The following is a 72,089-nucleotide window of genomic DNA, read 5'->3' as shown; positions in this document are numbered from 1 at the left end:
AGTCCTGCTCGAACATATAATTAGTCAATCAGTCAATGTCCAGTCAGGAAAAAGAAGGTATTTCCTGGAGAAAGGAATTTAATGTCAGGAACTCATTAAAGGGAGTTAGAAGAGCCAGCCGTAAGAGCTAAAAGAAGAAAGTTGGGGGGTGGTGAAAGACTACAGAGAAGAGGATTACCCATAGACCAGGGAGCTGCCTTTGCCCCCAGGCTGAAGCCAGGAGCCTGTGCTCACCACTGCTCTGACCCTGGGGGAACTGCATCTTACCCACAGCAAGACACTCGGGAGCATACACTTGTGCTCATCCCACTGGAGGTGCTGCTGCTTCTGCTGTAAGAAGCCATTGTGTGAGCAGGGGCTCCTCTCCCCTGCTGTGCGCCACTGTGGGAGGTAGCTCCCGCGGCTGGGAATGGAGAGGGCAAGCTTCCTTTTTTCTTTTGTCTTCCAAACTCCTACTAACGTCTCCCATTGGCAGAACCTAACTAGAAGCGGCTGACAAGGGAGTCCAGAAGAGTAGTTTGTAGGCTTTTAGCCTGCTGGGGTACAAAGGAGAACAAGGAAGGGTGGAAATGAAACTGAGAAGCACTAGGCGAATAATTGGCACAGTAGCCTTGCAAATAACATTTGTCGAATGAACGTAGACATGTATGAAATGTGCAAGCGTGACAGAGAAAGGACTGGCAACTCAACCTAGAATCCTGTTTAACTTCAGTGATTTTCACATGTTTTTGGTAGCAAAACCTTTTTTTTTTTTCAAATGAAAATTTCATAAGAAGCACGAATATACATGAAGTGTCCAAAGCAGGCACGTAAATTACAAACTCGTATACATTGTAACACAGGTTGCAAGTTACTAAAGTGTGAGAATAACTGAAGCTGTTTTGATAAATGAAAACTTTTCATAGGAGGGATTCTAGATGACACTTGTAGTCAGGATCCAAAACCCGCCAGATCAGCCTCACGAGATTTCCAGAAGCATCTCTACAGAAGTCTAGCATTTCAAAGAACATTTAAAAATCTGTTTTAATCAAAACTGTACATTTGATAGATATTCCCAAATTATAAGTTATTAAAAAGTCCATAGCACTAACGCTGTTTTACTATAGCAAGTCTGAATTTTAATATAGTTCATCATTACAGGAATATATTTATACCCAGGTGATATTTAGATTATTAAAACTTAATGATTGCATGCAGTAAAAACTTTGAAATAAAAAGTCCCATAGTAGGGAGTCAATAATTTATATTTACCCACATCATTTCAGATACTTTCTCTCTCTTTATGGGACTCGATAAGATAAGAGTCTGGCTTTGCCCACGTCGCTCCTCTGCTCAAATAATTTCCATATTTTTTCACAGCCCACAAGATAAAGCAATAAATGCCCAGCTGGCCTAGAATTCAAGAACTTCTAATGTCTGAAATGAAGTCATATTCTAATCCTATCTGTCAAGATTTATTTACTTGAATCCTTTCCTCCATTTTTTTCCTTTTCCCCTTTAAGTAAGTCATTCTTTAGCAAAATGTTCTCTCCCTTATTTATCAGAACATCCCCAAATATCTACACCTAAATAGACTACGGTGACTTTCACTGGAACTTGTCATCTAACTTGTGCATGTGTTCTAAATAATTTGAATTGGATTTGAGAGCACTTTTAACCAAAATTCAAATTCAAGTCAACTTTAAAACACAGGCACGCACACACGATGACAAAGCCATGAAGCCACAAAGGCAATTATGATGTATATTTTACTCACAAACAACTATTACATAGTTTACTACCCGTATCTAAATTAATAAAATGAATTTTTTGGTCTGAAGTTCCAGACACTTTAAAATTTATAACTTGTAATTACGATACATGGATGGGCCTCTGTGTCTCTCTCCCTTGCCATGGACAGACATCAGAAACTAATCAAGACACTTTTATTATCCTGAATTTGGGATTACTCTCATAATCCTCCTCAACACAGTAGCGCCAAGCCACCATTATTCACCATCAGAATGGGACAGGAGATAATTATTTGCTACCTATTGACACTCAATTGGTCTTCAGATATGGCAATTAGTATTTTTCTTTAACACTTAGTTAAATGTTAGTTTAACATTTTGCCCACCAAATGGAGTATAATTTCTGTGAAGACAAGGACAAAATCGATCTCCCCAGCCTATGCAGGGCTCCACATACACTGGTAAATAAATATTTGTTTAAAATTTATTAGAAATTCCAAGGTATTCTGATTCATTTCTACAATGTCACCACACCAACGAGAGTACACAGGAGAGGCTAAAAATTATGGTAAAAATGTTCCCATTACTGAACGTGTGGCTTCTATAGAGCATGCTCAGTTTAAATTCCCGACACAAACCTCCTGAGAATCACAGTCAAATATAAGCCCAATTGAAATGGTCATAAACTCTCCCACTGCTGCTCCTCCCCCTTTACCTAGGAGTTTTCCTACAGTTTGAGATTTCTTTCCATGTGGCTAAAACACAGCACTGAAAAACAGTTATAGCATTCTTTTCCTGGGAAAGTCACACACATGTTGCCCAGTCTTAAAACTGACAGTGTGATCAACCTTATAAAAATCAGGCTTGTATAGGTAAGCATTCATCAAATGAAGCTATAATTAATTATTAATATGAACAGTGGGGTAGGGGAGAGTGATATGAAGTTTTCCTGCCTTTTACTCACATAGGATTGGGTATGACTGGTACAAACCCAATCACATTGTCACCAAACAAAACACTATCCTTTAGTTTTGCAGCTAGGACTTCCCCATTTTTGCAGGAGCCACAAGGCAATAGCAGCTGCACTAGGACTGAAGAACTCTGTTCTTACATGCACTGGAAATGGCAGAGCTCTCTTTAAAAAAAAAAAAAATTCCAATCCTTCTTTTTAATCATCTTTCCAGACTGTCTCAAAACAAAACAAAACAAACCTGGAGGAGAGGGGTTGACTTACAAAGTATGGAACAGACTGTTTCTCCTACATTCTTTCCTTCATAGAAATAATGAGTTTGATAGCAGCTAAAGTATCAAGATGAATCCAGCCAGGATCCTTCCAGCAAACTCTCATTCATCATGGCTGTTTTCTCTATCATATCTGCTTGTAGCTAGATAATCCCTTTCCCATTTCAGTTCAAAAAGCTTTATACATACTACCTCATTAACTTCACAAAGGGCTGTGGGAGCTGGGGAGCAGGCCCGTAAACTAATACAAGACCTGGGAACCAGGTTGCCAAGTGTAAAGCCATGCAACTGAGTACATAAACCAAGATTTCTGAAGGTTTCTTTTTTCTCTTACCTCTATTAACGACTCCATAGGTCCTCATATAAATGTATTGTCAACAGTCAAAATTAAACAGAAAATGGACCAATTCTCTGGGAATTATCTTTATCTTATTCTTGAGGCATATTCTTTATCTAGGAATTATGATATACTGTCAACCAGAATAATTCCAGGAAAAATAATTTGAATTAACTAGCTACTTTGGACTAGCTTTTTACCAAATAAAGTGAGATAAGTAACAACAAGTCAATATAATCCAAACTGGCTATTTATCTACATGAATTTACAAGATAATTGCTCAGTCCTCAGGATGATTTCAGTTGGATGATTCAAACCCTTTGAGATGTATTTTTATCTGTAATTAATCTTTGTATTTGATACAGTCTCTTTGATTCATTAGTTAAACTCAGTATCAGGAAAAAACTTTCTGACAGATTCGTAAATATTCAGAAATATAATATCAGGAAATAAGTGTTTCCAGTGTTTTATGTATATATTTGTATGTGTGTATATATATATATATATATGTGTGTGTGTGTGTGTGTTTGTGTGTGTATATGTATATGTATATCTGTATACATATTCATATGTATATATATAGAGAGATCTATATCATCTAAATATGTTTCTACTTATATAGGTATTATATATTCATAAAATATAGGGAGAGAGAGATATCATCTATATATTTATATCTATATCATCTATCTTTCTATATCTGTAAGTATTTTTATAGAGAGAGAAAAAACTGGAAACATATTATAAGGAAGAATACCACACAGGCCTACAGAGAGATAGAATATGTGTCTAAGCTTACTTTCGAAGGTTATGAACCATATTATTAGAATATTGGCTATGATACAACTATAAAATGGAAGTAGCAGGCTTTAACCAAATTCCTGAACCATGAGTGTTAAATTCCCTAGATACTCTCTAGTACACTTAATTTTATTTTCCTACTCCACTTAAATTTTATGGTCAATCAGATCTAAGTGAATGAATCACTCCATTTGGACAAGTAATGAATATGCATCAATTGGGCTCTGTAATAAGAACAACACAGGGACCAGAAGTTGAGGGATTCAATGTACTTTAGCCATCAGAGTTTCAATCTTGTGTTCATCTTCTATATCTCCACTTTTCAACCTGTCTTTGCTCCTTGTCTCAACAAATACTGTCATCTTTACCCATTCAGTTGGCTCAAGCTTGGAACTAGTGACTCCCCTCTCTTCCTCGTGGTCCCTCACACATGGTAAATTCCTATTATGAAGCCTCTTTATCAGTCCTGGAATCAAGCTCACTGCCATTACCCACATTTGCCATTGTCTATATTAGAATCTGAATTGTTCAGCTTTAAGCTGCCTCACCTCTAACCAATCCACCTTAACAGTTGCGTACTAAGATGTCTACTCAAAGTCCAAATATGTTATTGCCATATTTCAACTCAAAAATTTTCTCTAGCATTACATTTTGTTTAGGGTGATTTGCAAATATGGAATAAAATGTTTTTTATCATGTCCTATTTTGACTCTCCAACCTTGTCATTTTTGATGGTACTACCCTCATGGGTGGCAAAGGGTGCTTTATGTTCATGAATACTCACTTAGCTACCAACTGTTTGCAGAGCTAGACTACATGCCCCAACATCTTGTATAAGTGGTACCCATACGGCCAAAGTCTGACCAGTGGCATGTGAGCGGTTACGACATGAGTGTGTCTTTCCCACGGTGTCTTTTTCCCTCTGTCTGCTGAATGAGAACTTAGAAAAAGGTAGACATATAAGACAAAGGAAGCATAGACCCCTGAATTATTATGGTGGAAACTGTCCGACAGGAACTCAGAAAGCGAATAAGAAATCGTGGTTTATCTTTAATGGCAATTAGTATCCCCTCAGCTTCCACGTAATTCTATCAGCTGATACCACCCACCTACTTCTCTGGGGAGCACTTCAGGTGCTCACTCAGTTCCAGGTTTGGCACATGCTATTGGGCATCTGGAAACTTCTGCCCTCCCTGCTCCTTACATTTCTCTACTCCTGATCACCGGTCAGATTTCAGATTAACTTCACGTCTTCTGAAAGCTGCTTTCCCCAGAGGCCAATCTGTACTAAAGTGTGAATTCATTACATCTTATACCTACCTTACTTAAGCATTTTACCAAACATACAGTATTATAACTGCCTGTCTCTCTCTCTCTCCTGCTAGATCTTGCAAGGTACCTTCTCAAAACGCAGGTCTGGGTCTTGTTCACGTTGTGTATGTAGCAACTTACATAGGGTCTGACATAGTAAGCATTTATCTTTGAGTTAATAAATGATTATCCTGTTCGTTTTCATTCAATTCACAAAAACACATTGGTACCTTATATGCTAGGCTTTATACTAGACAAAGTAGATATAGTGGTGAACTTTATACTAGACAAAGTGGATATAGTGGTGAACAAAATAATTAAAGCCCCTACTCTCATAGAGCTTAATGGATACTGGGCAGAAGATAGAAATTGTGAGGAATGCCAAGTAGGAAAATTATGCAGCAAATAAGAATGTCAAATGTGGGAGGGCTAATTTGGGTTATAAAGTAGACCTCCCATGGTCTTGAATTCTGAAGTACAGTTTGCCCATATTCTGTGGGCAAATTGCCTCCGTTACGATTTGTAAATGAGAGAACAATGTCATGACATGGAAGTTGCATTGGTTCATGCACAGTTTTTTCCCTAGTGTGTTGATATTTTGTTCCTCCAAGTTCTCGCACAGCTGAGCACAGCAGGAGTGCACAGGAGTATCACACAGGGCATGATGGCCATTTACCCCAGTCTCTTGCTTTTAGCTCAGTCTGGTCACATGTTCTGTTTTGGAAATAGTATTGCATGTTCTTCCTGATGGGTGCGCATTTTCTATTCTCTCTATAACTCAGCAACCTCAACATTTTGTGAAAATCCCTTCATAAGCCTTACTCTATCTGTTTTTTAGGGGTAAATTTCCTGTGTTTAAGCCAGTTGTATTTCATGTACAAGGTACTTAACACATCTTTCAAGCTGTGTTAGTATTTTTTTAAAGATTGTTACTGGTTTTTGTTAGCGCACTGATTACGGACTTGCAAAGTTTCTTATTTTCATGAACCTATGAAAGTTTTAAGTGGTCTATCCCAAACCTATCTCCCTGTACACCCTGCTAGTCTTTTGTAAATGTTATAAAACCCAAGGGTTTTCAGAGACCTGTATATTGTGTTCCAGCAGAAACCCCCCTACCTCCTTTCCGAACCCTCCCTTCCTCCTTAAACTGCTTCTGTGGCGCTTTCTCTAGAAATTAATAGGTGCTCTGCTCTTCCTGCCATACACCAAACATTGGGCTTGTCATTTGGTTCCATCTGTGTACAGAAAACCTGTCCAAATCTGCTTGTCTAACTGTGAACTTGGCCTCTCCATCCAACTTGGTGAGAGTTTTCTGTACAAGGCATTTCAAACTGTATGTACTGTCACTGACCGAAATGAAATGTGGAGAAGACAATTCAGCTTATCATCTTGCAGTGACAGAGCTCTGTGCCTGGTTTCTTTGTCACACTGGGTAATGCCACTATATCAGCAGCCAGCCACGCAGGAAATCTTGGAGTAATTGTCAACTCATCACTGTCCTTTGTTCTATAGATCCATTTTCTTCAGTCCTTGCTGTAACTGTACTTATCCTTCCCAAATATGGTTCTTCACTCTGCTTTTACTTTAGCTCCTTATTACATGTTTCCTATTAAAAATCCTCTCATCATCAGACTTTGTGTGTCCAGTTACAGTGTAACACAGGAAAATGAATGAGTTCTGGGGCCAGACAGTCCTACAGCAAAACTTTGCTTTGTGGGACCTAAGGCAGATTATTCAACCTGTCTGAATCGCTATTTTCTCATATGCAGAGTGGGAATAATAATGCATAGAGTGCACAATTCTTATATTTGAATAACCATATATAAATTAAAATGCATATGTCAAAAACCTTAAATAATTAGATTAAAAACAAACAATTGGACAAGTATTTGCCCCCAAATTAAAGACTTAATATTGTATCTAAAAACAAGAGACTGACTGAATGTTCAGTAGAAAAATAGACAGAATATATGAACTGATTCCTAAACAACTAAGTATAAGAAGCTAAAATTAGGGAAAGATTTTAATCATACTAATAACCAGACATGTGCCAATAAAAGTATCTATGAGATACTATTTTATCATAAAATTAGTGAAAAATAAAATGATAAAGCCCAATATTGTGATAAAGGTGTATTAAGCAGAGATATTAACTATTAGGAGTTGAATTAGTACACACTGTCTTGAAATCATTTTTGCAAAATTTATCAGACTTTGCTTTTCTAAAATTTTGACTTAGTAAACACCTTTCCAGGAAGCTCATACGACTGGCATTCTCAGAATTCTCTTTTTCTGGGAGAAAATACAAAATAAAATATAGAGCAGTCTTGCCAAGAAATTATGATATATGGGGTCATATAGCTAAAATAATTTCTTGGCTAGTACCCTTTGAAAATAAGGGTATTTTAAACAGACACTTTGCATGCCTCAGTCTCACTTTATGTGATAGGTTTACTGTGTATAAATCAATTAGAATCTAACTAGAGATGTTCATGCATTTATATGCATGAAACAAACTCACTTTGTTTAGCAGATAATCAAGAGAATACTGTTCAAATATGTACTTTAAGCTAGGTTACCAGATGTGTAGCAAAAGAGGAAAATGTCCCTTCTGTCTGCTCTCACACCTTTTTTGCCTCAATATTCTCAGACAAACTTTTAACATCTAGAGTGTTTGCTGTTCTTTTATCTTCTTTTTCAATTTTTCATTCAGTGATTTAAAATTTTAAGCCAATTATCTTGCTAACCCACTTCATTCCCTCGGGTAGCCCCACTCCAACAGTTCTTTGAGTCCATCACCAATCTGATCTACTGAATTTTTACTACCCATAATCCACTCATATTCCCTTTCCCCTCAACAAGCTTAGATTCCATGTTATATCCTTAGAACCACTACATTACATAAACTCCCTTGCTCCATCCATCTCTTCACAGTTGTTTCCTGCCCAGTCTGACTCTCTGTTTACATTAGATTCCCTGCCTCTGCACATGGAGGGTGGAAAATTCACCGCCATCTTGACAGGTTTTACTTTTGATCAGTGACCACAGAGTTCAAGTGAGTCTTCCTCCTCCTGAAAAGCCTAGTACATTTCCCCACTCAATTTACATACCTGTTCTCTGAAACTACTCATCTGTATTTTCCCCTCTTTTCTCTTCTAATCAACACGTCCTCACTCCTTGAATTTCAGATTATGACTTGGTTCCCTATACTAAGAAAATAGAACCAGTCAGAAAAGAGCTTCCTTATCCTCCCCCCACTAAATGTACAGCTAATTTGATGATGGATGATTCATTTTTCTTCTCATCTGCAGAGTGGAGCAGGCCCACATGATGAGTCTACTTTTACTCAATCTGTTTTCTTAAAGCTTACCTTAAGTCTTCTGCAAAATACTCAGAAATTGGCATTAGGATATGGCATTAGTATAAGGGCTTTCCTGATCGACTATTTCCCTCTAGTAAATTGTGAATCTATCCAATGGTTTCTGTGAAAGCCAGCCATAAATTATTATATCATGGTATCATCTATCTAATACGAATATTCAAGTGTATGGGTCATGTTGCATAATGCATAGCATTAATATTAATCTAAGGACTCTTATCTCTGCATTTTTCCTTCACAAAGCCTTTCCAATTCATAGCCTTAGATTATGATTCAGGAAACTATACAAAAATGTGAAGCAGGAACCTGGTACTAATGCCCTCATTGGTTTCCAAATTAGCTTCAAGATCTATACCTCTGTGTAATGCTTAGCTGTGAAGCTGTGGCAGGATAGGTCTGTCTTTAGAGCCCTGGTGCTTTGAGGGCAGCCACAATGTGGTACGTGTTGGAGACATTCAAAGGATAGGGAGGAAAAGCTTCTGTGGCAGTTAGGGTGAGTAGAGAAAATATAAAGTAAATTTAGTTAAGGAAAATAAAAGCATAAACAGGTTAAACAGATGAAATTTGAAACACAGCTTCAAACATGTAAAATAAATAAGGTTGCATTCCTCAAAATAAAATGATTTAAACAGGGGCACAATTTTAAAGTATAGACAGACACTTCCATCACTAGAGCCATTTTTTTATGACTCCTCAGAGTCGTTTATCTGTATTTTCTTCTATTCTTTATTTCTTGCCTTCTGTTTATAAATACTACTAAAATACTACGTTTGTATCTTTAGGGTAAATACCCAGGAGTGCAATTGCTGGGTCATAGGGAAGTTCTATTTTCAACATTTTGAGGAACCTCCATGCTGTTTTCCAGAGAGGTTGCACCAGCTTGCATTCCCACCAACAGTGTAGGAGGGTTCCCCTTTCTCCGCATCCTCACCAGCATCTGTCATTTCCTGACTTGTTGATTTTAGCCATTCTGACTGGCGTGAGGTGATATCGCATTGTGGTTTTGATTTGTATTTCCCTGATGCCAAGTGATATGGAGCACTTTTTCATGTGTCTGTTGGCCATCTGGATGTCTTCTTTGCAGAAATGTCTGTTCATGTCCTCTGCCCATTTCTTGATTGGATTGTTTGTTCTTTGGGTGTTGAGTTTGCTAAGTTCTTTATAGATTCTGGACACTAGTCCTTTATCTGATATGTCATTTGCAAATATCTTCTCCCATTCTGTCAGTTGTCTTTTGGTTTTGTTAACTGTTTCCTTTGCTGTGCAAAAGTTTTTGATCTTGATGAAATCCCAATAGTTCATTTTTGCCCTTGCTTCCCTTGCCTTTGGCGTTGTTCCTAGGAAGATGTTGCTGCGGCTGAGGTCGAAGAGGTTGCTGCCTTTGTTCTCCTCAAGGATTTTGATGGATTCTTTTCCTAGGAGAAGAATAAATGAAACAAGATGGGATTGGGAGGGAGACAAACCATAAGTGACTCTTAATCTCACAAAACAAATTGAGGGTTGCTGGGGGGAGGGGGGTTGGGAGAAGGGGGTGGGATTATGGACATTGGGGAGGGTATGTGCTTTGGTGAGTGCTGTGAAGTGTGTAAACCTGGTGATTCACAGACCTGTACCCCTGGGGATAAAAATATATGTTTATAAAAAATAAAAAATCAAAATATAAATAAATAAATAAATAAATAAATACTACTAAAATAAAACATTAAGAAGGTGGCAGGGTATGCTGGAAAAGAGAGAAAAGATTTGGATTCTAGTCCCAATTGTACATTTGTTTGCAGTGTTGTTACCTTAGCTTAACTCTCTAAGGCGGAGTTTCTTCATTTGTGAAATTAGGAAAATAAGATGTCTACAACCTCGCTATATGGTACACATTTAATAATTTATAAGAGAAATTGACTACATATATGCTTAGCATACCCTGAAGACTACCTTCTTTTTAAAATCATTACATAAATGTTACTAGTTCTGTCAATGTCCTTCTCCTTTTATGAAGCTAAACACCCTTCCTGAGTTTTCTCAACCATTTCTGTGGCAACAGGTACATCTGTTGTGTTGATGCCTAAGTCTGTATCACTGGCTCAGAGCTCTCTTCTGCACACTCCAGTTTCTCCTTGTGAGTAGTGTCCCAAGAAAAGCTCAACCTCACAGCAAACTATCTTTCCTTATGAATTTGTCCCAAAGCATGTCTTTCCCTTTCATTGCAAATCTTTATGAAATGGTGCTACCAACCACCACGCCAGAAGCCTGGTGATCATCCGAAGACTCCCTTCCTCTCTCTCTCCTTTTAAAGATTTACTTATTTATTTATTTTAGAGAGGGTGGGGGAGGGGCAAAGAGAGAAAGAATCTTAAGCAGATTTGGCACTGAGTCCTGTGATGGCTCTATCTAAGGACATTGAGGTCACAACTCTGAGATCATGACCTAAGCTGAAACCAAGAGTCGGTCGCCTAACTGACTGCACCACCTAGGCATACAGGCTCTCTTTTTCTCTCACCTCCATTTCTAATACATGGGCCAGTTTTACCCATTCTACCTCTTTAACATTTCTATGTTGTTAGTGCTTGAATTAGTCTCTTGCTTCTATTTCTCTCCAAGTCTCCAGATGCATTCTCTTTCAAATGAGTTTCACTGTCACCAAAGCACTCTGTCTAAAGCCAAAATTCATTTTTCCACTTTGTAGGATACAAATTTCTGTGGGTCCCCATGACATACAGAATGAGATCCAAATATCTTAGTGTGGTGTATAAGTCCTTCTAACATCACCAGACTCTTCTAGATTTTCATGCTCCTTCTCCCCTGTAAGCTCTGGTAATCAGGAGTTTATAGTTGGGCACACAGGATAATGTCCTAGGCTTTCCTGATTCACTAACTCTGCTCCTTCATCTGAGAATGACCTTTCTGCCCTGGCCACAGTCCAGCCCTTTCATCAACCCATTGATAACTACCTCATCTTTCCAGCTACCACTCAAGCATTGCTCCAAAAACCCCCTTCTGATACCCTCTTTCCAGATGGTACCAACTACTTTCTCTTCTGTATCTTACATCAGCTTCCTTCACTGGTCATATAATTCCCAATTCATGTGTCTACAGGGTTGGCTCCATTTCTACAGTTCAAGTTCCTTAAAGGCAACAACTGTATCTAATTCCTTACGGTGTACTCAAAGTCAAAGTCAGTCAGCTCGGAGCACAGATGCTACACTCCAATTTTGTAACTTGAGGAGTGCCTGGTACTGAGACTTATTTCAAGGGGTATGCCAGGAACTTAGGGGACCAGTAATGGATAAGTCAGGACTGGGACGCTAACATAGAAGAAAGCCAGACTGGAGGATGGGGGCAGGGTAGCAATCACAGAACTCACAGTTGGTAGTTGTGTGGAGAGGGTCTCCTGCCCCAAGAGCTGTGGCCTTAGCTGCAAGGAGGGATACCGTCATTCAGAAGCAAACCGCATAGGGAGAGGTAAGGTAATAAATCCTTCCTCTTCAGCGTCCTTCCTTCCTGCTAGTGTTTCCCATATTCTGAACCCAACCCAGAAGTGAGAGGACAATGCATCCCGTTGATGCTGTCTATATAGTTAGCTTTTGCGGGGGCTCAGAACACACTAGAACAACAAAGAAAAATATAGTGCAGGGTTTAAAGAGGTCGACAAATCCTAATTTCTTAAAAAATGTAACCTAACTGAAAACTTATGTGCCTCTGTATGACTCTCACACAATGGACAATGAAGAGTTAAACGCGAATGCTCTGAAATAGCATTTCTGCCAGCTTTATACAGGATTAGGTTGTGCGGCCACTTAGCTGCTTCAGCAGAGAAATGCTTTAAAGGGAAAGAGCAGGAAGCATTGGAGAGAAAGGTTTTGTCATATTTCCTGGAGGAGAAATGTATTCCTGGTGGTGTTACCCAGAAGGTGGTCCTTTCTGACAAAATGGGCATGTTTATGGAGGATGGATGCAAGAAATTAGGAAGGCTTTCATAAAACCACAAATAAACAAGCCGACATAACAAGAGTGATGTCTAAATGAGAATGCCAACAGCACAGGGATAAAGAGAAGTGAGCTTGGGTGATAGGTGGAGAGAAGCAGTAGCCATGTGACTAGAAAAAAAGGAGAAAATGGGGAAATAAAGTGAGATAATAAGGATTTACTGCAGGGAAAGCAGGCAGTAGTATCAGCAGGAAAATGAGGTATCTGTGGAAGGAATCTGTAAATCTCCCACAAAACTCATAACAACTGTGAGAGCCTTGGAATAGCATGTCTGCCAGCTTGGAAAGATTGTCCAAGAAATGACAGCCTGCTCAGCCAGCAGGATCTGCAAGGACAATGTAGGCTTTCGAGGAAGACAAGCGAATAAGATCCGAGGAGAAGCTCTGGACCCAGGCAGTCCAAATATAAACTGGTGGTGCATTTTCAACAATTAGAGATATTTTTCATTGACTGTACATGTACAGATTAATTCTTTGCTAAGCTGTCATCTTTACATTCTGCCTATATGGAACTAGTTTCAAATAAATCTAATAGTAAGATTTAGATTAGGTTAGATTAGAACCCTAATCAAGGTTCTAATCATATGATTAGATATCCTATCCAGGTATTGTGTATGAAAGAAATGCATGACTTCATAGATGTTAGCAAGGAGAAAGTCCACCTCAGGCAGATCTTTAGGTCAATTCTTGCTCTACCAAGGAAGTTATGTTAGTTTGATTTCAGTCTTAGTTTCCTCTTCTGTACAATGAGGATATTGCTAGATCCTCCTTTACAGGTTTCCTATGGAGATTAGAAGAGTTAAGGCATTTTATGTTATACATAGTTAATGGACGTTAACACAGAGCCTGGAACATATTATATGTTCAAATCCTAAACCATTATTACTTCTAATGGAGCTGACTTTTTACTCCATTTGCATGAGGCTGAAAGGAAACTTATAAAAATTATTACATTTTGAAGACTGTAAAATATCACAAAAGTTTCAGATGCCATCATTATTACATATAATTATTTATGGCTTAGGGGAATTGCTCTAAAATAGATTTTGAAAGCAATTTGTAGCACATCAAAATGCTACACCTATACTGGATTGTTGGATCATAACATAGCTTTATCATTATAGTGATAGATTCATGTAAAATATTATTTTATGGATTAACTGTATATTAATCACTATAATGTCATAAAGTGTCCCAAATTTTTAAAGCATATTCTTCTTGATTTATATGGTTTTAACAAATAACAGAGGGAAACATACCATACTGGTATCACCTAAATCTTAGTCTCAAGAGTTATTCCACTTTACAAACAAAACAACTATTTGTATTTAACATATAGTGAGTGTTATTAACACATAGTGAGTGTTATATGTTGAAATTATCTGAATAAATAGGTGAGACTCATTTTGATCAAAATTATGGTGTAAGTCAAGAGTCAAATACATAAAATCCTAATGGTTAATCACTTTCAGCAAAACGAAAGTCTTAATAAATATAACCACTCTCTCTAGCTAAAACATGAACTGGTTTTAAATAGTGAATTAATGAGTTTGAGCCAAGAAAAAACATTGTAACACACTCCCTATTTGCATACCATACTTCTTAACCATTTCATCAAGTGAATGAAAATTGCAGAGAAGCCAAAGTCCATTCTTGAGAGTTTTATCACTGTGAAAATTACTTGCCATAACTTAGAAATTGTGATTTTTGAGTTGAAACATTGGATTTTTTTTCCCTGTTAATTTCTATTCTCTCTTGATTCATTGTAGAAGAACAATTAAAAAATAACACCTTTTTTTCACTGGGAAAAAACACAAAAGAATGGATTGATGATGGAGTCCCTCCTAGAAGTCATGGACACTATAGATTACCCAGAACAAAGGTGCCATGTTGGTATTCTCCGAGCCTTTGCAACAAAAATTGGTAAAACATGAGAGATGTGAGGTCAGATATATCCACTATCTCAGTCTAGAACTAAACTGTACCCTTTCGGTATCTAGAACATTCGTCAAGTTAAATTCGAGGTTGTTTTTCTGTTCCCAACATCTCTGAATAAAATGTCACACTACATTTACCCCCACTAACAATGATTCACTAAAGTAGTGGCAGCACTTCTGAAATTGGGGGATGGAAGGAGAGCCAAATGGATAGGTGATTTTTAAAGATCCCTAAGTGACTCTGCTGAGTTTCCTAGGAGAGTGAACTCTTCTTCCTCTTGTCTCCCTGCTATGAGTCTCTGGATGGAAACAGAGATCTCAGTGATGTCCGATATGAACTAGTTCCTATGAAAAGTTGTAAAAAAAAAGAAAATGATATTTAGTTTTCATTAACCTAAAATTTTTGAGTACTTACTCCGTTAATACTTTTATCCTCCCTCTATTAGATACTTTTGAATGCTTTACCTGTATGCCTTCTTTCTTTCTTTTTTTTTTTTTAAGGACTTATTTATTTATTTGAGAGAGAAAGAGCAAACAAGTAGGAGGAGGTATAGAGGGAGAGAATCTTTCAAGCAGACCTGACTTTGAGCTCAGAGCCCAGTGTAGGGCTGGATCCCATGACCTGTGAGATCGTGACCTGAGCTTAAACCAAGAGTCAGAAGCTTAACTGACTGAGCCACTCAGATGCCCCTAAATGGCTTCTTCTGAAGTTCATAACAACAGTCAGAGATTTCCAAGCTTACAGGTGGAGTGTCTAGGCACAGAAAGGATGAAATCCTTGACTAAGATCACATAGCAGTTACTAAGTGATAGAACAAGATTTACACCAGACTGTCTATCTCGTGTCCATTCTCTAAACCACAATCCTGTGTTTCACAGAAAATCTATCCTGGCTAAAATATAAACAACTCTGATTTTTTTAAAAAAGATTTTATTTATTTATTTGACAGAGAGAAATCTCAAGTAGATGGAGAGGCAGGCAGAGAGAGAGAGAGAGGGAAGCAGGCTCCCTGCTGAGCAGAGAGCCCGATGCGGGACTCGATCCCAGGACTCTGAGATCATGACCGGAGCCGAAGGCAGTGGCTCAACCCACTGAGCCACCCAGGTGCCCCAACTCTGATTTTTTTTTAAACCTAAAGTACATAATTCTGTTGCTTTACACCACCACCACCATGTACTTACTTATGCTGCCAAGCCCATCCCTCTGTTTCCTTTCCTTGTCTGACTGCTGCTCATCCTCCAGGACTCAGCTTGGTCACAGCCTCCTTTAAGACGTCCTTGGGACAAACAAAAGGCATCTGCTCCATGCTCCAAAGTAAACTATGCATAACTTTATCAAAATTCTTTATTCATTGCTTCTCTAACATTTCTCACAGCTACCTTGTGTCAGGCTCAGCGCTGGTTATACATATCATCTAAAATTGCTTGTTTTAAGAATCTCTATCTTTGATGGCAAGCCATTCCATTTTGCTTCTCCTGAGTCAGGTGAAATGGATGGCACATGGAGCACTTTATATTTTTTTTAACCAAAATAAAGATTACTATGCTGTATTTAGCTACATCAATATCAATGATCCATAACAACAGATAAGGCTTGTTGAGGACTAAAAAAATGTAAGTAGAGATTTAGACAGAATTATAAACCTTTGTTATAATCAGCTTCCAGTGATTTCAACATTTTTAAGTGCTTCTATGGGTCAAACTCTGTTTTAGAGTCTGAAGAAAATATATGTATCAAAAAAGAATAAGGTTTATAGCCAGCTCACAAGAAGCACGTGGTCTAGTGGGAAAAGATAGAGTATGTATGGATCAGACCATTTAGAATGAATGTTGTAATAATGGCTTCAATAAAGTTAGAAGAAAGCACTTTGGACTAAAGTGATAAGGAGTGCTTCCAAGAAGAGAAGGCATCTAAATTACAACTTGAATATACAGGGAAATACAAATCAAAACCACAATGCGATATCACCTCACACCAATCAGAATGGCTAAAATCAACAAGTCAGGAAATGACAGATGCTGGCGAGGATGCGGAGAAAGGGGCACCCTCCTACACTGTTGGTGGGAATGCAAGCTGGTGCAACCTCTCTGGAAAACAGCATGGAGGTTCCTCAAAATGTTGAAAATAGAACTGCCCTATGACCCAACAATTGCACTATTGGGTATTTACCCTAAAGATACAAACGTAGTGATCCAAAGGGGCACGTGTACTCGAATGTTTATAGCAGCAATGTCCACAATAGCCAAACTATGGAAAGAATCGAGATGTCCATCAACAGATGAATGGATCAAGAAGATGTGGTATATATACACAATGGAATACTATGCAGCCATCAAAAGAAATGAAATCTTGCCATTTGCGACAACATGGATGGAACTAGAGCGTATCATGCTTAGCGAAATAAGGCAAGTGGAGAAAGACAACTATCATATGATCTCCCTGATATGAGGAAGTGGTGATGCAACATGGGGGCTTAAGTGGGTAGGAGAAGAATAAATGAAAGAAGATGGGATTGGGAGGGAGACAAACCATAAGTGACTCTTAATCTCACAAAACAAACCGAGGGTTGCTGGGGGGAGGGGGTTTGGGAGAAGGGGGTGGTATTATGGACATTGGGGAGGGTATGTGTTTTGGTGAGTGCTGTGAAGTGTGTAAACCTGGTGATTCACAGACCTGTACCCCTGGGGATAAAAATATATGTTTATAAAAAATTTAAAAAATTATAAAAATATATATATATATATATACAGAATTCCAATTAATATCAAGAAAAGCCTGAACAGAAACATTGTAGAAGAATAATATTTTGAGATGTTAACTAAGATTTGCCTCTTGGAATTGTATTTCCTTTGATTCTTTGACCCCTTCTCTATTCCTTTTCTCATATTAGGGGAGAGAGAGGATATCATAATATACAAAGAAAAACATTTTCATTTAAAAAAAAAATCTAAAACCAAAAACAAAACAAAACAACAACAAAAAAACATTTTAATCTCAAAAGACAAGGTTTTTTGCAGTGAAAGAAACTAAACTCTGAACCTTTTAAGGCATAAAGTTTATGCCATAAATAAGGAATAAAGAAACAGGCCTTCCCACTCAGACTACACAAAAAATTCCACAGAGTGCAAAAATGGAAGATAACCCAAAAGGAAGCTAGGCCCTAGATTCTATTAGGTTTCTGGAAAAGGTCCTATATTCTGTGCCTACCGTCCCCCCCAACTTTGGAAGGTATAATTAAACATGTAGAATTGAGATACCAAAAAAAGGATTGGATATGATCAAACCCAAGGATAGGAACAATAAGAGCCAGCCTTAATCAAGCACTTCATAGGGCCAAGCATTATTCTTACCAAATTTTGAGTCATAACCAGCTTAAGAGGGATTTACCATTATAGTATCACCATTTTACAGATGGCACAACTAGGTTATAGAGAGTTGAAGTAATTTATCCAAATCCATTCAATTAGAAATGGCAGAGTTTGTATTTGAATCCCAGTAGTCTGGTATTTGAATCCCAGTAGTCTGATTCTAAATGGTGCTTATAATCATCATGCTATGTAAAGACACAGAATTACCTAAGATTTAGTTTCTAACACCAGCTAGGATTAGGGATGGATGTAAAAACAAGTTCAGTTACAGAAAAAGAAAGAAAGTTGCATTTTTTGGGATGACTGAACTGTGAACACAATCATCATAATAATGGCAGCTTTCATGTGAATGATCTCTTTTAATTCCTCCAGTGGTTCTATGAGTAAAACCATTATTACCAATTTAAAGATGAAGAAGTGGGCAATTATATATATTAACTTGGCCAAGTTACCATAGTTAGTAGGTGGCCCAGCAGTATCTGAACTCATACAATCTGACTCCCAAATCCATGTTCCCAATCATGCCATCCATTTATTAAGTAAATGGCAACTGTGATGCCCATGAAAAACGCACTGCTTACATTTCCTGCTATAGGATATGTGATTGACTGATGGCCCCAACTTCATCCCTCTAGGTCTACCTTTGTATTCACTCTAATGTTACATCTGCTGGTCACTCTTTTCTAATGATTGACCATGGCAAGGTAACATGTAAGACTCCTCCAATGTGGACTTTGGTTCAAGCACTACCACTGGCCTAACCAAATCTTTATTGGAACTGTGCTGCAGTCTGAGATTCTTACTTTCTTCTACCACACTGTTAAACCCATATCCTGATCTGACGCTTACCCTTACTGATTGCTGCTCCTTCCTCCAGTAAATCTCTTGTACTTCTTACCCTCTGTTGACATCTGCTTCTCTGCAGATGCCAACTATTGCAAGTACAGATCTACTGTACTGAGAGGGTCTGATAAAACAAGTGATAAGATGGGGATTTAGATATGGCTCATCTTAACCACTCAGTCTGAATGGGAAGCAGGTAAGAGAAAGTCCCCGGTACAAGGCCCAACTGCTAAAGATTTCACTGGGTGATGATTTGTCTTTCAGGTATAATAGTTCAAAGATGGTAGAGTTGGCTGATTACTGCAAAATTGTATTGACATTGACACCCTGCAAATGGTGAGGCACCAAGGACAATTAACAAGTAGTTAATATGCATGAATCCAGAGAGACTCTTGGTCTCTCCGCAAAAAGTTCTTGACTCCTGGAATGGAAGAGCAGAACAGATAAAGAGCAGATCAAAGATTTGATAGTGTTACAGAGTTCCAGAGACCTTAGGATGCGCAGAAAATGTAGGTCTATAATACCAAATTCAGGGTCCTGGCTGAGAAAAACAGGGATCTTGAATTATGGGATGAGAACAAGCAGTTGGATGTTCTTGAGGATTGGCTTTGTATCAATCCTTAGAGCTTGCAGAGATGGCCTACAGCTCCCCCTTCCCCCACCATGGTTAGAAGATGATGCAGAGGCCACTATTCGGCAAGATAGCAGGTGTCTCCTAGAACCTACCGTCAACACCTCTCCCGGCTTCTAGGACCATGACTGAAGTTAAATCCCAGAATTACCCATCTGAATGTTGCCCGATAAGGGGGGAAAAAGACTGTATTCGAATGTATTTGTAAGAATTAGCTAGCACGTACCCTCAAGAGCCTGGAAAGTAGCCCTGGGGTTGTGTTTAGAAAGTGTTTAATCAATAGGGCCGGAATGTAAGACTGGATAAAGAAGAATTCATTGACTTAGGGAAAGGGATGCTTTCTCCAGACTTACCTGTCTCCAGATTTGGCATCTGACAAAAGCCCTCAGGGAACGGGCAAATTCACTGTTTGAGTGGATCAGCCTAAGTAGTTCTTGGAACTGTGCAGCCATCCAACACTCATTCCACCCAGTCTTCAGTGCTGCACTGTCTTCACACAAGTGTCACATACCCTTTGTGTCCTGAAGGTCCTCCCGCCTTCCCCTGCTCCTTCCCATAATAAATTTCTTGCACCTCTAATCCTGTTGTATTGTCTGCTTCTGGATAAACCTACAGACTAACACAACAAGGAAACACAGCCATAGGTTTCATATGAACAAAAATAAAAAACAAGATTGAAAACTAAGGTCTGGATCAGATCATGCACCTAAAAAGCCTGGCTGAGAAATCATGTCTTAATTCCCGGGTGAAGTGTCATAGTGAGAAAACTGATGAAGATTTATAGTGAGCATTTAACATAAACCAAGGTCGCTATGAGTATAATAATTCGGGAGTTAAGGTGAGAAAAGAAAAAAAAAAAGATTAAGAATCAAACATTTGTAAATCTTTCTTTTTTTTTTTTTTTTTTTTTTTTTTTTAATGTGAGGTTGCAATGCCTCCATGCTTTGTGTGGGTGGGTGAGGTAATTATATTAAAATGCTTGGCTAAGAAAGATAATAATAGGAGATCAATAGGTCCCCTTTTCATTTTGCCTTGGAGCCATGCTAGAAACCCAAAGCCTGGGTTAAAAGGCTCTGTCATTCACCCTGAGCAGATCTCTGGTAAAATAAGAGATGGGATGATTTGGTGAACCCTTGATTAAACTGCCATTAAATTCATCTGAATAGATTGATCAAAAAAAAAAAAAAAGAGAGAGAGAGAGAGAGAGATGGGACAGGTCCATTTAAGAAAGTGTTACCTGATTAAATATGAAAGATTACTATATTTACAAATGAATGCATTTTATTTAGAAATGAATCATCACACACATATTGACATCTGATAAAAAAAAAAATCAATACATTATCATTAAAAAGAACTCTGTCTCCAGATGAAAGACTGCTTCCAGGACTTAGGTGGGAGAGGAGGGAGACCTCAACAGAGTAGCCTTCTGTAAAAGTTGCTCAAAATTGCTTAGTTTTATTTTGTTCTCAGTATTTTCCATTTTTTTAAATACTTTCTTGCTTAGAAAATAGAAAATAATTTATAAGGATATCAGCCATTCCTTTAAAAAAAGCAAAGAGAACTAAAATAAATGTCATGCTGAGACAGCATCTAATATAGGTGAGGCTTATTAAAATGTATGTTTGTTTGGACCCTACTTTATTTTTTAAAAGGTTATTTATTTATTTATTTATTTGACAGAGAGAGAGAGAGAGATCACAAGTAGGCAGAGAGAGGGAGAAGCAGGCTCCCCGCTGAGCAGAGAGCCCAATGTGGGGCTCAATCCCAGGACCCTGGGATCATGACCTGACGCACTGAGCCACCCAGGCACCCCTGTTTGGAGCCTACTTTAATTGTATGCTTTTTTTCAGTTGGAAGCTTTTGATAAATGTAATATTTTATGTAATTACATACATTTGGGAGCTATTGATGGCATTAACTCTAAGGCGTTATCTTTTTACGAATAAACTGAGCAGAGGATCCACTCAGAGAAGTTGACTTTCTCACCTTAAGGAAGAGACATGCAAATAGTGACTGAACATAAACATTCGGTAAATATTACAGAACGATAAAAATAGTAGTAGTTATATTAGAACTATCCCCTGTCAAATGACATAAGAATCCTTTCTGCCAACTAATCAGTTAGATTTTGAAATATGTGAACTTACCAATGCTATCAATGTTGTAAATATAAATGTCTTGTTTTAAGGATGAATACTACCACTTAAAAAAAAATCAGTGTTTATATCTGAGTATGTATTCTACTAATGACTCAAGAATAATAAATAATTTGAAAATTCATAAATATGGATATAGACTCATTATTAAGCCTAACCATTTCTTTTAAATAAGATGTTCCAATTGGATTGAAAGCATTCATTGTCAAATAAAAGAAAGCATAATTAAATTTCCTACAAGCATATTTAGATATCACACTTCTTAGATTTTACAGCAGCATTCCTGGATCAAACTTTTCAATAAAGATTTTTTTTCAAAATAAATATCAAGTTTTGGGTCTAAAAAATTATCTATTACTAGTGAAATATAAAGAAAGCCCTAATTCAGGATTTTATAAATTATTCATTATATTCTTTCGTACTCAGGATTTTATAAATTATTCTCTCATTATATTCTTTCACTTTACCTATTTTAGGTTTTTGATATTTACACATCTATATTTTAATTCCTACATGTTTATATCAACATAGAAGGCCAAATTATCTAAAATTTTACAATTCTTTTCTTCTATTTCAAATTGAAGAGCAAGAAGAAAAACACTTATATAAGAAATATAGGCTACATAAAGCAAACATATATTTAATTACTTGAAGTTTTTTTTCCATGTTGAATGTTTCATGTTTCCCTGTTAATGAATAATGAGTATATAATTATATAATATAATTACATATTATATTATATTATATTATATTATATTATAATGATTATAAGTAAAAACCCAGTAACAGGCATAGCTGAATTTGTGTGTTTAGGAGATCTTGTTAGATGTCTTTTTCTCTGTCTCCAATATAGGCTTGAATCTGTTTAGCTTCACTTTCAGGAAGATTCCCACTCTTGGGAATAAGCGACATGGTCACCAGCAGTTCCCATCATACCATATCCCATTTTGACAACCTTAGCAGAAAAAAAAAAAAGTTTCACTTTCTGCAGTGGTTTCTGAAAGAGAGAAAGAGAGGCTGAGAGAGAATCCTGGCTTAACTAGACATGTATCATGTACCTCTCCTTGAATCACTGGTCCATATGTTTATTAATCAGACAGGCTCATGTACTTCCTCCCTCACCCCCAAAGCTACCAGTGTGAAGTAGGTCCACCTGAACGGCAGGGACAGAGAAGAGAGGAGGATTTCTCACACGTTGGCAACAAAGACTATGAATTCGAACACTTAGGAATACTGCCTGTTTTTCTCATAAGATAATAGGCCCCACTTACTGTGTACTTTTTCCTTCTCTAGCTAGGAGATTTAAGAGCAGGCAATGGAAGTTTCCATTTCTCCATGTAGTGGACGGTTATTCTGTTTACCTGCCCTGCATTTACTCCCTCATCTTGTGGGTTTGACTCTACTTTCCCTCTGACACGGATCCTCCTCTCCTCTCAGTAACATTTAGAGTGATACATTTCCTAGTTCTCTGTATTCCTGAGTGGGAACCAAAGTCCTATATGCAGGATTTACACTTTCCTTTTCAACAAAGACAAACACATTAACCTGTCACTACCACCCATGGTACAGTTTCTTTGGATGTGCCATCTTCATTTTCATACCAGGGTTGTTACAATCATTTAAGTGTTTTATGACACATGGTTTTATTATTTGATAAAATAACAGCTCAAAATGGGAAATGTGACTCTGCTGTTCCTAGGAACAGCAAATATGGCTTTTCTCATGAGCATAAAGTAATTGAGTCCAAGATGAAAAACATTTAGTGTGCTGAAACTAGTACACCTTTGGTTTTAATCATACTCATTGGGTCAAATCTAGTGAGATGTAGTTTCAGTGATGAGGCAGCAATAATTAAGGAATCTGTGAAACGCATGTTAAAGTTGGTGGCTAAAAATGATCTGTATTTTGAGATTTTGTGATCTTGTCTGGCTTCTCTGAAACAAATAATCTCATACATAAGCCTATAGCTAATCAATATTTGTACACATTTCTGTAAAGTAATGGGGTAACTCACGTAGACCCACAGACATAATGGTGTCGTGTGTGCCTATGTGTTGTATGTGTGTGTTTATGCATATACATGACTAATTAATAAAAACGGATCTTTCAAGTTAACCAAATAGAGTTATCACACAATTATACAGAAATTAATTATCCTATTAGGATTCCAGTGAACATCTCGGTTTCTCTGCCTCTTCCCTCCTGCTGCTTCCTTGTCCATTAACCCTTCGGTAAAACATCATTTAGCAGACACTAGTCATCATTTCCTTTTCTTTTCCCTCTCCTTTCTTCTCTTTCTCTTACCTTCACTTCCTTATCTTTCCCCTTCTTCAGTCCTTCCTTGCTACTCTTCTTTCGTTCATTTTTTATTTCCTTGTCAGACATCAATTTACCTTTTTATGATAGTCTTACTCTGATCTTCCCTGGAGAACTAGTATTCTCCTATTCTGAGTAAATATACTTGGAAAAGGCTTATCTCCATTCAATTCAGATGTTATAGCCTATGGTTAAGCAAAACTTGCATGTTGCATATGCTTAAAATTCACCAAAACTTCTCTGTTTAACAGTGACTTGTTCAGTGTGGGACTCATAATCTAACTTAGGCCACCTAGATCTGCCAAGAATTAATTTTGGGATTTTTCCTGGACTTGTCTGGAAAGAAAAGTTTTCCCTATGAAAGAATTCCTAGCAATGAAAAATAAATATTTAGAGGTAGAAGAGACCACAAAAACAGATGAGGCTTCAGAAGAAAGCTGACCAAAAGTAATAAAAAGGCAGAGAGGATAAGATAAAGTAGTGTGATCTTGCTCTAGTCTTTTCAGGACCGTAAGATAATATATTCCTTCTTTATTATTTAAGCCATTGTGAGTAGTTACCTTTTCTACTTTCTTTAAGGAGTAGATTATTATGAAATAAAAGATTATGAATAATACCATTATCAGAAGATGGAACTTCATTTACCCTTCTAGATAACAGAAAGGCTAATTACATTGAATTTAATCAACTGATTTGGTGGTTCTAACTTAGCAACTCAAGAAGAGATTAAGAAATTTAGGCATAAGGTTATGAAGACATGCATACATTAGTTTTGTTATGTTATCTGCTGTGTATCTGTCTCTTCCTATACAGATCTGCTTAAGTTATAAGTTGACTGTGAGTGTAGGGCAAGAAGTAACAGAGTTTACTTCCTCTTAATGCCTCCAGACGAGTAGTGAAATGTCTTCTTAAACTATAAGCCATTATTTAAAAGCCTATCTACTCACTAGTCTCTGAATAAACCAATAAGTAGTATAGAAGTCATTTTTTACTTACTTTTCTTTTTATAAGTAAGTTGATAAGATAATCACCTACTATACAAGTATCAAAATGATAAAAAAAAAGGATATTCAGGGACACTCCAATGGCACCAAAGAGCTTCCCTGCCTTAAAGTTCACCAAGTTAGACACAGTAACTTCATGCCATGATATGAAATGCAAAATGCAAATTTATCTTTCAATTACAATTGATATTCTAGAGTTTACTATTGGTGACAGCTGTAGGGACAATTAAGGAATTCTAATTAAAGTTAGTTGGAGTAGATGAAGCCTATACCATATTCCTCCATTTGATGCAGTTTCTAACTCTTAAAGACAGAAAAGGATCAACAGTCATTTTAAATCTAAATCAGGAGCAGGTTTATTTACTTATTACATGCCACTTCCACTAATAGCATAAGGAATGCATACATAGATTATGTAATAGAGGATATAAGTGTACAACATTGGCAGCATGTGTGATGATTACCGACAAGAATTAATCAGCATTCCTCATGCCATACACAATGCAGTTAGAATAGAAACAGCAAATCTGTTCAAGTAATGCAAACAAGCTGCATAAAAGGCTAAACAAGTAAAAGTATATCATCAGCCATGACTCAAATTACATCTTTAAATTGTGTGCCAGCTTCCTTCAAATTGGCCATTTAAGAACTCAGTCTCTGACAGACTTTACAAACTGGGAAGCATTGCATCTTCTCAGGTCCACAGTTTTGTTATGGTGTGGGAATACATTTAATAACTCAGCCTGTAAATTAGCCCATACTTGATACAACAGATAGAGTGCTGTGAATCCTTATGTGATGTTTTTCTTAGTGATGGAATCGGTTGGTAAATCTCAGAAATCCTACATCCTCTGTGACGATGTTATCCAAGCTCCTCAAGAAAGTATAGATTGTGGTCGTATTGCTGGATTATTTTCAACTCAAAAAAAATTTTTTTTTAATTCATGACATTGCATAAGAGCCAAACTGTGAAATCAAGAACTTCAGTTTTTGTTGTAGTCATTGCTCATTTCTTTTCTGGTTCTGCATATATTGAGGTTCCTCAGGACTCTAATGGACTGAAATCATTACCATTCAGTTCTTTTAGATTTGGAGCTACTCATTGTTTAGTCCTCAGAACTCTGATGGAAAGTATTCAATGGGAAACTTCTGATATGTTGAAATTTCTGTCAAATGGCAGGTTTGAAACTAAAACTCTAGTCTAAGGATATTCTGGTACAAAATGCTTTCTCTTGCATAAAAAAATATAAAGATGCACTTCTCTCTTAACCACTCTCCCTACAATTCATTTAGGCTATTAAAGAAAATATGCATGACTAACTCTGTGAAGAATCAATGATAAATAACAAAAACAGTAAGTATTTGAAATATCCATTCTAATATATATATATATATATATATATATATATATATATATATATTTACTAATGAGCCAACTTCTTCTCTTGCAAAGAAATTTTGGGCAAATTTAAAAATCTTATTTCTGTCTCATGACTATGAGTCAACCAAACAATCTCAATTCTCAGTTTGTTGTTTTAACATCTATCAACTTTCTGCTCAAAGGTTTTGGTCCCTGAGATGTTAAGAAGGGGACACTAATTTCATCTCCTTTAATGGAATTGTTAACAAAAATTTAAGAACAGAAAGATTAATTATGTTAGACCAAATACAATAAAATTGTTGGGATAAATTGAGGGGGATGAAGGCTAAAGATTGGGCTAACTAAAGGTTAAAAAAATATGGGTCACTGGGAAGAGGGAGAAATGGAAGGACACACCTGCAGAATTTTTCCTTGGGATTCCATTTCTTCTCTACCTTGGTCATTGTGGGATATTGACACCAATCCAATAATGATTATAGTAAATGTGGAAGTACAACTGTGATAAATGAGACCAAGATCTCAGCCCTCATCCTTCCTGTCCCTTATCTATCTGTAGTCACTCCTTTGATAATCTCATTCAGTTTCATTATTTTCTTATAAAAATTTATTTGAGAGAGCATGCACACATAGGAAGGGGCAGAGGAAGAGGGAGAGAATCAGCAGGCTTCTTGCTGAGTGTAGAGTCTGAAGGAGGTCTCAATCCCAGGACACTGAGATCATGACCTGAGTCTAAATCAAGGGTCAGATGCTTAGCCAATGGAGCCACCCAGTTGCCCCTAGAATCATTATTTTTATATACCAATCCATAAGCCCATCCTATAACTCTACCTTGAACTCCAAACCCATACCAGTCATATGTTTGGCATCTTTATTTGAATGTCTGAGAAACAGCTTAAGCTTAATATGTCCAAAACCAAAATTCAGTCTTCTCCATCTCAGTAAATTGCAACTTCATTTTTCCAGTTATTCACATAAAAAACCCTGGCATTATTATTAATTTTTCTCTTACTTACATATCCTACATGTTTATAAATCCTATTTCCTATATTTCAAACTATAGGCTGAATTCAACTGCTTTTGACAACCTCTACTGCTAACACTCCAGTGCTACCATCTTCTTTCACTTGGGTTATAGCAATGCCTGCCCCCCAAACTGGTTTTTCTTCCTCCATCTTTGATCTATGGTCTACTATCAACACAGTAGCCAAAGCAGTCCTTTTATAATATAAGTTGGATCATGTCCCCTCCAATCCAGTGCTCCAAAGATTTCCTTTCTCTTTCTGAGTAATAGTCAAAATCCTTAACCTGACTCCATACAATCTTGTCACTCTTACTTCTCTAACCGTAGTTCCTACTATTCTCTCTCTTACCTACTACATTCAAGACACAATGGATTTCATGGTAGCCCTTGAAAGCTCTAGTCCCATTCCTGTCACAAGATCTTTGTACTTCCCATTCCCTTTGTTGGGTAAAATGTTTCTAGGAGGTCCCTATGATGTACTTACTTACTTGCCTCCTTCAGGTTTTACCTCGAATGTTGCCTTCTCAGTTCAGCTTTCTCTGATAATCCATTTAAAATTCCAACTCTTCTTCATCCTCTCACACTACTGCATTCCTAATCTCATTCCCACTCCTTAATTCTACCCATAGTGCATTTTGCCATGTGACATTGATATTTGTTCACTTCTTTGTTTTGACCTCTTTTCTTTGCACTAGAATGTAAATAAATTCTATGAAAACATGGATTTTTGTCTAATTTGTGTATGCATATATTCTAATCTGAATGAGTGAAGAGCACATGGTAAATATGTAATATATATTTATTGAATTAACTCATTAATTCCTAGGAAGAGGTATAGGGTACCTTAAGCACCTATAATAGGTGAATTTGACATAGTCACAAAAATTAGAAAGAACTTCCTTTATAAAAGTGAAGCTTTAGCTAAGATCTGAATAATGAAGAATAAAGAAGAAAAAAAAAATCTAAATATTAAAAACAATGTTGAACAAAATGTCCTGAGGTGGGAAGAAAAAACCCATCTTGCAAGTATAAAGTTTTTTAAAAAAAGTCAAAGCAGCTGGAGTGTAAAGAGAAAAAAGGATAACAAGAGATTGCAGAGCCAGATCACAAGATCCTCACAGATGACATCCAGGATTTTATTCTAAGAGCAATGAGAAATCAGTGACAATAGTATGGAATCACATGAACTCTGTGTGTGATTTGCTCGCTCCATGTTTCTGTGTCATATTCTGGTAATTACCAGAATATTTCAGACTCTTCTATTATTATTATATTTGCTCTGGTGGTCAGTGATCTTTGTTGTTACTAGTGCAATTGCTTTAGGCGCCATGAGCCACAGCCACATATGACAGTGAACTTAATAGATGAATGTTGAGTGTGTTCTGACCACTCCATTTACCACCCATTCCCCCATCTCTCTCCCTCTCCTTGGTTTCCCCTATTTCTTGAGACACAACAGTATCCAAATTAGGCCAGTCGTCAACCCTACAATGGCCTCTAAGTGTTCAACTGAAAGGAAGATTCACATGTCTCTCACTTTCAATCAAAAACTAAACATGATTAATTTTAGTGAGGACGGTCTGTCTAAAACAGAGACAGGCTGAAAGCTAGGCCTCTTGCACCAAACAACCAAATCAGTTAATAAAGCCAAAGGAAGTATTCTTAAAGAAAATTAAAAGTGCTATTCCACTGAACACATGAATGCCAAGAAAGTGAAACAGCCTTATTGTTGTTGTGGAGAAAGTCTGGATGGTGTAGACAGAAGATCAAACCAGCTACAATGTTCCGTTAAGTCAAAGCCTAATCCAGAGCAAGGCTCTCACTCTCTTCAATTCTATGAAGACTGAAAGACATGAGGAAGCTGCAGAACAAACACTGGAAACTAGCACAGGTTGGTTCATGGGATTTAAAGAAAGAAGCCATCTCTATAACATCAAAGTGCTAAGTAAAGCAACAAGGGCTAATGTAGAAGCTGCAGCAAGTTATTCAGAAGATCTAGCGAAGATCATTAATGAAGTGGCTACACTAAACAACAGATTTTCTATCTTCTTCTTCTGTTGGAAGAAGATGCCATCTAGGACTTTCATAGCTAGAGAGGAGAAGTCAATGCCTGACTTCAAAGGACAGATTAACTTCCCTATTAGGGTCTAATGTGACTGGTTACTACAGGTTGACGTCCATGCTCATTTACCATCCCCCAAATCCTTGGGCCCTTAAAAATTATGCTAAATCTACTCCATCTGTGCTCTATAAATGGAACAATAAAGCCTGGAGAAAGCACATCTGTTTACAACATTATTTTAAGCCCACACTTAACTGAGGAAAAACAGTTTCCTTTAAAAATATTGCTGCTCAGTGCCAATGTACCTTGTTACCCAAAAGTTCTGATGGAGTTGTATGATGAAATTCATGTTGTTTGCATGCCTTTTAACACAATATGCATCCTAAACCCCAGGGACCAAGGAGTAATTTCAACTTTCCAGTCTTTTTATTGAAGAAATACAGTTTGTAAGGGCATAGATAGGTAGTGATTTCTCTGATGGAATGGGGCAAAGCAACCTGAAAACCTTCTGGAAAGGATCCAGCATTCTAGATGCCATTAAGAACAGTTGTAATTTATGGGAAGAGGTTAAATAGTAACATAAACAGGAGTTTGGAAGAAGTTTATTCTAACCTCAGTTAGATGACTTTGAGGGGTTCAAGACTCGAGCAGAGGAAGTAACTGCAGATGTGGTGGCAACAGCGAGAGAACTAGAGTTAGAAGGAGAGCCTGAAGATGGTAAATTTCTGCAATCTCACGATAAAAAATGGATGAATTGCTTCTTAAGAATGAACAAAAAAAGTGTTCTCTTGAGATGGACTCTATTCTTGAGAATAGAAGATTCTGAAGATTATTAAAATGACAACAAAGGATTTAGAATAGTATGCAAAGCTTGCTGATAAAGCAGCAGCAGGATTTCAGAGAACTGTCTCCAATTTTGAAAGAAGTCTGCTATAGGTAAAATGTTTTAAACACTGTTGTTTGCTACAGAGAAACCGTTCATGAAAGGAAGAATCAATCAATTCAGCAAATGTCATCATCTTATTTTAAGAAATTGCCATAGCCCCCCATCCTTTGGCAACCACCACCCTGATCAATCAGCAGCCATCAGTATCAAGGCAAGACTCTCCACCAGCAAAAAGATTATAACTCATTGAAAGCTCAGATGATGGTTAGCGTATTTCAGCAATAGAGTATTTTTAATTAAGGAATGAACATTGTTTTGTTTTGCTTTGTTTTGTTTTTGACATAATGCTATCCCACACTTAATAGACCACGGCATAGTCTAAACATCTTTTAAATGCACTGAGAAACCAAATTCATTTGGCTTGCTTTATTGCAATATTTACTTTACGGTGGTCTGGAACTAAACCCACAATATCTTCAAAGCATTCCTGCCATCCCCATGAGAAATGACAGCAACTTGGACTAGGGTGGTAGTATCTCTCAGGTCTTTTGAATTTCGTCCTATTTTTCCTGCAATTCCAATCTCTTTGGCTCACCATTGTACCCTCAGGTTTTACATCCCAGGAGTGCTCCAGCTTTGCCCTCTTTTTTCAACAGGGAAGAATGTGAAATTCAAGAGCCTCACTCTATCTCTTCTTGCCATTCCTCCACATGATGTTGCTCCATTCACATTTTCCACTGTTTTTATTTATTTGTGTATTTATTTCAACCATTTGATCAGTTCCATGGTGATGGTAAATGTGTCAGGAATCATGTTTTATTCATCTTGATATTCCCAGTAGCTGGCACATTGATGATACACAATAACACTTGTTGAATAAATGAGGAATTAAATCAATTGCTGGTTTGCCAACACAAAAAAAATATTCACAATGTTCTTCTTACTGCTGCTTTGTAGACATCATGAATTTGGGGGTGGATAAAGGCATTTCCATGTGGTCAAAATATATAAGCTATGGGTTAAGTCCTCTATTAGCGGTTGGATGTGCACTCAAATATACATACATATAAGTAACTGAATAGTATATAAATATAACTATAATATTAAAATTCTATAAAGATAAATAATGTATTTGGGGAGCAAATTGTATACATAATTTTCAATACAGTCCCTTAAATGGCTGAAAGTAGGATGTAGTGAACTGAAGGAAGAACACCTAAAAAGTCCAAAAGAGTCCATGTAGGCTCCCCAAATTCTCTGATTCCCTGACAACAGGTTAAGTATTATAAGATGCTCAGTCAACAAATTCAATTGCAATGGCACAACAGTGACCAAATATTAGCCATAAAAAATGTTTAATAACCCACACTGATTCTTACTTATTATGGGACATGACTTAAACTCTGCTGACTAAACACATACACACACACACGCAGACTGGTCTAGTTCCATTCATACACACATGTTAATTCAATATTAATAAATAAAATTATAAATTATAAATGTTTATCAATAGAGGTTATAAGTAAAATCTTAAGGCAATTCATACAAACATGAGAAAAGTTCTTGAAGGATACAATGGGTTTGAATTTTCAGCTACATGTGTTTTATGATGGTATCAAAAGTAAAACTGTATCATTTAACTGTATGCTTTTCTAACCTCCCTTCCACAGACTATATAATCTAATCAGTGAAGTAAGTAAGTGTTTTTCTGAAGCCATGGAATTTTAGATAGAAGATCACTTTTTAGAAAAGTCATAAGCAGAAGATCATAATTCAAACCAAACAATCAGATTCTCCTACCATCTAACTCCTGAAGAGTTCATGTAATTCTGTCCTGAATTAAAAATGCTTTAAATACAGGATTTATACAGGATTAAGAGTAGTTTTTAAAAAGTACTCTTCTTGGAAAGAGGTCTGAACACTGCTTCTAATTTGTGAAATTATAACACCTGTTAACTGGAATGATTTTTGTCATAAGTAATGCATCATAAAGAAAGCATTGACTTAGAGTAAAAAGATAGTTTGGTTGACATTTAAATATATATAAACCTTAAAAATAAGTAATATTGCCTCAAAAATTGGCCCAAAAAATGAATTGCGATGGATACAAGACAGATCTTAAGCCAAGATATTAGAGGATTAGAAATAAAATTTCCAAATAAGAATAAATTTCTTAGGTAACTGTTCTACTTATATAGCGTATGCAAATAAATTTAAATTTGTGTTCATTGTGTTTACTTCAAACAACATTTTTTCACCACTAAAAAGAGACAAAATAAAGAGTAGAAATAAAATGGAGAAGAACTTCTGTATAAAACGTGCAAATAAAAACTTTTACCAATAAGCAAGTTGAAAAAATACATGATTTTTGCAGAAACTATATGAAATTATCAGGCTCAAAGTCTAAATAAGGTATAGAATTCCTCCCCTCTCCCTCCTTGGTTCAAACTACTTCGAATTATTCTCTTATCGTTACAGAAGAAACTCCAAATACTGGTATCCTTAAAGATTTCAAGTAGAGACAGGAAGCTATTTTCTATGAAAATCCAATTCTATATTTTTACCCTATTGTTGCTTATACCACAATATAATAAAGAAACACAGCAACTCACCTGAAAAAATTGCTGAGGATCCAGGAACTCCCATAATTCAAGTTACCTAATTCTTCTTTCTCAGACTATATAATCTAATTCTGTTGTCATGGCCAAGACATATTTGTGATATTCTACTAAGAGAACACAGCCTGAAATTTCTAAAATGTATAAAAATCTTCTGATGTGGTATGTTTTTCTGTGGACATGGACTCTTTCAATTGTTTGAAAGAGTTCCAGGTTTGCAATCATGTTTAAGATTTCCAATATACAAAATTGTTTTCTACATTTTTTGTAGGTTATGAAGCATCAAAAAAAAAGAAGAGCCTTGCTCTGAGAAGCAGTGAAGCAAGTAAGTGTTAAGCACATTCACCACCAAATAATAAGCAGCATGGTTGGAACCCAGTATTCCATAATAAAAAGAGTAACACAATAAAAATTTAATCTCAGAGTATTGCTGGGAGGGGCTGAAGACAGAATTCCAGTGTTGCGCATTTCTTCAGGCACTTCAAGTCTTTCGAGCATTACCACCGGACGTTTCATTCATTGGCACAGGGGGATGCTTTCTCCTGGCACACTTAGGATGGAGAAGAATGGAGAAAAGTTTGGATACATTCATTTCTTCCTCTATTTAGATGACTTTTTAAAACTTTCAACAAAGAATATATCCTTTAGAAATGTGAAAAGAACCATGTTCTTCTTTTTTCCTTTTCTTTAAATATATGAGAAAGACAAAATCTATGAGGAAAAACAAAATGAACAAAACTGGCATATTTTATGAAAGATTTATATACAGTATTCATTCTGCTGACATAAGGGCAAGTGTAGAATTATAAACTTTTTTATCATAAACAAAATTAGATTTTCAGGATCATATGTTCATTACTGCAATTCCCACAAATAAAAATTTCTTCATGGAAAAATAGAGATATTTTGAATACTAAAGTCCTTTATTCAACAACACAGAAATTTCACAAAAACAACTTTACTGGGCAAATTGAATGTGGTTTTTTTAAGTTTTTTTTTTTTTTTTTACAGTTTTGTACATGCCCCATAAGTAATTTTCTTTAATAAATACACTGTTTTCCAAAACTGCTTTTTTAAATAATTGCACAAGCATACATACACCTTACACAAATATCTATTAGAAAATTTAATAGATGACTGCACAGTTCAGAATAGGAGAACGCTGTGAAAGGAGTACATTTTGTGTCCCATGTTCCTGAAATATCTGACTTCCTTGCCATTTTGAAAATGGAATCCCTCCTCACATGGTAGCTGTCTTTTATTCACTAGGAATACAGATCTCAGTGTGAAACTGCCAAATTTAATAAAAACAAAATCTGAAACATTTAGCTGTTACATGAGAACCAACTGTTTGATATCACTGTGAATCTAACCATGATCAAAGACCCACCACAGTTTTTTGCTGAACACATTTGACCCTGAATAGTGTGCTCATTTAACTGCTTGCCTTTTTTTCATTATTTGATTACAGATACTATCAGCTTAAAGACTTTATATGCTTTAGCATTAATTGTACAACTTATGTGCCAGGCGTTCTAAATGAAAGGAAGGGAATATTCTTTTCTGTTAGTGATTGCTTCACACTAATTCATGGGAAGCCCGCCATCTCTTGCTCCCTATAAATATGTTTAGAAGCCGGAAGTTGGGTGTTGGGGATTAAGCAACCAGAGATGTTTTTATATACTCTTACACTGGAGAAAGACTTTCACTGTGTCACTGTGTTCTCTCCTAAGGATGGATATGTTTCTCACTTGCAAAAATGTCTCTGCTTGTATACAGGTGGGCAAAATCCATCAGAAAGCCACTTTGGTCTGAAGGCCTGGAAAGAGGGAGGTTTGCATTATGAGGTTCTTATAATGTTTGGGTGCTGAGTGACAGCTGACAAGTAAAATGGTTCAATGCTCTTCATACCAACACCCTGCATACTTTCCAGCTCTCCCTGACTGCTGACAGAATGTGGCATCTCCTTGCCTACACCTAGAGAAGGTAAGAGTCCTGTGCATGTTTGAACCTCTCTTACAAAGCTTTTAATTTGACTTCTTTGATACGTAATTCTTAAATTGTACAGTCCGCCACAATCTATATTCTGATTGCTATCTTCTGAATTTTCTTGGTCCGAATATGAAATGTACAGTGAACAATTTTGAAAAGTTACATTCATTGGTATTTTAGAATCGTGGAAATTGTAAACCTTTAAATCACTCCCTCGGGGTTATAATGATATGCTTTACAAGTTCTCAGTATATGGACTTAGGAGAAGAGAACCAAAAGGAGAACAGAAGAGTAACATCTTTTTTCAACATCACCAACGAGAACTTTTTATGTACCCTACATTATATAAACAGAGTTTTACCAAAAACATAAAAAAGGGGTGGTATAAAAGAACAATATCAAGAATAAAAACATGTAAGAGAATTAAAGAAAAGCTGCACTTTTCCATTTCAATCAACAGATTTTCTTTCATTAAAAAACTGATTTGACATGTAAAACAACACACTTTACAATATACAGATTCATTAGTTTTTTAAGAAAACAAATAAAAACACATCAAGACATGCAATACTTAGCATGTATTTTAGACTCTCAGTACATTGTCATGAGATCTTTACATGTTACTCTATGCCTAATGCAGCCTGAACAGACATTTGCTTCAATTCTGTTGTAACAATCACCATTTTCCAAAAAGCAAGGCAAACTTACCATTCAAGTGTAAAAGTAAGTTTTCACTTACTTGTAATTAATTAGCACACTGGCTTAAAAATATGAGTAAAATCAAATAAAAGTGGATGAGAAAGAACTCATATAGTTCTCATTGGTCCCACAGCAGAAACAGAAATTCTAACTAGAAACCCTCAAAGGAATATACATCAAGCAGAAAGCTATGTCAGAATTAACATACAGCACATTTTAGCTTACGATGATTTAATGATCTTCTTGAAACAGGGACAGGTGTAAAACATGAAATAAATTTTCCTTAAAAAGCCCGTTTGACTGAAACTGGAGGCCTTGCGATGCTCCTCTAGCCAGGTTCAGTCACTTGCTTTTCACACTGGCGTTTGCAGGGAACTTCTCCACCCTCCCTCCCAGACTCTGATGATGAAGTGCTTTCTTCCGGTTTTCTTAAAATCTCCTGTCATATTATTTCCCATTCACAACTACAACTAGCCTTTCAAAATTATTAATCTGCTAGTCTTTCTAAAACTTTACAGCCCTTTTTCACCCTTTCTCTTCTCAAGTTATTTTTCTCTGCATGATCCATCTTGCTAACATTTTTCAGCAGACTAGTAGTGGCTGTCCAGGCTAAAATAGCTGGCTGGTGGATAAAGAACAAAAGTTACGGTAACATGGCCACTTCGACGCTCCATGTATTTTTACTAAATTCTACTTTATTCTTCAAGATGAAAACTGTCTTTATAATCTGGCAAGAAAAAGAAAATGAAATAAACTTCCTAGATATCATGGCATCACAAATAATATCTGTCCTATGGGGACAGCCTTAGGAACCTTGACGGCCATAAGAACACCAAATCCTATGTGAAAGAGCAGCATGGATCCTATGAAGCATTAGCTCCTTTGTGTTTGGGGCTGTTTGCACTATGAAATTCCACAGAGTGTGGACCTGGCTGCTCAGGAATGAAAGCATCAAGTGACAAAAATGGGAATGGGAGTAATGGAACATTCCACTGAGGGCCTCGGGGAAGGCCACTGGTCCACCTGGGAGGCTATGGGAAAGGAAGATAAAAAGAAATTTAAAAGACTCACTTTTATGAATGTGTTCAATTTTTTTTAACTTAAAAAATATATGTAGTCATGCCTCAGTGCAAGAAGTCTTTATGTATTCAAATTTTAGAACAAACTACCCATTTCATATCATACATGGAATTAAAACATTTGGGTACATTTTATTAAGTGTTTCTTTTTCCTACCAAAACAAAATAATAAAAGAACAAAATATGAACAACAACAAAAAAATACATACACCCCATGTTGGGTTGAGGAAAAAAAAGCCCATCCTGAATTTCTCTGCCTAAGATATGATACTTTTCTCTGTATCCTAGAAAACACTGTTTTTTTTTTTCTTTTTAAATTTATACAACTGATTCTGCATGTTCCAACTACTCTGAGTACTCCGCCTTACAGTGCAACCCAAGACAAGTCAACTACACTAAGTATTTGGGAGGTATACCCTTCTGTACAGCTCGTTTGTAAGCAATGCAAGTGCATAACCACTACTCTAATATAGTGCTCAAAAGATTAATTGAAACTTTCATAACATCTTCCCCTCTTATAACAACACAACTGAAGGTAATTGCTGGATGCATCATAATCTTTTAGTCTTGTAAAACTTGGCATCAAGTCTCTACGGAAAGATGCATGGCAAAACATGCCACTGCTGTTGCTGCTTCTAGAAACAACTGGCAAAAAATATTTAAAGCTAAAATTTATTGCTCCAGATTTAACTTGCAGAACCATACTGTTGTGTACAAACTGTTAATCTCCATAGATGCTCAGACATGATTGTCTCCTTGTGTCTAAACACACAAAATACAAGCTGCTATCTGTACAGTTTACAGTACTGAAACACATATATTTGAAAATGAAGTATAGATATGTACTTTGCAAAGATACATGATTTTACAGCAGGGGTTTACCCAAACTTGTTTTTTACAGCCACTTTCAAAATAGACAACAACTTCACTAGTATAGCTAAATTACATCAAAGAAAGAATCAGTGTATTGAAAGTAAATAGACTGGCCAATTCCCCAAGCTCCCAGATTATTTTTATATGTCTTTTTTCTTTTCTTTTCCTTTTTTTTTTTTTTTTTTGGAAGAAACCCCTATACATAAAATGAAAATAATATCTGGATATTTTCTTCAGTGGTGGACTAAGCAGTTTCTTAAAACAAGACATTAGTTTGCCCTTCACTTCCAAATGCCTTGAAAATAAGATATACTACTGCTTTAAAAGAACCATCGGAATGCTTCAGCGCTGGGAACAGGTGTTCTCTATAAAAAAAGAGCAAGAAAACAAGTTAAGCTTTCTTTCTATGCCAATATAAAATTAGATTTTTCTCCTTTACACTTCAGCAATATTTTTAGTCAGCAATACACAACATAATGACTTGTATATTTCAACATTTAATAAAAAAAAATGTTCAGTCTTGGAACATTACAAAAATTGGGATGCTAACTTTAACGCTAATTTACTGAATATAATATTAAACACACATTAGTCTAAAAAATACAGGAAACATAGCCTAGAACATGGATAACCATCGGAATAAAGGGGGAGGTTCAAACTATTAGCCAATAGTAGGACGTCCGGCCAGAAAGTCTATATCTGCTGCGTACATACGCATCCTACGTAAGGTTGATATTTAGAGAATTCAGTGAAGTAAATTTTTTTATTCCGGGGAATTCTGTTTACCACAGACATCAACAAATATTACATTGATATTAATTCTATCATTTAACAACTGCTAATGCTAAACATTCCTACAAATAATCTAATGAAAACTATACTGACAACATATGCCACTATTTTCAACAAATTCTGCATTTTCAACAAATTAATGTTATATGTATGAAACAAACTTATACTAACCAATGACACTCAGTGGAGCATAACTATCCTTTTGCACCATAAAAAGAGTAGCTTTCCAAAGGAGTACTAAGTTAGCACCAAAGTATGAACAATCATTTTAACAAAATGCTTAAAGTTATGGTGGTGTGTTTTGTTTTGTTTTGTTTTTTGTCAGAAAAACAGTAAAGTATTGAATTTTCCTCTCTATATTAATATTACAGTAATTCATTATACTATACTCGTATTCTTTAAAAAACAGAAGCACATAAGAACATATTGAAGGTACATAACAATAAGTTAAATTTTCCTGTAGGGGCAAATGAAAGAGGGCTGATTTTATTCCTTAAACCAGTCCAACAATCCTGCACAGAATACAAGATGGCTGCCGAGAATAAGTAAGCATATAAGTTGGTATGCTGAATGCTACCAAATTATTGGGTAAGTACAGAACACGCACACACACACATGCACGCACACACACGCACACCTCTTAAAAACACATCTTAAGACTGTGTTAGTAGCAAAAACACATCTTAAGACTGTGTTAATAGCACTTGAATTTCATATTTCAGAAAATACACGAAAAATTCAACTCTAAGTACTCTTTAATAATTGAGGCTAGCTTTTATTTACTCTCTCACATTTGACTTATCTGGTTGACACAGTGCTACTGTAACAATGTCATCTAAAAATAAAAGTGTATTATTTGGTTAAGATGTCCACTGAAATTTAAATGAAAAAAAAAAAAACTGTTTTGAAAGCAAAGCCACTTTTCACTATTTGCACTAGAAAGAATTTTTAAAAATTTGTCCTCACAGTCAACACAATAGATTTCCAAAGAAAGTATAAGAACAAACTAATGATTTTTTTGAAAGTAAACTCTCCTCCCAATGTGAGTCTCAAAATCATGACCCCAAGATCAGAATCTCCTGCTCTCCCAACTGAGGCAGCCAGGCACCCAAAACTAATGATTGCAACGCAAGTTTGTATAATGTATATGCAAAAGTATTTAACTTGTGAAGTATTTTCTAAAAACGCAAGCAAGAAAGCCCATTATTCCCATATAAGTAGTACTCATTAATATTTTACTCTTTACTCCTCATGGTATAATGTTTTCTTCTCTCCAGCTCACTATGAGTATCTGAATCCCCGTCATTTGATTTGGTTGATGAAAAAAACCCCTTTACCACTTTTGAAAACTAACTTTTGAATGATAAATGTAACTGTATGTGTTCATTACATTTATTTAGTCATTATTAAAGGAAGTATATGAAGCAATAAGAAACATATTCATTCTAATATTCATGCTTTACACACACACACACACACACACACACACACACACAAGCAGTAAATGAAAACTTAGACGTTCATACCAGATGCTAAGCTTGCTGCCTGATGCCAACTAAGAATAAATTTTATATAAGTATGCATACTTATATAAATGTAGTCATTTTTAACAAGATAAGTTAGATCCAAACATATCCATGCAATTACAGATTCACATATGAAAAATAAACATGTGCATATATATTCATATATATTCACATTTACATGTATAGAATATGACATAGAGATGCCAATTTACTTTCAGATGCCAACTGGAAACAAGACTGTAAGTATATATACTTAGATAATCTTGTATCTTGATAAACATATATGTTTATGAAGATAAACAGAAAAATGTATGGAGTACATTTTTTAAATGAGGTGAACTCCTTATGTCTTGGATACATTTTGAAAATTCTTTTCCAACTCTTTGCTCTTCCTGTGCCCCTTTTCATTACTAAATTTTATTTGCAATATTTAAAGAAAGCAAGCTTCATAAAATGCCACCTGAGATCAAAGGTCATGGTTGTGAGGAGAAAGATAATCAGTTTTCGGTGCTTATTAGCACCAAAAATTAATTAGATAATGCAAATATGAGAAAAGCAGAGAGCTGGCTTCCTTTACTAATACAACCTGTCACAAAATAAAGCACTGTGATGTTTGCATATTATTATGCATACATTGAGGCCAGTATGTATCTCCATATATAAAGATATAGTCCACTGCTGCAGGGGAAGGATGAAGATAAGCAGAGAAGCATCTTTTAAAAAAATATTTCTCCCTTATATTAAGATTTTTGAGGTCATGAAGCCTAAAAATGATTTGCTGGGAAATCACTTAAAATGTGTGAGAAAACAGGAAATCTACTAGTGCAGTAATTAGAACAAGTTATCAAGGCATTCACCACAAGCTTGAAGTGAGGTTTCTCTAAATTTTATTTCAGGGTTGAAAAAGTAACACAACTCTTTAGTGTCCCATAGGCCACACAGAGCAGAAGATGTATGCTCAAGCTCCTGCCCAGTTTTCACTGGGCTCATGAAAATTCCCTGGAAATTTACTTTATACCTGGACTGAGTTCTTTTTGGTCACGATGGGGAAAGCAACATTGTTTGCTTTCATACATAAAATATTGGTTAAATTATAGGTTCTTTATAAAGTCTGCACTAATCTGGGGACCTATCTTCTCTAATTCTGTCAACCAATGAGGTCATCTTTGTTACAGGAATTTTATTTCAAATGGAATTTTATTTCAAATGGAGCTCAGCACACCAGCCAGGAGGATTAAGCACCCTGACCAGATATCTTCGGGTTATATAAATTCAACAGTCCCAGCTGGGAAATCACACTCTTGATGAGATTACAGTGACTTTCTGGATCTTGGTGATGCTTGCAGGAAATCGTTATCCTGAGTGACAGGAAAGCCAGATTCCCCAGGAAGAGAAGGGGGCGGGGAGGTAAAGAATAGAATGGAGTTGATCAGCATTGTTTAAGGCAGCCTTCACTGCTCATGCAGGTGTGAACGCTGACACACAACAGCCTGCTACTCCCAGGAGGCCTGTGCAGAAACCCGCAGCCCTCCGTTCTCCTTCCTGTAGTGCTGTAAAGCCTCGTGTTCCAGAGCATTCCTACCATGAGAGAAAGCCAGAGCCACATATGGAAGACCTTAAACTAATGAGCTTAAAGACAGGACTTCTGTTTCCTTCCTAAATGACTAAGCCCAAGTACAGTTAACACAGACTTTTAAAAAAAATGAAAACAGAAGTTATCAATATGTCTCCAGCAGAGGTATATTTAAGTTTAATTTTTGTTTTAGCAATGAAGAAATATTTAAACACCCTAAAATAAATTAAAAATCCGCAAAGCTGCCACCCAAAGAATTTGAGAATTTTTCTTCTTTGGTGTCTGCAGAGCAGGGGCTATCTTCAGGCTGTGCAAGCATCTACACACTCTTGTGTGAACTTGGTGAGTCGAATAAAAATTCACCTCCTGGAAGCTGTAAAAGGGATATCTACTCTTCTTTCTATATGAAAGTGGGTGGGATTGGCTATTCATATTTAGCTACAATATGTAAAGCATGGCACTAAACAAAACTCATTTTAATAAAACCCAACATGAACTTTCAAAGGGCAAATTAAAGACAACTCAATGCCGAAATCTTCTTCAGAATGCATAAAGCTATGTAAATGGAGGTAATTATTATGACATTAGAAAATTCTGTAACTAAAGTTCAATATATCTTCATATACTTTCTAATCCAAAAATCGTGGTGATTCCCCTAGGCCTTCAGAATTCTACCGTGAAATAGGATGTTTCGAATACAATGATTTCCAAGCTGCAGTCCATACTTTTGGCCACCACTACTCTTAAGCTAATAAAAAATAATTTCCTGTTTTCCCATTTGTTATTAAAGAAATAGAAGCCATCCAATCATTTTCTGATTCTCCTGTAATGATGTGAAGTATGCTTTTTCCAATCAGAACCAAAGCAATATCAAACTGTAGTTTGCCACTCTTCTGAAACAGTGTTTTCCTCTGAGGAGTCGCCTGTAAGTTTCTTAGGCTCCAACCATCTAAGACCTCGAAATTGGAGCTCCTCACAGCATTTGATTGACCTCTTCACACTAGAACTTGAAAACCTCAACAAAGCACTGAAATTTCACAATAGAGAGTACATATTACAAAAGGTAAGAGTAGGTACCATTGTTTGCCTTTAGATATTTGATTATATTTTGTTTTAGCTTCATATGAAACATTAAAACTTTGTAGTATTTTGCATAAACAACAGCAAAAGATTCCTGATGATGAAAAAAATTACTTTTTTTCCTGATTTGATTCACAAAGAATGCTAAAACATCAAGTTATATGAAGTCTCAAATTTTTTTACTGACAAAATTTCAAAACCTACTTGGAGAAGTGGAAAATTGTATTATGTATACAATATTGTGAATGTGAATACACACACATGCACATTAATACAAGTCTTTGGAAATTTAATAATTATAATTATAATATTGTTATAATTATGATAATAATAATTATGATCTAAAATGATACTTAAGAAATGTTAGAGACACCCCAAAATGTCTTTAGCAGAAATATTTTCTATATTGTATTTATAATTAATATTTTAAAAATCATAGAACAGTAACCCACTAACTTTACTAGAATTAATAGCAAGCACAAGTATAGAATAGGCTAGTAAATTGAGAGAACAATTAATTTATGATATATGATAATCTTACAGTCCAATAACTGTTATTATAATAAAAAACAACTTTATATTTTAATAATACCTCAGTTAATATAATATAAATTAATATAAACACTTTCTACTTTTTAGATTACACCTTTCTTTTTCTGTCCTTTTAAAAATATATGCCATTTATATTATGAAATATATATCATATGTATGATAGATGTCACATATGTGATATATATTGCACATATGTCACATATGAAATATGTATCAGATTAATTCTTCTCATAATTCAAATTAATTTATCATATGACTGTATAAGTAGTAGTATACTTACATTTTATTTTGGCCATTATCCAGATGTAAACTAAAAGTATCTACCAAAATTATCACTAACTGGAATATTAGATCTCTCTCTAAAAGAGAGAAAGCACCAAATAGGTAACTACATAATTTTTATGACCCAATTTTTTTGCAGGCATTAAATATGATTATAAGGAGAACTCTACTTTTTTGGTTTTCAAATTGACATGTATGGGGCCAGGATTTCTCTAATTAAGGGTGGAGAACTGGCAATGGCTTTTTCATTAGTATCCACTCTCTGTAGGCCGTTGCTCCCGCTACTCTTCCCACTATGCAAATTCTGACAGCTCCTCCTCTTCCCCCCTACCCCCCCAGCATGAACACCACCACCCTCACCATCACCATTGTGATGGCATGATTTTAGGTGATGATAGCATGACTTGAGAAGATAAACCTAGCCAACTTTTGCAGATGGAAAGATGAATTTATATATTACATTGTACAGATGCTAATCAGTGTACTGGTAGAGCCAGGTAGGAAAACAACTGTCTAAAGGAGAATGTGTGTGTCTAAAGGGTAGGAATGGGTTGGTAGGAAGGAAAGTAATAGTTTACCACCGTGATTTACATGCATCCAAAAGTGACCGGAAAAGGTGCCCACCTGTGGCCCCAGTATCTAATGCAACTACTTAATTTAGGCAAGTCTTGTGATTAATGCTAAGTAAAGTAGGATTATATTTTAACTGATTTTGGTAAAAACACTTCAAATCACAGCATTCTAACAAATAAGTAAATTTATTGTCTGATAAATGAGTTGTTTAGTAATTAAAATGTTCTTGGAAATATAAAAGTAAACTATAATAGAATGATATCAGGGTAAGCAAAAAGAGGAAAATTGGTCAATGATTCACCAATTAAAAAGGTGTTTTTGAAAAAATTATTTTATGCAGTATTTTTAACCCTATGCTAAATGTTCTTAGAGGGAGTGTGAAAGGAAATTAAAAGTAAAATTGAGATTAAAAAGCAAAATTTAGATTAATAACATCAATACTGTCAAGAATGATTAGTACAGTCAATTCTATTTATATATTCTATATGTTTATATTTAATTTATGAATATATACACAAATATATGTGGTTATGTGATAAATGAATCTTAATCTATCTACCTACATACCTATCACTTATATATACCTGGCAGAGACAAAAGTAGGATAATTCTACCTCCCCTCAAAGTCACTCCACTAATCCTGTTTAATGCAACAATGCCTTTAGGTGAGATCACTGCTAATCAGCTATTGAAAAACCATCAGCATTCTTTTTGTGATAAAGTTGTTGGACAATTTTGAAAATTCTGGTTAATTTTAAAGCAGACAGTGAACTGTCTTTTTTTTTTTTTAACTGAAGAGAAGAAGAAATATTCTTGTAAAATGTGAGAAAATGGGAGGTCACAAAAAAATTAAGAGGTGAAATTTTAAAATGATCAAAGCTATGATTTGGACAGTCTCTAACGTGTAGTAAAATTAAATACAATAGTTACACCAAACTTTTATAAGAAATTCAAATTATAGTGTTTCTCCTTGAATTATTATAGATAGGAGAATTTGAGAACTATTCACTTTTTATATTATATAAAAAGTGAAAATAACTTTAATAATTTTTTCCCCCTTAGGCTAAGTCCTTAGCATCTTGGATGTAGTCACTGGACTTCATTTGGTTTAGAATCCTCTATAACAAAATTCCAACCACTTCAATGACCTAGCCCAGAAACCAAAGCATGTTTTATGTCCATGAATTACTTAGAGGAATTTAGAGTAAATTCCAAATATTTCAGTCATTAAGATGTTATCATCAAAATAATGCATTTGGTTAAAACTGTACTTCTGACAATAACATGTAGCTTTTGCAGTATTTCCTTAAAAAAAGTGTTTTTTAAACAATTGTAATTAAATTATAACTGCCATCCACCAAATACTCAAATTCTCAATCACTCTGATTTTTTGGTCTTTCTCATTTTTTTCCCTTGTAAATAATGAAATTAAAAGGTATACAATCAACAATTATTATAATTTAACTTTATCAAGTTATTACATGTTACCTAGCTCTTTAGAAATACATTTTGGCTAATTTCCCTCATTAAGGGATATACACTCTTAAGCATTCTACACTACCATGATATCAGCATATCTTGTGCTAAAGCAAGTTCTCAAATCTTTAGATTCAAATTTCTCCTCAGAGAATTTCCACATACTCCTTCTGTTTTATAAGCATCCTGTACCCCATCTTTGTGCAAACATAGCCACCTTCCCAAAGTTAACTAGCAGAGTCAATTGATAAGCCCACCTTTTTTCAAGCATAGAATTTATAAGATGTAGTGATTAATCATCTTTCTTCCATTTTTTTCTGGAGTTTTTTTCACATGTGCATTCTGTATTTTCCAGGAAATTTTCTACATAACACTTAAAAATTACAGATATATTTGGAAGAATTCGTTGTTGATAAGATGACCTCTATCTCCCTAAACACCACGGCTAATTTGGAGCATGAGTTTTCTCACTTTGGCTTTTCTATGTTTCTAACAGAAGACCTGAGTGAATTACTCTTTAAGAGAAATGAGAAGGGGTTGGGGGTGGAAACTAGTTTCAGTGAAACTCCTTATTCCGCTGTGGTAAATGAAAAGAAACAGTGTTGAAGGGTTCTAGTGGGCCTAAGCCCAACCAGACTCATGGCATCTTGCCAACATTTTTGAGACTTTGTTTCTATTAATTTCTTATTTAAACCAAACTCAAGAAGATGACCTTGGGCATGACAATACTTTTCTACCAGTATGCACCTTTCTCCTTTCTCTGGGGTTTGTGACACTACATTCTGCCTGCCCTTCCTCCTCCCCTCCCGCCCGCCCTTCTTTCTTATGCAGGGCAAACAAGGATTTCCACTGGTCTGCAAAAGATACTTGAAATAACAAGTCATACTGTAGATTCTCAGTATGTTCAAAGGTTCAAGGCAAGTATTCTTTTTTTTTCTTTATATCTTGAAAAATTCTACTAATAGCAAATGTAATACAATACCACATAATCACATGGGGTAACCAGGTAGAGATCCTCAATGGCAACCTGTATTTCTTATTTAGGTCTGGGGAAGAACTAAGCCAAGGACGCATCAAGGAATCCTAAGGCTTTTAAGTAGATATGAGACTGTTTCCTGAGAAATTATATCATTTTAATTCAATTATGTCATTTTACATTTGTCCGTTTCTTGGGACTGAAAGTTAAGAATGTAAGTAGGGAACTCAGTATCTTGGAGGAAGGACTAAGATGTAGATTTAGGCATTTAGATGGGTATTGCAAAAGGCAGAAATAAAGGAAAGTGTAAGTTCCTTAAATGTGTGTGTGTGTGTGTGTGTGTGTGTAAACATAATTGTATGTATATAACCACAGCACTTACCACAAATCATAAAAAATAGCAGTTCCTACCTAAAGATTTGTCAAATTGAATTTAATCTATCAAGGGCTGACTATATGCTTAGTAACATACCATGTATTCATGAATATACAGCATAGGTAGAGGCCTGCCTTCGAGAAGTAAAGACACACTATTTATAGAAATACATTTAAATTTTACTCTTTATCTTGTTAACATTGTTCCATTTACAAATGCAATTTCTTTCCTCACTACAGTCTCATTCAATAGTGTTGTTGCTGTCACTAAACTAGTGTTTTTCAAACTTTTTTACTGCAACCAACACTCAGAAATACATTTTACATAGCAGCCTAGTACATGCATACACATACATTTATGTATACATACAAACTGAAACAGAAGTTTAACAATATGTACTCTTAGTATATGTGCTGCACTCATATATTTTATGTTCCACTCTCTTCTATCCTAGTTTCTGAAAATCCTCGTGGTGAACCAACACATGGACCACTAATGTTCTGTCACCTGCAGTTTGAAAAACACAGCTCCCCGCCACACAAATAACATACTCATGTGAAGAGAACCACATGAGGAAAATCCAAAACTACTCCACAATGAATTTAACTCTATAGAGCAGCCTTATATTGAAAGATCCAATCTGTATTTCCTTTGGGACAGAAAAGGCCAGTGTTCTCAATTTTGTTTTTCATGGATGAAAATTAGAGCACACAAAGTATTTAATGTTTACTAGAGGATTCCACACCTTCTCACTTATCATCTATCTACATACAACTGAGAATTTTAGCTCTTTCCTTATTCTTAACTCCATTAAAACCATCACTGGTCTCATTTAAGCTACACACAAGAACACTTTCCATAGACAAGTCTTTCCCCAGCACAGTTACATTCCTGTCACTGATTCACCAGCACCCGTAATCATCATTTCCTCACAATTAAATTTAAATAGTCTGTCTTTCCTTTAATATGTATTTTATCTCTTTCACTCTGAAAGGTTTTGGAGAAAATATATCTTCTCTGGAATTTACCAGATTTGCTGAAATACACAGAAATGGGCATGAGTCTTGGTGATCTATAAACATATACCCCCTTCCCCTCTGGTCCTCCTAGATCTCTATCCTTTTGATTCTAATCAATCATCTAGGACTCCCCCCCCCCACCGGCCCCTACCAAGTCTTTGGGCAAGAAACAACACTTTCAATAGAGTTTTCCCCAGTTTGCCACTTATTCACATTTTCAAGAATGTCCTCTAAACTATGAATTTAGATGCAGAGGAGATCCAAGTGGGATCCCATTTTCCACTCATTTTGGAAGCATTCTCTTTTAGTTACACTTTGGAATTATTCTACCAAATGTTTCAAAGACATAAGTAAAAATAATAACATCAGCTATAACACAATCTGTTTTCCCTGTCTCTGATTCAGCTGCCACTCCACTGAACTTGAGCTTTAGCTCTGACTCCCAAACCAAATATATTGAGTGAAGTCATAAAAATATTATCTTCCCTCTTTTTATAGTTTCCACTCTCTGCAAAACTTCAATAACTGCTGAAGGAAAGCAGACATCCATATCCTGTCTTGACAAAGTTCTTTCTAGATACTGCATTGCGTCCTGACTTGAATATTCCTTTCTCCTGGATTTTTAGTGCTTTCTGGATTAGTATTCCACATTTTTTAGGACTTATCACTGTTTTCTCCCAAAAAACCATTAGCCTTTTCTATTATTGCTCACCAACCTTCTTCATTTCATAAATACCCTCTCCTTATTAAAAAAAGAAAGCACTGCATAGTCACTTTACTTTTTATCCCAAAATGTGTATCTACCTATTTTATCTCCTATACACTTATCTTCCAAAATAAAAGTAACTCTTAACATTTTCCAATATTTATTAAATGTTTTCCAACTAGAATTTACATGCATTTAACCATTTCTTTCTTACAATGATTTTCTTAAACTAATTCCCCTTTAGACGAACTCCTCTTGTCTATCCAAATAAAGAAAATAGTAGCCAAAGAAAGGTGCTGTGTTGAAGTCAATCTCTGTGTGTGTGTGTGTGTGTGTGTGTGTGTGTGTGTCTGTTTCAGGTGTTACAGAAATTAATGGCAATGGTGTGCCTTTGGTGAGGAAGGAGGAAGAGCACTAATTTATTTAAGGCTCACCACACTGACTGACTTGACCAGGCAATTTGTGCACTTTTCCTGGTATTTGACAGTGCAAGTACAAGAACAAGGAAAACTTGTTTATCAGGTTTATCTCTTTCCAAGTGAACTCAAGCCAGATATTTGGTGAACTTGATGATTAAAGCAAAAATTCAGAAAACACAAACCACAATGTAGTCTGCCTGAGCTTTAATTTCTGAAAACTATAAGAAACCTGTGGTGGATGGGATTATCTGTAAACATAATTGTCTTATTTTCTACTTTTCATGGAGGACTTTAACATAGGAATGAGAAATTGCATAGCATTTTTCATTATACAAAGTATACTAACTGAAATACAGTATCAGAAAGTTGTAAGCTAATGGATACTATTATCCTGATTCTATACTTGGGGAAACCAAGTTCAGAGAAGTTATACTGATGTAGCTAATTTCAACTGTAGTTACCTGATACTACTAGCTCTTCTCATAACCCATCAACAAAATGTGGTTATAGGGTTCAAATATAATTTTTAATTATAAAAGAAATAAAAGGCCAAGAAACTAGTAGTATACTTTCCTATATAATTTCTATCTGGTTTATTTCAGCCAAAGAACTACATCTTTAGTATACTTTTTTGAAAAAGTAATTTTTGCTTTGCTGTTTGCTTTTGAGTAAGAAATGTAATGTGAAATCAATGCTTTAAATATTAAGAAAAAGAAAAACAGGACAAATTTAATAGGCTCACTCTCATACCTAGTTTTGGATTCTTATGCTGTTAAAATAAATTAAGAGAAAGCCCCGAAGTTTCACAGAGGAAAAAAAAAATATTCCTCATAATGTTTTAGAGTAGAAGTTAACAAGCCTGCTGGGATCCTTTTAGCCCCTGCAGAGCTAAGTCTTCAACATTATTAAATGGCTGTCGCATCTGAAGTATGATGCAACATAACTCAATAAACAACAGAAAACATACAATGCTGAATGGAGGAAGGCTTTCCTATTACCGTGCAGAATAATTCACTATCAGGACAGGTGTTTGTATGTGATGGAACAAGATATGACTGAAGAATAAACCATCCCTGTGCCCCTCCCCCAAGTATTCTGAAACTTTTAAGGATAATAGCATAATGCCAGATGAAAAACTATGTTAAGAATGAGCAGAAACACTGCAGCACAAGGAACAAAATTAATGCCTATGCAGAATCGTCAAATTTTACACTGATTACTATAATAAAAAATCCTTGAAAACAAATTTTTGTAAAAAATGGCATTTTCTAGAGTGTTCCACGGATCCTACACTACATTTTAATTGGTGACTGAAATCATACATAAAAACAAAAAAAATTTTACCATTATTTTGGGTTCTTTTTTGTTTTTCTAAAAATTAACTTTAAAATAAAAGAAAACTAAGAAAGATGTAGTCCTTTATCCAACTTACATATTTACATGGGCCTTCCCTTCAGCAAATGCTGAATTTAACCTATTAATTTGATTAGATATTTTTATGCAATGAATACATTAGATTAACATTTTGTATAATGTGAGGAAAAATCTATGTAAAAAAACCAGAAGCATACCCACTCTTGTGCAACTTATTGGATAGTGGGGGACATTTTGTTACACTTTTTCAAAGCAAAATTAAAGGTGAGTTGCTTTCTGGTAAAAATGAACTATGTATTCAGATAATGTAACTAGCTGAGTTCAAACAGTTCTAAGCACCAGCTACTTCGAAAGAGTTTTTAAAAACACATTTCTACAGACTCAAATAATTTCATGTTTTACTCGTGTATCCAGAAAGAATATTCCACAAGTTGTCAGGATCACCCTCCCCACAGATCTTCAGTCTCCAACCTGGCAAACCAGAGCCAATGTGGATAAAATGCCCACCCTTCTTTCACTACTCCTTTCCAGTTTTAGTCTTATAGACTAGTTTATTAATTTGTTTTGTATCTGCCAACCTGTAAGTCAAAACTCCTAACTGTTCACCCAGGGAAACGAGGGATTAACCAAAGTAGGTAGCAATACTTCAGTCATCAGTTCAGCAAAAAGTCTAAAAATCAAGTAACTCTTGTGTTCCTAATCACTAGATACCCTTTTCATTCTTATTTAATAGATATAATATTTTTATCTGATTAGTCTAAAAGTTGTTATTGTTGACTTGTTCTGATTGGCTTTCTGATTGCTTATTTATTTGTATTTTGTTTGATGACAGTTGAATTTCACACATCCTTACATATAGATTTTAATTACCTTTATTTTACAATTCCTAATTGCCATGCAAAAGATTGCTTAGAATTTATATGATATTTGCATGGGTGGGGTATTATTTTCATTTAGGAATTATTAAAAAGGCATGGTTCTTTAAAAAAAAAAAAACTTTGACTACCTTGTATTAAATGTAGTGATAAAAGGAAAATCTCACTGAACTTGTATTACAGTTCAATGACTTGACTACAAATCTACTTGTCTTTAGTTAAAGCTAAACTTTTCTGAAACTTTTTCTTATCATTTATGAAACTCAGGATCTTTTTTCGTACCTGAGTTCTGTAGTACACTCTAGTGTTAATATACTATCATTTGTTTGAATTGATTGACAACTTTCCTCTTTCCCTTTGATAGTTACATACTTGCATTTTGATAATAAAACAAAAATTCACATTTTTATACTAGTACGTTTTTGGTTTTTGAAACTAAAAATTGAGAACTCATTTTTAAATTGTGATATAAAATGACAAACTGATGAATGTTTCAATTTAAGAATTGAATGTTTCAATTTAAGATAGGAAACGTGTGTTTACCTCTACATTTTTTAGTCACCATTTTTAAAGTCACCAAACTTCAAAAACTTACAACATGTTCAATTATTGGCTGTTTTCATTATTTAACTATACATAATCTGAGTTTGAAGGACACACAAATTTTACAGATGGTCTATAAATAAATTTCTTTAGGAAGCAGGTACCATCTTCCTTGTAGACAATGTTGTGTCCAGAAGTTTATGACTGCCTTTTGTGTGGTGGAACTTAATGGCATATATAAAGAAATATGTCCCTTTCCCCTAAAATACTCCTTTAAAAAATCAAGTTATCAGGGTGCCTGGACGGCTCAGTCATTAAGCATCTGTCTTTAGCTCAGGTCATGATCCCAGGGTACTCGGATGGAGCCCTGCATCAAACTTCCTGCTCAGGGGGAAGCCTGCTTCTCCCTCTCCCACTCCCTCTGCTTGTGTTCCCTCTCTCGCTGTGTCTTTCTGTCAAATAATAAATTAAAATCTTAATAAAATAAAATTTTAAAAAATCAAGTTACCAAGTTTGGGACAATATTTGGGTGTTTTCCACCAAACGCCTTAGTAGCTCAGCCTAACTTGTTGGCCTGAATATTCAGTAGATATATGTTTTAATGAGAGAAAGATTTTAAAAGAAAAGATTGAAATTGTCCCTTTTTCTTGAAGTTCCATTTTCTCTTCACTATAGTCTCTTTACTGTAATGATTTCAAGTTCCTCCTCTAACTTGTGGTGGCAGCGCGTAACTTACAGCTGAGAGCCAAGGGTGGGGGCAGGGAAATCTCCTGAGGTGTTGCTTACTAATGTAATTCCATAAATCAACTAATGGGAGAGAAACCAGATCTGTGTGGTCTCTAATGCTGTCCCACAGAGATCAATCATGTCACCTGAACAATGTTCAGGCACTAAGAGGCTGGGGTTGCCCATGGGACAATCCTATCCCTTGAGCCATATGGAGTGGAGATATTTTAAAAAGTTAGATCTTCATATCAGAAATGTAACCGCTGCAAATATGAAAACTGAAGGATTGGTTATTTTTGCACGGACAAATTGCTATTATGTAACTTATTATCATAATGCATAATCACGTGTTTATTAAAATCTCACAACTTGGTATTGATCATTTAGGATGCAAGTTTTTAAGATAAGTTTTGTTGCAGAAGGGGCATACGGTATTTGTAATAACTGCTTTGAATAATTACTGATAGTTTTTTAATGTAATAATTGACTAAATGAAGAGTGTTCTATGCAAATATACAGTACACAGTATCACAGAAAAACTGAATTTGTTATATGTGTATTATTATCTTATGGAATATTATCAAGGACGTGATTTTATAAACATATTTCCAAGGCAGTAAGATGTTCTTAACATGAGACTAAGCAGGAAAATGCAAAAATAAGTAAGCCTGTTTTAAAAGGAATACCAGAGGGGAGACTTCAAAGAAACGTGGGCAAGACTCCCAACACTTCCATGTGTCTGTCTTAATTTCAGTTTACTCACCCTGAAAATCTGATTAAGCCTCCAGCCTTTGGGATGAGAATAAGTCAAAGGAAAGAAGGACGCATGAGGTTTGAAATGATAAATCAGAATTTAACTAATGATTGTGATGCAACTATTAATTGGTGTCCATAATTTAAAGCCAACAAATACAAGTTACTGAACTTCAACCTGAGGTCCACAGGTGATATCCATAATGAATCCCCAAATCACTGTCCTCAACTAGGGAGTCTAACCAATCTCTAAAACATCTCCACAGATGATGATAACTTACAGGAACCAAATTAGAGAGGGAAGCAGGTCAGCAGGGGACTTCTCACCAACCAGCAAACACTGTTCCAGCTTTGGTTCAGTCATGTAAACCCCATCACTCTGACATGCATCCAGCTGCTTCCCTACAGCCATAACTGCGTGGTTACACATATGCTTATGTCTGCCATTGCCTTTTTAAAATAACCTAGAGAGAATTTTAGCCAATTAAAAAAATGAAACAAAACAACCCCTCCCCACCAAACTTTTTCTTTCTACCAATAACACTCTGCTAAGGATCTTAACCTTGAACCATGACCCCATTCTCTGGTAGGAAAGGGTATGTAGTTAGGAAAACATCTTCACAGAGCTCTACAAAGACAGGGATGTGTTTCCTTTCTCACCCACACCCCATTTTCTGAAGATCAACAGAACTGTTGTGTACTTGGATTAAAGAAGAAAGAGAAGAAGGAGTAGAGGAGAAGGGAGGAGGAAGAAAACGTAATACTACGGATCAAAATGTCTAAAGAATTTAAGCATCACAATCAGTTTGTGGGAAAACTATCCAAAGGAGGAAAATTAAAAAAAGGAATTCATGAAGTTTGTCTAGACTGATACATCAGCATAGAAACTTGTGCAGAAAATCTATTAGTACCCACACTAAGCTCCTGCAAAGCAGTTATTTACTAAATAAATCAGAATTATCCAGTGGTCTTACCCACTGCATACTCTAAACCAGGACAAGGCAGTGCCATGGGTATAGCTGAAGATGTGGCCTACTAGCAACATGAAATCTGTAATTCCAGATACTATACAATTCAAGTGGAAAAATAAAAAACATCTAGTCCTTATCAACTGGGCATTAACAGGAAATTTAGTATGAACGGAATTTTAACTTCCATGGGCCTTAGAGACCTAGAGGTAAGATACAACAAACTAGTCCAGAAAACGGAATTCAAAAATTAAAAACGAATTTTTGCCACCAGCAAAATATAGGGACCTGCATTTTTATAATTGTTATTATCTTTGTTTAAGCAGTGTTGCCAAAGGAAATGTAATAAACCACCCTGGAGTAAAGTCAAACTTTCGACAAAGAGATGGGTTTTCTTATAATGAGGAATACATGTAACATTTTGATGGAACTGATCACAATCAATAACGATATCAATATAATATTGGGTTTTTTGAATCTCAAAATGATATTTGCCTTGCATATTAATAAAACTTGAAAAAAACTATACCTTATTTGTGTTCTAGCCTCCAACAAAATTCTTTAAGTTTCCTTTTTAAAAAATCCTTTTAAAGATCAGTCCTTCATGGAAAAAACTCCTTTAAGCAGTGCTCACAATTTTTAAAAAAAATGTGCAAGTGCCCCTCTGATGATAACCTGTGAGAGCCAATCTCACTCTGTAATCCAGACCATGGAATATTTCCAAATGCTCAATCTACCACCTGAATTCTCAAGTATATATGAACATCCTGCCACCTACTCTGTAAGTGATATCAAGGGGCTAAATATGATTATTTGTTCATACATCTTGCTAAACATGCCACTAAAATCATTTCGTTTACCTATGATTGTACATTTTTTCCCTTTTTGTTTTGATCATGTTACCATATGAAATTCCCACCAAACATATCACTCTTAGTATTTAACATAATTAAAAGCCTAATTTAACAATTACTTTAGTGACAGTCAGTACATTGTCTAATTTAAGGACATATGGGGGAAAAAAACCCCCAAAACTATTGTTGACTACCTAGCATATCAATCAAAACTGTGCTTCATTTATGGAACAGTTTTGTGACCACAAAATGGTTACTTTGTCAAATGCAGAGTCCAGAGGAAACATTCTTTGGTAACCAAATTTTAGTAATCATTTGTTTGTGAGACTATGTAAAACAATTCTTAAATAGAATTATCCTCACCTGTCTGAAATAAACTCATTCTGTCCCTTGATTTTAAGACACACCCCCTTAAAAATTGCAGGTGGTGTTCAGCTTTCTATGTTATTTCTGCTTTCTCAAAAAATACCAGCTATGCAGAAAATGGGAAACAGAAACATTTTTATCATGGTGAAGAGAAAAACGATTCTGGAAGGGGATAGAACACCCTTTTGAATCCATGTTATTTCAGCTTCCAAGATTCTTCTGTGTGTGTGTCTTAATGCAAACATAGGCTTGTGTGCCACAAATGGTGTCCTCACTGTTATAACTGGGCCACTAATAAGTCTCTCTTAGCCAATAAAAGTATATAAAATGTGGTATGTCCAATCCTTTGGGCAGAGATGCTTTTAAAACTAATACTAACAGGGAGGGGGCATATTAAACCGCCAAGGGGCATTTTTGAGCATACTGAATGTGAAACTTTTGATTTTTTTAAACCAATTACATTAGTTTACCACCGCAGATTAAAAAAAAAAAAAAAAAAAAAGGAGGGGCGCACCCCCCCCCCTCATTTGGAGGCGAAGTGAAGTGCAGCTGGGAAGGGTGGTGAAGAGGCCGTGCCCTCACAACCACCTGCAACTGTATCTTACAGCCTGAATGAAGCTTCAGGAAAGGGGTACTGCATCTTCAAGCCAGACAAGAAGCCCTGAAGGGGAGAAGAGAGGGGAGTGAGGAGGGAGGGGGGGAGACTGGGAAACAAGAAATCATCTCCTCTGACCTCTAGCGAAGTGCCAGGTTTTTTCTTTAGCTCTTCACATTTTCTAAATTTGCAGATCTGGTGTCCCGTTTTGCGGTTCCTGCAACTGCTGCAGACGCCACAGTTGATGAGCCTCTTGCAGGGCACGCAGACCCCACACCTTTTCCTCTTCTTCTTGGCCGGGTTGGCTCCGCTAGCTCCCCCTGAGGAGGACGAGGAGGAGGAGGAATGATTCTGCGGGCAGTCTGCCAGATTGGCAATTTGAAACGCACTGTCTGTGACGGCTGCTGAGGCTGCTGCGGGGGAGTGAAGGGCTGTCATGACGATGACCCCTGGAGGTAATGAGATGCCCCCTAAAGCCGGGATAGCGGAAAAAGTCCCCACGCGCTCGGGGAGATTCATTATCTCTGCTTCAGCAGCGCCGCATTTGAGCTTGTTCATGCATTCCCCCGCCAAAGGTCTGCAGTGTTCAGGGGATAAGGTGGAGAGGAAATTAGTATTTGCCATTTGCAACGACGGCTCTGGCGGGCAGCCAGCTTTCCCCAGCCTCTGGGAGTCGTTTCGGTGGTGCATGCTGGTCCTGCTGCCGCCGCCGCCGCCACCGCCGCCGCCGCCACCGCCGCCGCCGCCGCCGCCGCCACCGCCGGCGGGGAGGATTGCCGAAGAGGAGGCGGAGGAGGAGGCGGCGGCGGAGGAGGATTTCCTGCCGCCCCCGCCGCCCCCGCCACCGCCCCCGCCGCCCCCGCCGCCGCTGCCGCCCCCGCCGCCGCCCCCGCCCCCGCCGCTGCCCCAGAGCATGGCGGTGGCGGCGGCGGCGGTGGCCGCGTTGTCGCAGTTCCAGGGGGACATGCCGATGCGCGCGGCGGCCGCGGCGGCGGCGGCGCTGCTGGGGAAGATGGGGGTGGTGATGCGCGCGATCTTGGCCGCCTGCGGGAAGGCGCCCCCGTTGGTCTTGTAGAAGGAGGTGGCAAAGGAGCGGTAGCGCTCCATCTCCGAGTTGTAATCCACAAGGCTGTTCAGGGCCCCCTCGGGCAGGTGGCTTTCCTTGGGCAAGCCCGGGGCCTCCGGGCTCGGCCCGGGCTCCACGCAGACATTGGTGTTCATGGTGCAGGGGGGGAAGAAGGGGTGCAGGGTGGAAGTGGGGACCGCCTGGTCCGACACCTGGGTGGGAAAGGGGGGAAGGTGGGGGGGAGGGAAGGGGGTGATGGTGGTGTCGGGGTGGGGGCCGAGGCGGGAGGGGAAAGTAGGTCCGGATGGGGAAAGCAAGGTGAGGACTGCTTTATTCCTCTCTGGGGCGCATTTCCACAGACGGTGAATTCCCAGGCAGCGTCTTCCTTAGCATTATCCTCCAACTGTTACAACTAAAATAAAGAAAGTCATTCCAACGAGCTGCACGAGGAAAAAGATTAAAATAAATAAACAGCCTCCCTCACTACCCCACCGCAGACACAGAGAACTCCCACATTCTTCGTCAGGTCGTTTGCATGACAATCATCAAGACGTGACCCCCCCCCCCCCCCGCCATTCCACCTCCCCCCCACACACACGCTCCCAACCCACTCCCCCCTCCCCACAGCACACCACAGCTCCTCCTCCCTATTCTCATAACCCTCCAGAGAAAATGTATTAATAGCCAGGATACCCAGGGAAAGAGGAAAGACGGGGGTGACAAATGCCGAGGGAAAAGGGCAATTGGAGTGCTAAAGACATGCAAATCAGGGGTGGGAGGGCGATACTACCTATAAGCAGAGGGCATTTAAACATTATGAAATGTGTGAACAAGTGCTGCCTGGGCATGCAAATGCTGTAAAGTAGAAAACAGCAATGGCCCTATGAGGAAAATGAACAGGAAATTAGCAAATGAAGTACTGAGAAAGTCTACAATACATCCGAGTATAAACTGTAAGCAAACACAATACAACTGAGAGCTAAGAGACTGCCCACATACAATCTGAACTAAAGAGGCAGGGAAAAAAGAACTACCAGCTGCCACAGTGTCCTTCTGTGTCTGCGGTCATTAGTTTGAATCCCAGCACAGCTGGCTCTGTTAGGGTCTTAATTCAATGGACCAAGGACAGGTCTCAATTGTACAAGCCATTTGGTGGTGGGGCTTGGTGGGGGTAAGAGGGTGGTGTTCTACTTGTTTAAAAGAAATAAAGAAAGAAAAGAAAGATCGACCAGATACAAATTTTTAAAAATAATACAAACAATGTCACCCGTTTTAAACCAAGTGCCTGCAGCCTCTTTAAGAATATTCCCAATAATTCCTAATGGAGACTCCTGTCTCTTCCCAAGACAAGAGGAAAGCATGGGACTTTTTTTTTTTTTTTAAGGATCTCTCATAGTCACTGGTTTTTACATTGAGTAAAAAGGTGGTGGGTTGGGGAAGAAGGGAGATCCTTTAAGGTGTTGTTTACTTGAAGAAATAACCATAAAAAAGATTTTCTTTCTTTTGCTCTTTTTAAGAGGAAAGTTTAATGTTAACTGGGTATTTGCATTCATACCTTTGCTTACAGGCCATTATTATGCTTTAGGAAGAGGTATTTTAGTTGTTTATCACAGAGGAAGAGGTACATCTCAGCCTTTTAAGAAGTAACGCAAAGACATAAAGTGTATATTAACCTAAAAAAACAGTTTCTTTGTTTCCAGATTTTTTTTGGGGGGGGGCAGAATATCTTTCTGTGACATCTTTTGAAGCCCACATGTTGGTCTGGAATGTGGAGTTCAGGGAATTCCAAATGGGGGCCCAGTAGTCTCAGTCTCAAATATTCAGTTCGAAATGGATATCAATTATAGTAATTATGTTTATAATTAGATTAATGAACCATTTATGCCCAAACTCCAAGTGCAAAAACTTCAAGACCTGCTGATGAGGTGCCCTAAAAAGAGGGGTTTATGTAAACAAATCCCTATTAGGCAAAGTAAATCAAGATAAGGAACCTCACCCCAGGCTGGATTAGAAGCTAGCAGGCATCTTTCAATCACAGCAAGTCCCTAATCACTCAGGAACCACCTCTGTGGTTTCGCATTAGGGAAAACTGCTCCCTTCAGAGGTCTGATGGCAATACAAAGGGTGCCCCCAAAATGCTCCTGGCTAAATATTCTTGATGCTTGGAAGGGGGTAGGGGAAGACACAGCAAGAATATGCATATAGCTTCAGTTTCTGTGAATCACATTGTAACTGCAAGACCGTAATAACTGCTACTCAGTAAAAACTAGTTATGCCAACCATGCATTAGCTATCACATTGAGTGGAGAGAAAAAAAAAAAATCAGTATTTTAGTCTTCTGACCTTGTTCCAAATAAAGAAATAATTTAATGTCCCCTTTCCAGAGTATTAGAGTGCTGTTTGCAAACAGAGGCTTTCCTTGCTTTTCTTATTGCCATCACCTCCCCCTTCCTCCCTCAAGGTTTAATGCCACCAGAAACTGTAGAAAATGATTGTGCCCAGTATCCAGGTCATTATTGTTTAATCAATGCATCTCTGGAGCATGAAAAAGGTACCTAAGCCACAGCTATTGTTTGGATTTTCTTTAAAAAACAAAATAAAACACACACAAATAACTATAGTCCTATTCCAAAGCTAAATTAGACAACCATACTTCATGATCCTGTTTTGCCTTTAAACAATGTGACTGTACATGCCTAATATTGTATGTCTGGTCTACCAGAGACATAGAGATCAAAGGTCATATTTAACATTCAGGAGGAGGGGCGGGTGCAGATTAATTAATAAATTAATACAGCGACGCCTTTTATTGCTGGAGTCCAGCATTAATAATCTACTTTTACAATCCCAACGGACAGCAAACATTTAAGAGAAAAAAAGCCAGAGAAAGAGAAAGAACAATCACTTACCAGTCTCTTTTTATTTGGGGAGCCTTAGAATTTGCAGACGCTGCTAGTCTGCCTTTAATTAGTTGCACATCACCCCCTAACACAAAGAAACACAAATCCAGATGTGTCTTGGCAGCTCCCAATTACAACTTTAATACTTGTAAACAAACTGTTGGGGGGGGGGGGATAAATAAATATGCGGATCAAAAAAAAAATACCTGTAAATGGCTTTTTTTTTCTTGTTGCAGAGAGAAGGAGGAGGAGATGGTGTTAGTGGTGGGGGTGGAAGGAGGAGGAGGTGGGGGGAGAGGAAAGAGCCGAGTGTGAGTGTATGTGTGAGAGCGCGGGGCTGTTCTCGGTGGTCTCTCCTCTCCCAGCGCGTTGCTCTCCGTCCGTCTCCAGTCGCTGTGTGCGAGGGAGGGAGGGAGCCGGGGAGTCTCTCTCTCTCTCTCTCTCCCCTCTCCTCTCTCTCTCTCACCCTCCCCCCCCCCTTCCCTCTCTGTTTGTGTGTGTGTGCGTGTGTGTGGTTGCTGGGGGAGGGGAGCGCGAGAGAAAGGCGAGGGAGGAGGTGTGGAGGCTGGGGGCGGGGGCGGGGGCGGGGGGGTGATTGGCGCCGAGGTGAGGAGGACGCAGGGACGTGGACACCTACTGATGATTGGCTGCAAATTACACGGGGAACAAGAGACGCACGCGGGCCAGCGCTCCCCTTCACAAATCCTCTCCTCCGCGGAGGAGCCACGTTTCCCTGCTCGCCTGCGGTTCGCCCTCCCTCCCGGCGCCCGGCTCTCCTGCTCAGCCGCCCAGCACAGAGGGCCGTTGATTATTTTCTTTTGCTCTCAGAGATAATTGTTTGGAAGGGATGGAGAGAGGGCGTTTCCGCCACTCTCTCTCTCTGCGTGTGTGTGTGTGTGCGTGTGCGGGTGTGTGTGTAAATAAACTTGTCTGGGTTTTCTGGCTGGGTTGAGAAAAGGAGTACAAGAAACAGAAAAGGTCGCGTTTGTTTGAAGAATGCTCTTAGTTCGCACCCTACCGCATGGCTTTTGAATAATTTTCCTGGTGTACCCAGTGAGACTTCAAAAAAAAAAAAAAAATCATATCACTTATGTCTTTAAAGTAAGGAAAAACGGATCAGTGTTTTTGTCCGGATTTTTTAAATATTTTTATGCCAGAATGTTTAAAAAAAAAAATGTGATGCTTGACCGATCTCAAAATCAATCTCAATCCTTCTCTCCCTCACTTCTCCCCTCCCTCTCTCTTCTCTTCATTTCTCCCCCCTCCCTCTCTCTTCCAATCCCCTTCTTTTCTGTTCCATCTGGGAGTTTCAAGTATTAACTCAGATTTTTAACGTACTGCCCTATTTTTAATTTCAAACTTTACTTAAACAAAAACTACTCTTAAATCTGCATTAATTGATTTTATACTACTATGCATTCTTGACACTTAAAAATAGTTTAATAATTGACAGATAAATCTTTTATTTATAAATAAAACTCATAAATGCGGCTGTGAATTAACTTTTTCACTGCTGCCTTCAAGATAATGAGATATTCCTGGATTCATGCTATCCTACTCTTGAAGTATGCTCTAAAGGAAATGGTTATGAAATAATATATAAAAATGTAAATCTTTTTTGATAATTTCCTGAGAGTGGCTAACAAGCTACAGAAGTAGAAAAGAAATTAGACTGTTTACATTGGTGCTATAAAGTTTTGCATTAAAATTAAAACTATATTTTCAAATAATGCAGTAGTTTTAGAGAAGGAGGAAAAGACTAATGAGTTGTTTCTTTAAAATAACAAAATGAAGAAAAGACATTTCAAATGATTTTGTATTTGAATTTTCCAAAAGGTTGACCTTGACCATATCAAGATTCTGTTAACTATGGAAATTGACTATTGATAAGATGTTAAGAACTGTATGGTGTGCATAAATGAAGGTGCTATTCCAAGAGTGGGCAGCTACTGAAAAAGGGGCAGATTGTTTCATGACTCATTGATCAATATGCATATTTTGTTGTTTTTTAAACATAGACTAAGTTTGGTTATAAAATTGATCAAAGTGATTTTTGGGCATTCACAGACAAAATAGCTGGATGGTAAAGTTAAGTTCATTGATAAGGTATTTTCATAATTTCATTAATTCATTTTAAAAGCAAAGAAGGGAGTTTACCTTTTTTTTTTCTTTTTTGAGCTGAGATCATAGGGAATTGATTAGCAAAATGTAGGTGATTTTTAATGGGTGAAGCATACTGTAAAGCTGATAGAGTCTTAAACATCTTTTCAAGGTATTTATAATACCAGTCCAAAGGATAGAAGTTTTAAAGTTTGTAAATGAACAATTTTAAAAATCAAAACATTATGCTTTCTCATGCCAAATTTGCTTTGCTTTTCAGACTACACCAAGCTTACTTTCAAAATGAAAACGTAAGCAAATGAGAGGAAATAAGCTCTAAATTCTAAAGAAATCTATTTTCTAATTTATAAAGGAAAAACTCCAGAATATTTAGTCTTAATTAATAGGAGATACTGTTAATGACCCATCTGTATCAGATCTGTACTGATTACAGATATTTTATTTTGTCCTTGAAATCACTGTATGAGGTAATTTTCTCCATTTTTACAAATAAGTAAATTGAGGCCCTAGAAATTAGACAACCTAGATTGAGTCATAAAGCTAATATGCAACAAGGCTAAAATTTGTACCCAGTCCTGTCTATCTCCAAAGCCTTATGCTTCTAACCTCCATCCTAGTTTCATGATCGGTAATTAATCAATAAACCCTCTCTGCATACCTTAGCTTTAATTATGAGCATAGGCCTCTTATTAATATGACATTAATTGACATATAGAACAAATGATAAAATATACCTCATGGCCCTTATATCATTTTCCTTCCATTAGGGAAGTTGATTACATCCTTAACCAAATGTGATAAATAGAAATACCTCTTTTCTGGTCTACCTCTTTTCTATTATTATTATTAATTATTATTATTAATACTAGTTTTAACACTTGTATATCTGCCATTTTCACACTACTCCCTGTCCTATCTTGTCTGCTTCAGGATGATGTGTTAGGGGTTTTGTAACAATTGCTGAGAACACTTGATTCTCTATTAACTCTCCTTCAGAATCCACAGTTCTATAAGTGCTAAAACTTAAGGTTTGTTCCCCCTGCAAAATGTCTGTTACAGCTTGCAATCACCTGGAAGTGATTTGTGTCTTTATTCTGCTTTATGAGTTTTGTGATCTTAAGTAGTAGTAGAGAAGCTTCATTGATATCTTCATGGGAAAATGCAAAATTCCAACTGGAGTATCACCTGAAAAAGTATCCTTTACTCTACAAGCATTTTGTAATGTGCTATGCAATGTCTTTAAAGCATTGCTGCTTTCCATCATGCTCATGATCAGTATCATTGTCATGATCTCAGAATCTCTAAAAAGATAGCTTATCTGTTGTAACAAATCGACTCCAAAATGTACCAGCACAAAAACCATAGGAGTCTATTTTTTTTGCTCATGAAACAGCCCAGGATAGGAATTTCAGATCAGAAGACCACTCTTCTCTATGAGTGATTCATGGTTCCTGTTTCTTTCCATTCTGGAACTTTTTGATCCCCAAAGGACCGCTACCTACATCGAGCGAGCAGAAGGGCATTGGAGAAGGCACAGATATCTGATCCCTTCTTAAAGCCCGTGGTCTTGAAGTGACCCACAGAGCTCTGGTTCACAGGCAATTGTCAAGAATTGTCACATGCCACAGCTAGCTGCAAAAATTGCTGGGCAGTCACTTCCTAAGTGGGACTCTATTACTGTGAGTAAACAGTTTTGGTGGACAGCTGGCAATTTCCCCCACAGAGTAACATTGGACAGAAAATAACCCGCTGGAGAGGTTAAATAGACCACACAGCCCTGAACTGACCTTAAGATTCCTCTTCCCCTAAGAGCATTTTTGCTGATTACCACCCTTAGAGATTATCATTAAGAGCAGTCTTAATGACTTTGGGGAAAGTTTGGCAACTATGAACAAATTATGTTGCTTAAATACCTGTAGGACAGCCAAGCCATAGAATATTCAAACAAGAATTCACTAAAGAATAAAGAAAGCTTAAGTAATGCAAGCAGAAGAAATACCATAAATGTAAAATAAACCGACTTAGAGATAAATCTGAGGCATTAGCTCCTCATTTGCTGGTGTTTCCAAAACCTAGGGGAAATTTTTAACCCCCCAACCAGTAAGGTGCTCCTCATGAACAACAAAAAATACCCACCATCCAGTTAGGAAAGCTATGTGGAGCTCTCTCACCTAACATTCTAGAAACCACCTTCCCGAATTGTGTTAACAGTCCCTGACAACTGCCTCTTTCCATAGTAATTCACGCTGTAAATATTAGTAATACAATAGCCACATCCTTCATAGAAGGAATATACCAATAACACAAATAGGTAATAATTTTTTTTTTTTTACCTCTTCTTTGGAGCTACCCAGGAATTTTAATTATCTGTCTTCTTTATCAAAATTTGAGATTCTTGGTATCAGGAGTTGTGTCTGGTTCAGTTTTATGTCGCAGCTCATACAAAGCTTGGCACATGGTAGGTACCTAACATTTTATGCCAAGCACTTTGAAGGAAAGCAGCATATAGAAAACATGGAAGTAAGTTCCCCATTGTTTGTAGGATAAAAATGCAAGTTTCATACAACATCATTCAGAGCCTTTCTCTGATTCACCCCATCTTCTGAATCTCATCTCTTACTATACCTTGCAAAAACTCTCTCTCCCAGCACCTCCACTTTTCCCAGACAATGTTGTTCACTTTACCATGATCTTATAAAAATCAAAAACCAAAGCAGAAACCTTTACTTAAAGACTCGTAAGCTAGGAAGTACTCCTATTTATATATAAAAAAAAAACTTTTCCTTGTAGTGAATTACTATATTGTAATGAAATAACATTTTTAAATCCCATAAGTAAAGATTTTCCAGAAAATTTTTAAAGATGTTCTTGGTGACTCAACAAGTAGAATTTGATAAAATTAGCTCTTAAAATCAATATTCTGCACATCTGTTATTTTCTTTCACATTCAATTAAATATCGATACATCATTATCACAATGCTGACCTTCATATTTGAAGCTGGTACTCTTAACCTGCCAACAGCAGGTCATGTGCTTTGAGCTGTTTTCCAGCAATAATAAATTTGTCTTAAGCTATCTACACTCTCTGGCCTTGTCTTTCTAATGACTAACAGGATGAATTTATGAAATGGCTGGCCACCGTTAAGGATAAAGTCTGTGACTGTTGAGGGTAATGAAAATAATGGGTTCACAGGGTTAAACTCATTACCTTGGCCTCATTAGCACCATATTCAAATCACCTATACTAATCAAGGACACTCATTCACCTATTTTTACATACAGTCTGGACACTAGACAGATATGCACCAAATACTATTCTGGACGTTCATTTTTAGAATTGTTATTCACAAGGCCTAATTTGGTCTAGGCCCATTCTTATTTCTTCACGGCACTCCTCGTTATGTAAATTCTCATTTCTATAAAATTACAGCTTTGGTATGCCCCTGCAGTGTAGTAGTTGTCCACACACACAGAATCCTATAAATTTGAAATAATAATAGGCTAGGAAGGGAAGTCTCCAGAAGAACACTTCTTCTGTAGTCTCCCTGACTGGCTTGGTTTTGCTAAGATATAGGCTTCCTTGTACTTTACCATGACTATTTGGTGTGTTTTGTTCATTGGAATATTAAAAAACACAAACAATAATGTCACAGACATTTCTTTAAAATTATTCACTTATGAAGGAAATAATGAATCAATTTTGGTACAAAACACCAAGTCCTAGTAAGTAGCTTCTGGACGCTAACAGATCTAAATGTAGATTTACAATTTGAGCCCCAAGTTGCCCTGGAGGGTCTCTCTCTTTCTTTGCCTGGAGTTCTCAAGGCCCCTTTCATTGGCCTTTCTCCCAGGAAAATTTTCTTTAGACATGGAGCTCTATGCATTCTTGAAAGCATATTTCTCCGGATAGGTAAGTAATGATAAAGTCACATGAAGTTTGGAAATCTTGTGAAATTGGCAAGTGTGAGCTGACCAGAAAACACTTCCCACACCTCTGTCAACAAGCACTCAGTGTCACAGCAGTCCCTGCATCCTGAAGGCCCTCAGCAATGTGGTAGCCTAGGCTCTCTTGGCTTTCAGTCATTCTCTTCTGTGCCCAAGGCTCACTTGCCAGGATTTACAGGACATTGGAAAGCAAGTAACAGAGTCCCCACTCTCATTCCCTCTCTAGCTCTCACTCAAAACCTCAAACCCAGTAACTCCTATAACTAATGTTCTCCTTAGCTCCCTGACAAGAGGTGGGCTTTTTTTTTTTTTTTTTTTTTTAAGATTTTATTTATGTGACAGACAGAGATCACAAGCAGGCAGAGAGGCAGGCAGAGAGAGGAGGAAGCAAGCTCTCCGCGGAGCAGAGAGCCTGATGCAGGGGCTCAATCCCAGGGCCCTGAGATCATGACCGGAGCTGAAGGCAGAGGTTTTAACCCACTGAGCCACTCAGGTGCCCCAAGAGATGGGCTTTTGTTTAAAATGAATTTATATGCAGAAATTGGACATGTCATAAATAGGCTTGTGAATCTTCAAATTACCGGACAGGACTTGTCCAATTATTTAAAACAAACAAAAAAATCTCCAAGAATTTTAGTAATAAATCTATGTCTAAAATTAACTTTTTAGAAACATACAATTAGGCTTAGGACAGTCTGTATTTTAAGTTCTATCGCATCTTGAAATTAAATTTATTTTAAACTATTTTCTATTAAACAATGTTCCTTGAAATCACCATTTTTTAATGTGACATTTTTAAATAAAATAAAGACATTTTTCATAACATGTTTGTGGTTTTTTTTTCTCCTGAATTCAAAGATTTTGACTTCCAGTGTAACTTTGATATCCCTTCTGGCAAAAGCACAGGTATCTGATATGCTGTCAATATTATACTTTAAATTAAAACCATTTTTATGTTTGATTTTTAAAAATGTGTATTTCCATTGTTTAGTTTATCTCCAATGAACCCTTTTCAAAATGAAGGGTTATTATCTTCCTTTTTCCAGAGGAAGAATTCAGGATAATGTCCCTGAGTTGTTAATGTTCAGTTCAGGAAGGGTTTTTTTTTTTTTTTTTTTTTTTGCTGTTGTTGTTTTTTTGTATTTTGTGTTTTCCAGTGCTGACCTTTGTTATGCCGTAGTTATAGCAACAAGAAGAGTTCCTTCTGTCTGTCTGTGGTGTTCTCTTTCTGAACTAATGGCAATCTTTCTCTGCTATTGTATAGTATGGACAATGCTTTATGTGCATCGGTTTCTTGATTTATCGATGTATTTAGGGAAATCAGCAATTCAAATGGAAATATTTTAAATAAATGAAATTAATTGAAATGGAATATGCATATTATTTGTATTTGTGGGATTTGGCTCATTCATTTAGATATTTTTCCATCTTGCCTTTAAGCTTTTCTCATCAGCTTGCAGTTTAACTTCTCAAAGATCAAGTTTATTTATCCTATCAGTATATCCTTAATCTAAACATGGAGAGAGAGATAGAGAGATTGGAAGAGAGAGCTAGGGAAGCCCTCCTCAGGGGAGTAATGTATTGTGAGAACATGTGGTTTTTCTGCCAAACTGGGCCACACAATCTCACTATGACCTTGGGCATTCTAAGTCTCATTTTACTGATCTGGAATATCAGTTTAATTATAGTAATTACCTATCTCACAGGGTTTGTGAGGTTTAATTAATGTTAGCAGAGTGTTGGAGCTATTTAGTAGAACAGTACTATGAAAGGCAAACTACCTGAAAATCACAACTCTCTCCTCCCCACATGGTACTTAATTTTCTATACTCCTTTTTCTTTTTTCTTCAGACTTAATATCACATTTATTTTTCTACCTCCCTTCCTTATTTCTATCGATGGTCTTTCCTACTTGGGACTTGCCTTGGAGGAAGCACAAGGCCTCTGCTCCAGTTCTTTTGGTTGTCCATCTCCTCCAGGAGGTGAGACATCCCTGAACCCAGCAGGATCAGGAGAACTGCACCAGGTAGGTAAGCAGCGGCCACTGCAGGTCGACAGTTTGGTTTGGGGCCTCAAACACCCTTTGCTTGAATTCATGGTATTATCTGAGTTAGACCTCCAGTCTTTTTCCCAAAGATTGGGAGATCTGAACACCCCGTGTCTACATTTCCCTCTGGAGATAGTACCTGGAACTGTGCTTCAAGATGGGGCCTCCAGTTTGCCTGCATTCTTAGCACTCTGTATTATCTAATACTTGCCCACCTAAACACTGGAATGTGCGACTCAGGGCCTCCAAGTACATTTGCGCTAGCTGATCACTTCTCAGCAACGCCTGGCCAAATGAACATGTAGGGGCTAGAATCCAGCCCGTTGCTCTGCCTGCTGGGCCAAGTTCTGGGCCTAATTTGTACAAAGGCATTCTAGGGACCAGAAGTGGCCTTGTCAGTGTCCTAACTCTAAGTTAATTAAATACAGCAGTGACAGGGGTGCCTGGGTGGCTCAGACAGTTTAGTGCCCGACTCTTGATTTCAGCTCAGGTCATGATCTCAGGGTTGTGGGGTCGAGCCCCTCATCTGGCTCTGTGCTCAATGGGGAGTCCGCTTCCAATCCTCTCTCCCTCCCTCACTGCCCCTGCCCCTCCCCAAATGAACAGCGACTGCCAGACTGCCACAGTGACCTGAATTAGTATTAAAAAATTAACATCCCATCTTTGACATTATACCCCACAAGACTCTATCAAGCTTAAAATCATATTCAATTTTATCATTAACCCCTGCCCCACTTCCAACATGAACTACTTTTTAAATGGGGTGTGAATAGCATGAAAATTTTAGTTGTGTTAACTCACTGTGGCTGAAATAGGAATTGCATTTAATTAAAAATTAAGAAAATGTTTAAAAGTGTAATATATATTGGATAGTTGTAATAACATTATATTTCTTTCTTTGGGCACAACTGCTCTTTGAAAGAGGGGGTCAGTGCTCACATCCTATTCTCTGTTAACTGCTAACTTTTTGTGATGGTAGCACTGCTTGAAAGAGCAGTTATTTTTACCTATTACTAACTTGGTTCCCTTAAAATGATGATGATTTTATTTTTAGAGCTATTCTATCCCTGCGATTTTTGCTACCCTGTATTAATGAAAAAAAAAAAAATGTTACCCGATGGTAACACTAATTGATTTAAACTTTTTTCATTACCAAATTTCAAGAGTCCAAAATTTGAACAAGGTCCAATGAAACCCCTAGATATTTGCAAAAGAACCACAGATATGTATATCCTTCCTTTATACACAACATAATATAACTTTATTCTTCCACCATAGTGAAAAGGAAGGTTGTCAGATTTCTACTCACTACATGTAAGAGAAAATTACTCAAACTGGCTTAAATGTTGAAGTCCCAGATAGGGGAGGCTTCAGGCGTGGAACAATCAGTGTGTCACGGGTGGGATTCAGGTTCTTCCCATTTTTTCCCTCAATCATCTCTATCACCTTGGCTCTTCCTTGAGTCAGGTTTCCCTCAGTTACTGCTGCAGCAGTTCCAATCATCATTTCCAGGCATTAAAATATTTCAGGGAAAGAAAAGGACTTTTTTTGGTCTGTATCTTCAGAGCAATAAAATCTAGAAGAACTAAGGCTGACTTCTGCTAAAATCTCAATCCAATTAGGTTACATGTCCACACCTACACCAACCACTCTCAAAAAGAATGAGATTGACTTACTCTTATAGGTACCTACATCCCTGGAGCTAGCGATGAGATCATCCTGAAGCACATGACTACATGAAGGGTAAGAAATATCTGAGCATAATTATGGTTCAACTGAGAAAGAGGAAGAAGGAGGTGGGGACTGGGTAGATGTTGGTGAGATGAGTATCAGTGTCTGCTGTTGCCTTATATAACTTCATCACTTCATTTCTGCTCTCTTGAAAAGCTAACCAGCCCTAAATCTCATGAATCATGCCAGATTATAGATGATAAGAAGAAGTCAGTTTATGGATGCCAGCATTTTATCATGAGTGAATTAGTGGATTATAATTCCAGTTATGACTGTCTATAAGTAGAGCTTGTTTTTAGCAACATGGCTTTCTGAGCAAAGTTTTATCAACCTATTGCTACTCTCATCTTTGTCTCAGAAATTTTGTGCTGTCTTATACAAATCAGAGAGTATCTAAGGTACAGATAGAATGGGTAGGGTGAAAAACTCTGGATATGAGGAGAAAGCAGAGAGAATAAGGAAGTTAAAATAAATTAAGAGAACTGATAACATTTTTTATAGTACAGCACATCTATTTCCATAATTAAGTCCATCATAAATAATGTCCTCTTTTACCTTCTGCTGGCCCTTAAAACCACTCCTTTAACATATTTGTAAGGTATAAGAAGCAAAATAAATAGCCAGTCTTTAAAATTTCAAGTTGATCCCCAAACTGACTCAAATTTGCAAAAATCTGGCATAATTTAAAAGTAAATAAATAGAAGCAACACTTAGCAGAAGGTTCCTAACATAAACAAAGCTGTGCACGTTTTGTTTATTTATGGGATCCATGCAAAGTGTCATATTCATTTAAAAATATTCAGCACAAGAGTGATTGATTTAAAAAATTGAATAGAATTAAGGAGTCTAAGCATCCCTTAAACCTAAAAGTTTCCTAAAAGGAAGACTGACTCGTTTTTGTAATATTATACTTGGGAAAACATTTTTCTCCTTTATGTCTGTTCAGAGCTTTTAAAAGGTTGATTGTGAGAAAGATAGCCATCATTCTCAAAAGTGTATATAAACTGGGATGTGACAGACTCCACCCTTATGTAGCACTTGAATTTTTGCTCCAGGTAAAGTACTGAAATGTAAGTGTGAAATCTCCTCTATTAGTCTTTTTTTTTTTTTTTTTTCATTCAATGAACTTTCACGATGTCCTCAAAAGACAAAACAGTTTAAAATCCTTATCCTTGTAGAACTCAGTTCTGCTGTCATCTCCATATTTAGCTGGTGGTTATTCACTCTTCCTTTTCAGCCTGAATTATTCCCTATCATATTTTAATTGAATAAACATTCTTTAACCACCAGTTATGTGCCCAGAATTGTGTGAAGTACTGAGGGAATGAAAAGCTGGCCTGTAGAAACTAATAATCTAACAGAGAATACTGAGACAAGGAGAAAACACACACACACACACACACACACACACACACACACACACACACAAAGAGATCTAATGACAATTATCCCATTTCCTTTATAGCAAGAAGAATTTAAGTGAACAGGTAAAGTGTAAAACAGACTCTGACAACTTCTGTACTAGAAGGGTAAATAAAGGGCAATGACAGCAGACAGGAATGATTGGACAATTTGAGGGTTGGGATGCTCTTCAGAAAGACCTCACAAAAGAAGTCTTCTCTGAATTGGAATGACTAACAAATGGAGACAAGGAAGCAGAACATGCGGTGTAAAGGAAATAGTATAAGCAAAAGCTGAGGGAACACAGTACATAATCAGCATCCACAAATGGCATGTTGTCAAATGTGGCTCGCATAAAGGGTGTCCCCAGAAGAGAAAAAGTGATGGGTAATGAAACCCTGGAAGAAGAAAAGGGTCAAACTGCATAAAATCTTTAATGTTATCCTGAGGAAAAAAGACTTGTCTCATGGTGAAAAGATTCCATTAAATGTTTTTTGTACAGGACATTTATTATTAGCAGTTTCATTTGTTTGTTTTTAATGTCTCCCTGACTTCCATTGGAGAAGATGATTTGGAGCAAGGAGTGACATCACATCCCTTGAAATCATTTTACTTATTTTATTTATTTTTAAAATTTATTTATTTATCTGAGAAAGAGAGAGAGAGCGAGCAAGCGAGCAGGGGGAGGGGCGGAGGGAGGCAGAGAAGCCTCAAGCAGACTCCCCACTGAGCATGGAGCCCAACACACAGCTGAATCCCGGACTTTGAGATCATGACCGGAGCTGAAATCAAGAGTGGGCCCATTAATCGACTGAGCCAC

General features: G+C 36.9%; 1 protein-coding gene across 2 annotated transcripts; it reads right to left on the bottom strand.

The window, feature by feature from the left end:
• Nucleotides 1–33,920: 33,920 nt before the first annotated feature.
• CXXC4 (CXXC finger protein 4) lies at nucleotides 33,921–60,550 on the bottom strand. Of its 2 annotated transcripts, XM_059171749.1 has the most exons (4): nucleotides 60,230–60,550; nucleotides 60,033–60,108; nucleotides 56,196–57,535; nucleotides 33,921–38,018 (listed from the first exon to the last, which is right to left on the bottom strand). In XM_059171749.1, the coding sequence occupies exons 3-4, from the start codon at nucleotides 57,276–57,278 to the stop codon at nucleotides 37,974–37,976; spliced, it is 1,128 nt and encodes a 375-aa protein (XP_059027732.1). In that variant the 5' UTR covers nucleotides 57,279–57,535; nucleotides 60,033–60,108; nucleotides 60,230–60,550; the 3' UTR covers nucleotides 33,921–37,973. The 2 variants fall into 2 exon arrangements, with proteins under 2 accessions (XP_059027732.1, XP_059027741.1); XM_059171758.1 differs by lacking the exons at nucleotides 60,033–60,108; nucleotides 60,230–60,550 and having other exon boundaries at nucleotides 56,196–57,594.
• Nucleotides 60,551–72,089: the final 11,539 nt, after the last annotated feature.

Source organism: Mustela lutreola, chromosome 1 (genome assembly GCF_030435805.1).
Source record: "Mustela lutreola isolate mMusLut2 chromosome 1, mMusLut2.pri, whole genome shotgun sequence".
NCBI lineage: Eukaryota > Metazoa > Chordata > Mammalia > Carnivora > Mustelidae > Mustela > Mustela lutreola.
Note: the sequence above shows the minus strand (reverse complement) of the source record. Positions and strands in the feature narration are given on the sequence as shown.

Bases quoted from the DNA above. Each gene is read 5' to 3' on its own strand.
- CXXC4 (XM_059171749.1), bottom strand. From the start codon at position 57,278: ATGAACACCAATGTCTGCGTGGAGCCCGGGCCGAGCCCGGAGGCCCCG. The intron at 38,019-56,195 runs GTCAGAGGAGAT...CTTTTTTTATAG, and splicing joins AACCTGGCACTTCGCTAGAG to AGAACACCTGTTCCCAGCGC.